The sequence below is a fragment of the Tachyglossus aculeatus genome, unplaced genomic scaffold (genome assembly GCF_015852505.1).
Source record: "Tachyglossus aculeatus isolate mTacAcu1 unplaced genomic scaffold, mTacAcu1.pri scaffold_124_arrow_ctg1, whole genome shotgun sequence".
NCBI classification, from domain to species: Eukaryota; Metazoa; Chordata; class Mammalia; order Monotremata; family Tachyglossidae; genus Tachyglossus; species Tachyglossus aculeatus.
This window is the reverse complement of record NW_024044853.1, coordinates 386,689-458,777: the sequence shown is the minus strand read 5'-3', so window position 1 is coordinate 458,777 and position 72,089 is coordinate 386,689. Positions and strand designations below refer to the sequence as shown.

The 72,089-nt window shown below is 41.8% G+C and overlaps 2 pseudogenes; both read left to right on the top strand.

Moving 5' to 3' along the window:
• The first annotated feature begins 16,257 nt into the window (after positions 1 to 16,257).
• On the top strand, positions 16,258 to 19,988 carry LOC119922789 (annotated as a pseudogene).
• Positions 19,989 to 39,038: 19,050 nt separating this feature from the next.
• On the top strand, positions 39,039 to 47,681 carry LOC119922788 (annotated as a pseudogene).
• The last annotated feature ends 24,408 nt before the right edge of the window (positions 47,682 to 72,089 follow it).

The window sequence follows — 72,089 nt, the reverse complement described above, 5'->3', positions numbered from 1 at the left end:
CTTATTGTGTAGAGCACTGTACTAAGCGCTTACACAGAGTAAGCACTTCTTAACGAATACCACAGTTGTTATTCTTATTATTAGGTCAGACACAGCTTCTGACTCAAAGGGGATCACAATCAAAGTAGGAGGGAGAACAGGTATTTTATACTCATTTTATATATGAGGAAACTGAGAACCCGAGAAGTAAAGTGACTCTCCCAGGGTAACAGCAGGAAAATGGTAGAGCTGAGATTAGAACCCATGCAATCTGACTTCCTGGCCTCTGCTCTGTACTCAGATCTCTAGAACAGTGCTTGGCACATAGGAAACACTTAACAAGTACCATTATTGCTATTATTATTATTGTTATTATTATTATTATTATTATCATCCAATCTAACATCCAGTACTCCTAAAAAAAGGGACACCAAGAGCCTCCAGCTATTCCCTCTGTCCTCTCTGCTTATTACCCATCCTGTCTATATCCCTTTTTCTCCTCCTTTTCATCCTAAATCCTCCTTCTGTTAATTCCCTGTTTTGAATTACCCCATCTCATTCATCTCTTTCATTCCTCTATCTCTTCACTTCTCAAACAATCAGTCTCTCCCCTTTCTCCATCTCCCCCACACCCATTGCTTCTCATGTAATTATACATAATTGATTTTCAAATATTATTTGAAATTATCAAAGCATACACAAATCATTTAATTATTGTGTTTTCAGCCTCTTTGATAATAAGTATTTGCAGACCCCAATAATTTAATCCCAGAGGGTAAAACTTCTATATAAACATGGCTGTTAAACTTAAACTAGAGAGGAATAATTTGGAAGTCACTGCAGTTCTATATTCTACTGGTAGGATTAAATTTTGGACTGCCATACAAAATGCAAAATAATGCAATTTATGACAGATAAATTTTCTTTCCATTAAAGACAAAAAGAATGGATTTTGCATTACTGAATATGGAGCGGGGCGGGGAGACAGACAACAAAACAAAACATATTAACAAAATAAAATCAATAGAATAGATACGTACAATAAAATAAATAGAGAAATATGTACAAACATATATACATATATGCAGATCTACCCCAGCGCTTGGCACAGAGTCAGCACTTCACCAGGACCGCAATTTTCATTAATTCCCACTATTATCCCGTTCGGAGAATTTCCCGCGAAGGCCAGATCCCAAGCGCTCTTCTAAAGAAGACGACGACGATGCTAAATAATCACGGGGTTTCTTCAGCGCTCACTCTGTGCCAAGCACCGGGGCCGACAGGGAGCGATCGGGACGGGGATACAGACAACAAAACAAAACATAGTAACAGAATAAAATCAATAGAATAGATATGTACAATAAAATAAATAGAGTAATAAATATGTACATACATATATACAGATCTACCCAAGCGCTTGGCACAGAGTCAGCGCTTCCCCAGGACCGCAATTTTCATTAATTCCCAGTATTCTCCCGTTCGGAGAATTTCCCGCGAAGGCCAGATCCCAAGCACTCTTCCAAAGAAGACGACGGCGATGCTAAATAATCACGGGGCTTGTTCAGCGCTCACTCTGTGCCAAGCACCGGGACCGACAGGGAGCGAGCGGGGCGGGGAGACAGACAACAAAACAAAACATATTAACAGAATAAAATCAATAGAATAGTAAGTATGTACAAGTGAAATAAATAGACGCGGTCCCCTTCCCACCTGGGGCTCACGGTCGTCATCCCCGTTTCCCAGCTGAGGGCATAGAATAACATAAGATAACGTAAAATAATATTACAGCCCATAGAATAACAATAATAATAATGTAATAATAATAATAATAATGGTATTAGCTATAGCTTCCCGTCTCGCCCGTCCATTTCCTCACTGAAGGTCCGGCTTCGACGGGGCACCGGACTCTGTGAAAAGCAGAGGGCCCGGGGAGCCGCTGGGCAAAGGATGACCCTTCCGATCCTGTCGTCATCGTTGGCTCGAGTCTCCTCCCTCGAAAGAAATCCTTTCCGTCCTTAATCCCGGTGTCCAGAATAGCGCGCGGAAGGGTGTCATTTAGGGGACTGTATTTAGTTGCTCTCGTGGGCCGCGTCTTCTTCCCGGCGCCGGGGAAGCGGCCGCCGCTAGCTCCGTGGGACGGGTTGGGTTTCGACGCGTCACCGGGGACCATCCGGCCGCATCCGTAATCCGTTTTCCGCTCCAGCGATGTCGGTCTCCCCCTTCGGACCGGAAGCTCGCGCTCGGCACCCGGCGCTTAATGAGTCGGATTGACGGCCGAGAATTTCCTTTCACGGTCCCGCGGCCCCGGACGCGGGGGAAGCGCCGTTGATTCGTTCCTTCGGTAGTATTTATTGAGCTCTTACTGTGTGCGGAGCACTGTCTCTGGATCGGCTGGAGTTGCCACCCCATGTTGTTGCCAATTTGTACTTCCCAAGCGCTTAGTACAGTGCTCTGCACATAGTAAGCGCTCAATAAATACGATTGATGATGATGATGATCATATTGTACATATTTATTACTCTATTTATTTATTCTACTTGTACATATCTATTCTATTTATTTTATTTTGTTAGTATGTTTGGTTTTGTTCTCTGTCTCCCCCTTTTAGACTGTGAGTCCACTGTTGGGTAGGGACTGTCTCTATATGTTGCCAATTTGTACTTCCCAAGCGCTTAGTACAGTGCTCTGCACATAGTAAGCGCTCAATAAATACGATTGATGATGATGATGATATTGGTAAAGAAATCAGATATCTAGCCTCTGAATACTCAAACTATAGAACAGTCATTTCTTGATTCCATGACAATGATGGCAGAAAGCTACAGATAATTCAAAGTGCTTTATTTTGTCCAAAGGTTTAGTTCACTTATCATTCTCTCTAGAGCTGCTAACAATTAGGAAAATAAAATATATTTTTTACTTCCTCTCTAGGCTCCTGCCCAAATGGCTGAAATACTGGAGAAAATAGAGGAAAGAACAAGGAACAAATCTATTAATCAAAGATTGGCTTTATCTGAAGTTAATAATATCACCAACCATAGAGTCCTTCCCTTTCTTAATCTCTGCTTCTAATTTCCATAGGTACATCCCTCGTGTATCATTTCAACACACATAACAATGAATCCGAGAATGATTCTTGGCAGAGTGAACACTGCCAATTGTATCTAGCTGCTTGGAGGAAGAAAACATGTAAGAGGACTCTTTTTATCCAGCTGTTTAAAATCTTCCACCTCCTTCATTTAATTTTATAATCTCAGAAGTTAATCTATGTTATTATCTGTGGGCATCCCCTGCAGATTTCCAGTAGACCTACTTTCAGAGGTAAAGCCTTTAGCAATTTTGACTTCTTCATCATCAGTGGTATTCATTGAGTGCTTACTATATACTGTACTGATTACTTGAGAGAGTAAAATAAAACGGAGTAGGCAGACACGTTCCTTGCCCAAAGTGAGTTTACAGTCTAGAGGTGGAGACAGAGATTAATATAAAAAGTATAATATAATTAATAATGCCTTTGCCCCTAAAAGACACCTAAACGATGTTTAAACAGCACAATTAGTCACTGTGTTTAAGTAGTGTTATTATTCAAATACCTGATTAACCACACTTCCCCATATTCCTCTTTCAGAACTGTGGAAGTCAGAATTGAATTGTGGCAGTTGAATTGGTGGTCGAATGTGTAATAACTCCAGTCACCATCACTTTAAATCATCCGGGCCCTAGAGCAAAGATGCAAAAAGACTCTTTTTTTGTTCTGGGAAATATTCACTCCCTTCCAGCCCACTCCAGCAGAAGCTTACTGTGCCATCTCTCCACAGATATCCAAACACCCCTTTCATTCATTCAGGGAGAATATTTGATCTTCTATTGCAATCTTCCCTCTCTAGTCAGTAGGGTGAATCCAGAATTCCTCTCTTCAGGAGGCAGGATCCCAATATGGTTTATTCGAGTGTGGTTCTTGGTCTCTGCTTAAACTCACTCCACTCTTCCAAAAGCCCCAACATCACCTTGCTGGGGATAGCTGATGAAGAAGACTTAAAACACAGATAAATAAATGTCCTCTCTGCCCCCACATTAAATTGCTAATAATTAGTAAATATCCTATCTCTGTGTGAGCGCATGCATAGGAACCACTATATACATGTGTGCGTTTGCAAGGAAGGATTTTCATTTCCTCAACTCCTTTCTTTTAGAACTAAATTAATGGCTCCAGATCGGCCTGGTGGAAATTCCTTGTTTTACAGAACTCCATGGGAAATAAGTGTTGTGGGTGACATCCAACACTCCCAGAGTAGCGCAACTGGCTATGTGGATTGGGTAATCGTATTCCGTGATGGACAGGAACAATGGTAACTTGGTGACTGAATTCATCCTTGTGGGTTTCAGACACCACCTGTAATTGATGATCCCTCTCTTCCTGGTTTTTTAACTGATCTACGAGACTACCGTGTTGGGGAATCTTGGGATGATTGGGTTAATCCAAATGGACTCCCACTTGCACCTGACCATGTACTTTTTCCTTTCTGGCTTGTCCTCCCTCGACACATGTTACTCCTCGTCTATCACCCTCAAAGCCCTGGTAAACTTGGTAAATGGGGGGAAGCCATTTCTGTAGCTGGATGGGTTGCACAGCTTTTCTTTTTCTCTGGCTTTGCCAGCACAGAAACTTTTCTCCTGTCAGCCATGCTGTATGACCATTATGTGGCCATCTGTAACCCTCTGCTTTATGAGACTGTCATCTCCCAGAGATTCTGTGTGGGCCTGGTGGCTGGTTCCTACTTGGCTGGATTTGCAAATGCTACCCTACTCGCCAGTTGCACTTTCCAGTTGGCTTTCTGCCACTCCAACTTGATCCACCACTACTTAATAATAATAATAATGATGGTATTTGTTAAGCACTTACTATGTCCAAAGCAAGCACTGTTCTAAGCGCTGGGGAGGTTACAAGGTGATCAGGTTGTCCCACTGGGGGCTCACAGTTTTAATCCCCATTTTACAGATGAGGCACAGAGGAGTTAAGTGACTTGCCCAAAGTCATACAGCTGACAGTTGGTGGAGCCGGAATTTGAACCCATGACCCCTGACTCCAAAGCCCGTGCTCTTTCCACTGAGCCATGCTGCTTCTACTTCTGCAATGTTCTCCCCATTCTGCAGCTTTCTTGATATGATACCATTATCAATGAAATCCTGCTCTCTACTGGGGCAGGTTTGATCCAAATAAGCACAGTGATAATGCTCCTATCCTCGTACCTGTACATTCTGATCGCCATCCTGAAGATCCTATCTCCTGAGGGGAGACACAAAGTCTTCTACACCTGCAGTTCCCACCTAATAGCTGTGGTGATATTTTATGGCACCACGTTTTTCATCTATTTAAGGCACGACTCAAGTTCATCTCTGGATGAACAGATCCCCGTTGATTTTTTACACACATTTGTGATCCCCATGCTGAACCCTCTAATCTACAGCCTGAAGAATCTGGAGGTGAAAGATGCCCTCAGAAATGTAATGGAAGGAAGAGTAACCTGTAGGAGACCTTGTAATTCAATGTAATTTCCATCGAGCCAACGGGAAAATGTAAAGTTTAATTTTGCCTCATCTTGTAAAATAGAGAAAAAAAATAAATGTTAAGAATAATTGTATTTGTTAAATGCTTTCTATGTGCCAAGCACTATACTAAGTGCTTGGGTGGTTACGAGCAAATCAGGTTGGACACAATCCATGTCCCATATGGGGCTCACAGTCTCAATTCTCATTTTGCAGATGAGGTAACTGAGGACCAAAGGGGGGAAGTGATTTGTGCAAGGTCACACAGCAGACGAGGCAGAGCTGGTATTAGAACCCATGACTTTCTGACTCCCAGGCCCATGCTCTATCCACTATATCTATGAGTCAGAGGAGATGAGTCCTAATCACGGCTCTGCCACTGCTGGGTGACATTGGGCAAGTCACTTCACTTCCCTGCACCTCAGTTACCTCATCTTCAAAATGGGGATTAAGACTGTGAGCACTGTGGGGGATATTAACTGTATCCAAACTGATTAGTTTGTATCTACGCCAGTGCTTAGAACATAGTAAGCACTTAACAAATACAATTAAAAATCAAGGTGATAGCTAGTTTGATGATTAAAGAAATAATTTAATTAACTCTTTGAAGTATTTTGCACAGTGGACATGAAACTGCCCATGTATGCCTTGATTTCACCCTTTGAGGTCAACTGAATTTATTTATATCTTCCCCAGAGTTTAGTATAGTGCTTGCACATAGTAAGCACTTAACAAATACTGTAAATATATATATGTGTGTTTGTGTGTGTGTGTATTTTATGACATTATTTTAGTGCTTACTATGTGAGAAGCAGCATGGCAGAGTGGATAGAGCACAGACCCGGGAGTCAGAAGGTCATGGGTTCTAATCCCAGCTCTGCCACACATCTGCTGTGTGACCTTGGGCAAGTCACTTCACTTCTCTCTGCCTCGGTTCCCTCATCTGTAAAATGGAGATTGAGACTGTGAACCCAAAATGGGACAGGGACTGTGTCCAACTCAATTTCTTTGTATTCACCCCAGTGCTTAAAACAGTGCCTTGCACATAGTAAGCACTTAACAAATTCCATCATCATCATCATCATCATTGTGTGCCAGTCACTGCAGTAAGTGCTGGGGTAGATACAAGCTAATCAGTTTTGGCACAGTACTTGTTCTACATGGGGCTCACTGTCCTTAATCCCCAATTTGCTGATGAGGTAACTGAGGTACAGAGAAGGACAGTGATTTGCATGAGATCACACAGCAGACAAGTGGTGGAGCTGGGATTAGAACCCAGTTTCTTCTTACACCTAAATTTAGGCTCGATCTGCTAGAGAGGGAGTTCCAGGCCAGAGACAGGACATGGGAGAGTGTTCAGCAGTGAGATAGATGAGATCAAGTTACAGTGAGTAGTTTGGCAATAGAAGAGATTTACAGTCTAACGGGGAGGGAGAACAGGTATTTAATCTCATTTTATAGATGAAGAAACTTAGGCATGGCGAAGTTGAGTTGTCCAGAGTCACACAGTATATAAGTGGCAGAACTGGATTCAGAAACTGGGTCTCTTGATTCTCAGTTCTTTGAACTTTCCACTACGAAATGTAATTTCACCAAATTAATATAAGGTGCTGTGCTAATGTAGATGCAACGCAGATGCACTCATAAATAATAGGTAGTGTATATTCACCATAAGCCACTCTTTTTAAGAAACTAACCTCCTTATCCAAGGTCAATTGATAAATCAATGATTATTAAGCACTTACTTTGTGTAGAGGAGTGTACTAAGCTCTTGGGAAATTCTAACACAATAAAGCTGGTAGACATGATCCCTGCCCACAAGTAACTTACAGTCTATACAGGGAAACAGACTTTAAAATGAATTGCAGATGGATTTGTACATAAGTGCTGTGGGGCTTGGGAAAGGGTGACTCTGAAAGTGCTTAATGAGTACAAATCCAAGTGAATAGGTAATATAGAAGGGAGGGCTTAGACAGGGAATGAAAGGTCTCTTGGGGAAGATATTAGTTTATTAAGCCTTTAAAGAGGAAGAGAGTTATGGCCCATCAGATATGAGGGAGGAAGGAGTTCCAGGCCAGAGAGAGGATAGGGCAAGAGTTCAGCAGGTGTCAATACCGTCAGAATAAATAGAATTACAGCTATATACACATCATTAATAAAATGAATAGAGCAGTAAATATGTACAAATAAAACAAATAGAGTAATAAATATGTACTGATGGAAATTGCTGTTTAAAAATGCTAACTTTGGCTGTAATAGTGGAAAAAATACATTGACTTCAAAATTGGGGTTATGAAAGTGAGCAGTAAGAACGAGCACATTAATAATCCTTACTGTTATTACTTCAGTTTTCAAAATTCCAATATCTGCTGCCCAAATAACTTTTTAGTGGTGATTTTAATGTGTAAAACGTTAGGAATATAAAATTATAGATATAATATTCCAATTATTTATTTATAATCATAATAATCAAAAATATTTATTGAGCCCTTGAGTATTTATGTGTCAAACACTGTTCTAAGTACTGGGATAGATATAGGATTATTAGGTTCAACACAGTTCCTGTCCCACATGGCACTCATAGTCTTAATCCCCATTTTACAGATGAAGTAACTGAGGCACAGAGAAGTTATTTGACTGAGGTCCCCAGCAGACAAGTGGCAGAGCCAGGATTAGAACCAAGGTTCCTTTGACACCCAAGTCCATGATCTATCCACTAGGCCATGTTGATTAGTAGTAATAGTGGTACTAGAGAAGCAGCATTGCTCAATGGAAAGAGCAGGGGCTTTGGAGTCAGAGGTCATGGGTTCAATTCCCAGCTCTGGTGATTGTCAGCTGCGTGACTTTGGGCAAGTCATTTAACTTCTCTGTGCCTCAGTTATTTGTAAAATGGGGATTAAGAATGTGAGCCCCCCGTGGGACAACCTTATCACCTTATAACCTCCCCAGTGCTTAGAACAGTGCTTTGCACATAGTAAGCGCTTAATAAATGCTATCATTAGTAGTATTAGTATTATTAGTAGTAGTACTAGTAGCATTAGACCCAGGGGAAACTATTGAATGACACTTGATGCAATGCACTGAAGAATTAGGCATTTGGGAAGTTCAGAATAAAGAAGCCATGGCTTAGTGGCAACAGCACAGGCCTGGGAGTCAGAGGACATGGGTTCTAATCCTAGCTCCACCACTTTGCTGTGTGACCTTGGGCAAGACACTTAACTTCTCTGTGCCTCAGTCATCTCATATGTAAAATGGGATTAAGACTGTGAGCCCAACGTGGGACAACCTGATCATCTTGTATCTACCTCAGAGCTTAGAACAGTGCTTGGCACATGGTAAGCACTTAACAAATACCATTATTATTATTATTATTATTATTATTATTATTATTGTTATTATTATTATTATTTGGCACATTACCTGCCAATACAAGCTTATGTTCTAACTGAGGACGAAATATATAAAAATAGTTACAACTATTGTGATCAGAATATGTAATTGAGTACACAAATATGCTGGGATAGGCATAAATCCATTGAATTAAAAATGCAGGCTCAGAAATACAACAGAATAGCTGACAAAGCACCCTAACCCTATCCCTAGCATTTTTGGGAAAATGAGCTTGCTGAACCTGGGAACATAATCAAATGGAGCTCAGCTAGTACAGCCCTATGAAAGTACAGCTGGAATCATTACTCAGGTCATGCAGTCAGCCAGTCAATTGTATTTAGTGAGCTCTTACTGTGTGCAGCGCATAGTGCTAAGTGCTTGGGAGAATACAATACAACAATAAACAGATACATTCCCTGCTCACAATTACCCTACAGTCTAGAGGACACTGTCAGTGTTCTTTATTTTCCAACATAAATCCTTCTGGAATGCTCATTAAATAACAGGACCTAGAGAAGAATGGGATTTAGGAATTCAGAATTTTGCTGGCTTTCCAGCACATGGCCTGTGAGCCCAGCCATTTATTCTAGACTGTAAGCTTCTTGTAGACTGGAATGTACCAGTTTATTATTGTACTCTCCCAAGTGCTTAGGCCAGTGCTCTGCAGACATTCAGCACTCAGTAAATAAAATTGAATGAGTGAATGAATGAATGGTAGGAGACAGAGATGCCTTGGAGCATTAAACACAATCAGCATTGAATTATTGTTTTATTGTGCTCTGCCAGACACTTAGTACAGTTCCCTGCACACACTGGACCTTTGATCAACAGACTTTGTTAATCATTCAGAGAGAAGATTGAAGATTGAAGAGAAAAATGTCCAGAAGGAACCAAACCATGGTGACTGAGTTCATCCTTCTGGGATTTACAGATCATCTGGACTTGCAGATTCTGCTCATTGTGATATTTCTAGTAATTTATCTCATCACCCTGATAGGGAGCCTTGGGATGATGGGGCTAATCAAGATCAGCTCGACTCCACACTCCTATATACTTTTTATTCAGTCACCTCTATTTTGATGATGTCTGTTATGCCTCCTCTATCGCACCCAAGATACTGGTAAACATCTTGGTGAAGGAAAAAAACATTTCCTTTACTGGTTTCTTCACCCAGATGTATTTCTCCAGTGATTTGGCAACTACGTAATGTTTCCTGTTGGTGGCCGTGGCCTTGGATCATTTTGTAGCCATCTGCAATCCACTGCTCTACACAGTCATCATATCTAACAGAGTCTGCAGTGAGCTGGCCGTTGCAGTGTATATTTATGGTTTCCTCAATTTCACTGATACAGACCACTATGACTTTGCAAGCCTCATTCTGTGACCTCAGAGTCATTAATCACTTCTACTGCATTTCTGCTATCTCTTTCCCCCTCTGACATTCATTTTAAAGAGAAACAGACCTTCATTATTTCCACATTGAATCTTGTCAGCACTCTGCTGGTCGTCTTTCTCTCGTACTGTTGCATTTTCGTTATGGTCCTGAAATTCCCTTCAAGAAAGGAAAGGTGAAAGACTTTTTCTACCTGTGTAACCTACTTGATCGTCATTGCTTTGTTTTATTGGGCCCTCTTCTCTGTGTACTTTCAACAGCCATATACAAATCATGTCTTGCCTTATGACAAAGCAGCCTCTGTGTTTTATAGTCTCATCGTTCCCATGAAGGATACTTGAGAAAAGTGACAGAGAGGAGAGTTTTGGGGTGAATTAATGTTACCAGCAGCAATATTATAAATCAATACATACATATTGTTTTAATTTTCCCTGAAATTACTGGTTATTAAAATTGTATCAATGAAAGTTTACATTTTAAAATTAAATGCACTGTGATGACATTCTTTGCAAAACTTCGGGTTAAGTAGAAGTTGCACTGTGGTACTCACCCTCTGTCCAACACCATACCTTTGTGTGTACAACTTTTTTCCAACACTGCATTGCACTGGTTTCTGTCAGGCACATGTTGTCAGAAGAATGTTATCAAACTTTTCTGTCACATTCTAGCTAAAATGCCGTGTAAAAACATGCATCAGAGAAGAACATGCACATTGCATATGTGAATGCATCTAGTGTGGATTCATTTTCTGATTGTGACAGAGTAAACTCTATGCCAGTCATGAACCTCTTTGGCTGTACTTGAAGCTTTCTGGGTGAAGCTTAAGGCTCTGCAGAGTTACTGGATCTTAAGCCCCACACCCAACCTATATTCCAAGACTATTCAATCAATCACTTGTATTTACTGTCTTTTAATGATAACTAAAACATAATAATTGTGCTACTTGTTAAGCACTTATGTGCCTAGCAGTGTACTAAGTGCTGGAGTAAAGACAAGACAATCAAGTTGAACACAGACCCTGTCCTACATGGGGCTCATAATCTAAGTAAGAGGGGGAATGGGAATTGAATCCCCATTTTACAGATGAAGCAACTGAGGCCCAGAGAAGTGCCCAAGATCACAACCTGACAAGTGCTTGAGTTGGGATTGGAACACAGGTCCTCTGCCTACCAGTTCTGGGGTCTTTCCACTAGGCTTGCTGCTTCTCGATCATTTCAGAACTCATACTTATACCTTTCATCAGCAAGGAATTTATTTTCACAAAACCACATTAGGCTGTAAAACCTCCACAAGTACATATAAATTTACTGTTTCATCTTGCCAGATGAAACTGTAGATCGGTGTCGATGAATACTCTGACTCAAGCTCTCATCTTTGAGGGGTTTTATAAAGTGGAAAAACAATATGTACTACATAAAAGCCCTTTGGTTTCTCCACAAAAGAAGTTAGCAATAGATTGTGAGAGGGAAATAATTGTGACATGAAATACTTTCTCCATAGGCTCATGTCAGGGACGAAACTGTTTTCTCCTACTGGTTTTCAGTTTCTGTTAATAAAGTCCCTTCACTAAGCAGAACCTTGACCTAAAGATTCAATTCATGTCAGAAACTCAGAGGTTCTGCTGATCAAAATTTGTGCCCAAATTAAAGAAACATTGGTTAAGGGCAACCTTAGTGAGTTAGGAGCATTGTCAATATGTAAGCAGATGTTCCATAGTTCACTTTCAAAAGCACCCTTTCATATCTATGAGGATTATGGACTTTTCCCTAGGTCCAATAAGGGAATGAGGGAAGCAGCAGTGTTGCCTAGTGGATAGAGCATAACCTGGAAGTCAGAATAACTTGGGTTCTACCCCGTCTGCTGCATAACCATGGGTTAATCACTTAGCTTCTCTGTGCCTCAGTTACCTAAACTTTGAAATAGAGATTAAGACTGTGAGTCCAAGTGGGATATGGACTGTGTCCAACCTGAATAGCTTGTATCTATCTCGGCATAGTAAGCACTAAACAAATACCATAAAAAAGGTATTTGGGGGAATTTCCTTGGGGCTAATAACAATAATAATAATAATAATGGCATTTATTAAGCGCTTACTATGTGCAAAGCACTGTTCTAAGCGCTGAGGTAGATACAAGGTCATCAAGTTATCCCACGTGGGTCTCACAGTCTCAACCCCCATTTTACAGATGAGGTAACTGAGGCACAGAGAAGTAAAGTGACTTGCCCAAAGTCACACAGCTGACAAGTGGCGGGGCCGGGATTTGAACACATGACCCCCGACTCCAAAGTCCATACTCTTTCCACTGAGCCACGCTGCTTCTCTAATATTTTATTTATGATGAAAGGAAATATTTGCTTTGGGTGGAATCTGAGTACTGTGAGTGAGTTAAGAGCCACTTTTAGTCTTTGGTTTCTGGATACAAGCAAATTATCAAAATCATTCAAATATTTGGGGGGTACTTTAGCCTCAATTATCTGGAAATTTCAACTCCAATACATAACATTTTTCTGAAAAGAACCCATATCTGAGACCAAAGGAGTCGGGAGACTTGAATTATTAGCTAATACAGATTCAGCAATTTCCTAAAATAGTTACAGTTTACAGTTGATGACTGAAATTTTTATTAAAAGTTTATATATATATAAACTGTATCAACTGTAAACTGGAACTATTTATATATATATATATATATAACTATATATATATATAACTATATATATAACTATTTATATAGCTATTGAGAGAGAGAGAGAGAGAGAGAGAGAGAGAGAGAGAGAGAGAGAGAGAGAGAGAGAGGAGGGGGGAACTTAATAATATCAGGCCTGTGAACTTTGCTTAGAGAAAGACAACCCTGAGAGAAAGACAACACATTTAGAATGTTATATATTGAACTAAGGTGAATCAGTGAAATAGAAGAACAGGTGGAATGTTACAATCACGCATTCCAAATTATAGTTTCTATGAGGAGAGAGTCATCTAAATATAGATTTCTCCCTACACTGCTGAGGCTGATATCTATTTTCCATCCTTTATCAAGGGCTCTGAGCTGATTTTTAAAGTTATGCTATTCTTATAGTTTAAATTGTTAAATGTGCAAGAGTGGGAGAAAGATAATTTATATTGCTTTCACACTCCCATATGGGGTTTTTATCTTGAATAGCTGAGTCCTTCTTTTCCTGATTGTAAATGAGAGCTATGATCACATAATTTGCCTCTGTTCCTATAAAGACATGCTTTATTCCATCCACATTCAAGGGACATCCAGAGCTCACTGGAGGGGTGTAATAGTTTGGTTTCATGCTTCCACAGCCAGTTTAGGATCCTTCACCTTCATTTCCTCATTTCATACAAGTACTTGCAGGAAAACATGAACCAAGAATATTGATATCTGATAGTGAAAAACATCATATCCTGATGTAGTATTACATCAGGTGTTTTCAAGGATGTTAATTCCCAAGGATTTTTAAACTCAGTGCAAAAGATCCTTACAAACTCTGAATATAGCACACCACCAACCCTGAATAAACCATTCCCTTGGTACAAGGTAAACTCCAAAATAACACAGGATAACAGACTCATTTTTTTTCATTATAAAAACTTAAAGGTTTTCTGGTGCCTAATAGAGAAATATAGCTTTCCAATGAGCAAAGGAGCTGTACATTTTGCTCACTGGAATTAAACTAAAGTGACTGCATTACATCTAGTTTTTTAATGCCATATCTCCTTTTGTTGGATGATTGGTAAGTCACATAGATTTTAATGGCTGTTGCTACTTGTTGCCTGTAGAGCAAAGATGGATCATTTACTAATTTTTGCTTTGGTTAGACATGTATTTACTTTAAAGACTTCCCAAGGACGTAGTTAACTGAATGCAATTAATTTAACATTAGCTTAAAGCAGTGAGGATATGCTAAAATGTAAGACTTATAAAATGAAGCAGGGGCCTGGGAGGCAGAAGGTAGTGAGTTTTAATCCTGGCTCCGGCACTTGTCTGATGTGTGACCTTGGGCAGGGCACTTCAGTTCTCTGTGCTTCAGTTCCCTTATCTGTATAATGGGGATTGAGACTGTGAGCCCCATGTGGGACAGGGATTCAACCTGTTTTTTGCTTGGATCTACCCCAGCGCTTAGTATACTGCCTGGTACACAGTTAACACTTAACAAATAGCACAATTATTAAATGAGAAGACCCTGGGACTTCGTCAATATTTACTGTCACTCTCCAAAATGAGACAAGATCTATAATTTAAGTGCCTGTTTTCCCCAATATACTGTAAACTCCTCGAGAGTAGGGGTGATGTCTGTTAATTATGTTATACTCCCTGCACATTTTGTATAGTACCCTGTATATAGTAGGTGCTCAATAAATGCTATTAATTGATTGATTGATTGGTTTGTGAATCCCTTTAGGCAGACTACCTGCTGCAAAGACATATGATAACATCATTCTGACCTTCACAAACAGGAACAGTATTTTTGTTCTGCTATCTCTGACTAAAGCTTTGTGTAAAAGGGGAAATCAATGAATACAGAGTAGAAAGAAAATAAGGACCCAGTGTCAAAGCAAACTGTAGTATGACAATGGATATTCCAGTAAACTCAAACTCTCCTCTTATTTTCCTTTCTAGGAGAAACCATGAGCTCCAAAAAAACTATGGAGTGATAAAAGGGAGATAAATTAAATCCAATTAAAAAGTGTAGTTCTGTGGTTCGCAGAACAATACTGGTCACCCAGTGATGATATACTTGTAAAAAAATTAAGCAATTGATTATATTTAGAAAAGCAAATATATATATATATATATATATATAAATATATTCTGGTCTTAAAACCTTAAGGATATTGACACTGATATTTAGTGATTACATTAAATGCTAAGATTATATCAGGACCTCTTTCAGTATGTTTTCAGTCCATCCTGTTGTATATGAGGATTGAAAATACACAGTAATTATGTCTTTCTGTTTCTCCCCTTAGATTTCAAGAGTAGGGATGATGTCTTTCGTTTGTATGATACTCACCCTATCACTTAAAATAGTGGTCTCCATCCAGGAGGGATTCAATAAATACTACTGAAAGAATGTCATCAGTGGTGACCTATAATCCTCAGGAGTTCAATTACAATCAACCAGGAATGGTATTCATTCAGCTCTTACTTACTTGAGCTCTCGGGAAAGTACAATAGCGTTAGTAGATACAATCCCTACCCACAAGAAGCTTATAGTCTAATAAGCGAAGCAGACCTTTAAACATTTAATGGTTGAGGTAGCCACTGAGTATAAGGATATGTACATAAATGCTATGAGGGTGGGGATGTAGGCTGGGATTAAGTGTATGGCAGAGACAGTAGAAAGGAAAAATAGGGTGGTGGTATGCGAGTTTAGCCTAGGAAGGTTCCTGGAGATGTGATTTTAGTAGGGCATTAAAAATGGAGAAAGTGGTAAACTGTCAGATATGGATCGGGAAGAAGCTCCATGCAGGAGGGAGGGCATGAGTAAGGGGTTCGTGTTGTGCTGAGGTGAGAGTGAGGGATGATGAATAAGTGAGTAGTAAGTAAAGAAGCAGCGGTCCTAGAGGATAGAGAACATGCCTGGGAGTCAGAAGGACCTGGCTTCTAATCCCGGTCAGCCACTTGTCGGCTCTGTGAACTTGGGCAAGTCGCTTTATTTCTCTGTGCCTCAGTTATTTCATCTGAAAAATTGGGATTAAGACTTTGAGCCTTATGTGGGACAGGGACTGTGCCCAATTCAATTCCCTTGAATTGCTTAGTACAGTGCTTGTCATGTAGTAAACTCATAACAAATACTACCATTATTATTATTATGTTCTTGCTGAGGCAGTGAGAAAGCAATTATCTCATCTTGATGAATATATTATCGTAAGTTTTTGTTCTTATTACACTAAAGGAACATTTCAAAACAAAATGGCCAGAGGAAATTATTCCACCATGATGGAATTTGTCCTCATGGGATACTCGGATCATCCAGAACTTCAGCTGCTGCTCTTCGTGATGTTTTTAGTTATTTTTCTCATCATCTTGGTAGGAAATCTGATGATGGTTCTTTTAATCCAGGTCAGCTCCCAACTTCACACTCCTATGTACTATTTCCTCAGCCACCTGACATTCATTGATCTCTGCTACTCTTCCTCTATAGCTCCCAAGATGCTGTAAGACATTTTAAGTAGAAAAAAACTTATTTCCTTGGCTGGATGTTTTCTCCAGATGTATTTCTCAAGTGCTTTCTCCACTACAGAGTGTTTCCTATTGGCTACCATGGCCTATGGCCGCTACATGGTCATCTGTAAATCCCTGATTTACACGGCTTTTATGACCAAGAGGTTTTGTAAAGAGCTGGTGATTGAAGTTTACACCTATGGATTCCTGTACTCTGTGATCCAGACTGTCCTGACTTTCCAGCTCTCCTTCTGTGATTCCAACATCATTTATCATTTCTACTGTGCTGATCCACCACTTCTGGCCCTCTCCTGTTCTGATACTCTTGCAAAGAAGAATCAGCTTTTGATTTTCTCTTCCTTAAATCTCTCCAGTTCTATTTTGACCATCCTCATCTCTCCTATGTTTGCATCGTGGTTTCCATCCTGAATATTCCTTCTTTTAAAGAAAGGTGCAAAGATTTCTCCACCTGTGCCTCTCACCTCAAAGTAGTCACCATCTTCTGTAGTGCATTATTCTTCATGTACCTCTGACAGCCTAGGATAGGGGATTTCTGGAAGTACTATTAGGAGGTTTCTGTGTTTTACAGTCTTGTCATCCCTATGCTTAACCCTCTATTCTATAGCCTGAGGAACACGGAAGTGAAGGCTACACTGACAAAGTTTCTAGATGGGAGAGTGTCACAATGAATATATTTGGTTAATAAAATAGTGTTAACCTAGGAATACTTTATCTTAATAGTTAGAAGCACGTGGCTTAGTGAAAAGAGCATGAGCTTAGGAGTCAGAGGATGTGGGTTCTTATCCTGGTTCTGCCACTTGCCTGCTGTGTGATCTTGGACAAGGCATTTAACTTCTCTGTGTCTCAGTTACCTCATCTGTAAAATGGGAATTAAGACTGTCAGCACCACGTGGGACAACCTGATTACCCGGTATCTACCCCAGAGTTTAGAGCAGTGCTTAGCACATAGTAAGTGCTTAACAAATACCATAATCATTATTATTATTATTAATCTTTAAGAGACATCAAGAGCTAGGAAACTACAGCAAGAAGTACATGATTTCTGATTTCCCTAACATATCCACCATTTCTAGACCAGCACTTTACATGGTGTTTGACAATTAATAAACATTTAATAAGCCTCTCCCAATTAAGTTCTCTTTCCCCTGGATCATTTTCCCTTCTGCATCATCTATGCACTTGGATCTGTGACCTTTGACATTTGATATTCACTCCATCCTCAAACGCACAGCACTTTTGTACATATCTTTGTTATATATTTTTTATATTAATGTCTGTTTCCCTCTCTAAACTCTAAGCCCATTGTGGGCAGGGCATGCCTGCCAATTCCATTGTACTGGACTCTCCCAAGTACAGTGTTCTGCACATAGTATGCATTCATTAAATACAACTGATGAATAAGGAACATAATTATTAAAATCTTTTGGGATCTATATGCAAAGGGAGATGAGGAGAGAGAAATATTAACAAGTAGTTAGTCTGGAAATGCATGGTCAACAGTCATGTACAATTGCAACTGTCCCACAAACATGACTATACAGGGATTGAAAAACAATGCATAATACAAATGTTTAGAACATTGACAGGACAGAACAAATTTCCTTTGAACGCCAAATCCTGAAAGAAATGCTTTTAAATAGTGGAAACATTTCTGACTCATCTTCAAAGAAACAAATGTAGTCTTTGAATGCATCTACAAAATGTCCATATTCTTGTAGTCTTCAACTTAACAGATTAATATTTTCCATTATATGTTACTGTGAAAAATAAACATTTTCATAGACATTTTCATCTAATTAGCATTATGCTAAGAAAATGTATTTCCTTATTCTATGGGACTTTAAACACCATTTTCAGGATCTCCTGTAGTACTTTATCTCCTACAGGACTATCTCCATTGAATGCTATTATGGCAGTCCAGAACTCTCAAGTTATACTATAGTTCAAAGAATAAATGACTGAAATGGGATCTTGTCTACATCTGAGTTTAATCTAATTATATCACAGAGTCTCCAGAGGAATATATCAAAGCAATATTTTGCCTACTCCCTTTTATCTCCTCACCCAGCTTCTCTAACTTGCCTCCCTTTTCCCAGGAGAATCATTATGACCTAGTGCTTAGAGTATGGACCTGGAAGTCAGAAGGACCTGGTTTCTAATCCCACCTGCCATTTGCTGCTGTGTGAACTTGGGCAAGTCACTTCACTTCTCTGTGCCTCAGTTACTTCATCTGTAAAATGTGGATTAAGACTGTGAGCCCCATGTGATTAAGACTGTAAGACAATGTCCAAATGATTAGCTTGTGTCTACTCTAGTGCTTAGTACAGTGCCTGGCTCATGGCAAGTGTTGAACAAATACCATAAAAAACCAGGACAAGGGGCCACTGTTTGCCCTTACCTGCCAGTCTCACCTCCACAACATCACCAGGATCCGCCCTTTCCTCTCCATCCAAACTGCTACCTTGCTGATTCGATCTCTCATCCTATCCCGACTGGTTTATGGCATCAGCCTCCTCTCTGATCTCCCATCCTCCTGTCTCTCCACACTTCAGTCTATACTTCACTCAGCTGCCTGGATTATCTTTGTACAGAAACGTTTTGGGCATGTCACTCCCCTCCTCAAAAATCTCCAGTGGTTGCCTGTCAACCTACGAATCAAGCAAAAACTCCTCACTCTTGGTTTCAAGGGTCTCCATCACCTCGCTCCCTCCTAACTCACCTCCCTTCTCTTCTTCTACAGCCCAGCCCACACCCTCCGCTCCTCTGCCTCTAACGTCCTCACTGTGCCTCATTCTCGCCCGTTCCACCATCGACCCCTGGCCCACGTCCTTCCCCTGGCCTGGAATGCCCTCCTCCACACATCCACCAAGCTAGCTCTCTTCCTCCCTTAAAAACCCTACTGAGAGCTCACCTCCTTCAGGAGGCCTTCCCAGACTGAGCCCCCTTTTTCCTCTCCTCCTCTCCATCCCTCCTGCCCTACCTCCTTCCCCTCCCCACAGCATTTGTATATATTTGTGCAGATCTATTACTCTATTTTACTTGTACATATTTACTATTCTATTCATTTTGTTAATGACGTGCATATAGCTTTAAATCTGTTTGTTCTGACGATTTTGACACTTGTCTACATGTTTTGTTATGTTGTCTGTCTCTCCTAGACAGTAAGCCCATTGTTGGGTAGGGACCGTCTCTATATGTTGCCGACCTTTACTTCCCAAGCACTTAATACAGTGCTCTACCCATAGTAAGCGCTCAATAAATATGATTAAATGAATGAATTAATGAATTGAGCTCACTTGTGAAATTTCAGCAAATCCTTCCAACAGGTATTCCATAAATCATATAGCAGGTGTGGTACCAATATCCCTCTGTCCACCTTATCAAGACAGGTAACCCATCAAGAAGAAGGTGAACGAGATCCCCTCTTCTTGAAAGGTAAAATCTGCACCCGAACCTTTAGGCAAACCTACCAAGCCAGCTAATAGTTGTTCAGCAGAAGAGAAGGAATTTGACGTAGTAGGGAGAAGTGTGGCCTAGTAAGAAAATCAAAAGCCTGGGAGTCAGAAAGACCTGGATTCAAATTCCAGCACTGCCAGTTGTCTGCTGTATGACCTTGGGCAAGTCAGTTCACTTCTCTTTCCATCAGATTCCCCAGCTGTACAATGAGAAAAACTGTTCTCCCTCCTACTTAGACTGTGAGCCCCATATGGACAGGGACTGTGTCCGACTTAATTAACTTGTACCTACCCCAGAAATTAGAACAGTATTTGACACATAGTAAGCGCTTAACAAATGCTATTTTTAAAAAAGGAGAATAAGAAAGGACCATACAGAACATTTCCCTACCTGCTGTCCTTATTCCAGGTCTATTTCCTACCCATCTGAGGCAAGATTAGCTATTGTTGACTTTAGCCTTTATTCTTTAATTCCATATTACAAGGAGTTCTGAAGATCGCATGTATTTATTTCACATGTATTTTTATTTTATTTCTGAACCTTGTGAAATGCAGAAGTAAAAGTATAATTTCATTTAAATCAGTCCTGGAGATTAGAGCAGGGAGTCTCTGAAAGTTACTAGGAATGCGTAGGAGCAGGACATTTCTAATCATACCCTTTCCTCTACTTAATTTTGTAAGTGGAAATGGGGTTAAAGAGAGTTGGGAAGATGATAGAGATATTTTGGGAATTCAATGTTAATAATAATAATAATAATGGTATTTGTTAAGTGCTTACTACTACTACTACTACTACTACTACTACTACTACTACTACTACTACTACTAATAGCATATATTAAGCGCTTACTATGTGCAAAGCACTGTTCTAAGCACTGATAAATACGGTTGAATGAATAAATGTATACAAGGTCATCAGGTTCTCCCATGTGAGGCTCATAGTCTTAATCTTCATTTCACAGATGAGGTAACTGAGGCACAGAGAAGTTAAGTGCCTTGCCCAAGGTCACACAGCAGACAAGTGGCGGAGGAAGAATTAGAACCCACGTCCTCTGGCTCCCAAACCTGGGCTCTTTCCACTTAGCCATATGTGCCAAGCACTGTTCTAAGTGCTGAGGTAGATACAAGGTAATCAGGTTGTCCCACATGGGGCTCACAGTCTTAATCCGTATTTTACAGATGAGGGAACTGATGCACAGAGAAGTTAAATGACTTACCCAAGGTCACACAGCAGACAAGTGCCAGAGTTGAGATTAGAATCCATGCCTTCTGACTCCCAAGTCCACGGTCTTTCCACTAAGCCATGCTGCTTCTCATTCCTGATGGTTTCAATTTTGACAACAAAGTAGTTGACAAGGTCATTGAGAGTGTTGGAACACTGAGACTTCAGGAGGGAATTTAACATCTGGAATAGTTGTTGGGTGCAGTGACAAAGGGAGTCATGGGGATAAGTAGTGTCAGTGATTTGAAGAGAAGGCAGAGTTATTGCAAATACGAATATGAAGTGGCCAAAGATGGATTTCTAATGAACAGTTTGTGAGCCCCTTGTGAGACTCACATCACATAGCCATGGATTTTTCCCAGCATTTCCAGGTAAGTCATCACAAGGAACTTGAATCAAAGAGAGCTGGAGGCTTCAAAGTTATGTAATCATGGGAATGTTCCAAAAGCAGGTACCTCAACTCTCCTCTCTCTCTCGTTCTCTCTCATACATATGCACATACACACACACACACACACACACACACACACACACACACACCACACAACGAGGGTAGCATAATAATTATTGTAGCATTTATTAATCACTTACTCTAAGTGCTGGCATAGCTACAAGATAATCAGATCAGACAGCCTCTGTTCCAAACAAGATCCATTATCTAAGGGGAAGGCAGAACTAGCTATCTACTCCCCACTTTATAGCTGAGGTATCTAAGGAATAGAGAAGCTATGCAGCTTCCCCAAATTCACATAGCAGGCCACTGTCAGAACTGGAGACTGAATTCATTCATTCAGTCAGTCATATTTATTGAGCGCTTACTCTTTGCAGAGCACTGTACTAAGCGCTTGGAAAGTACAAGTTGGCAACATATAGAGATGGTCCCTACCCAACAACGGGCTCACAGTCTAGAAGGGGGAGACAGACAACAAAACAAAATGTATTAACAAAATAGAATAAATAGAATAGTAAATATGTACAAGTACAACAAATAGAGTAATAAATCTGTACAAACATATATACAGGTGCTGTGGGGAGGGGGAGGAGGTAGGGCGGGGGGAAGGAGAGGGAGAGATGAAGGAGGGGGTTCAGTCTGAGAAGGCCTCCTGGAGGAGGTGAGCTCTCAGTAGGGCTTTGAAGGGAGGAAGAGAGCTAGCTTGGCAGATGTGCAGAGGGAGGGCATTCCAGGCAATAGGGGGAGCGTGGGCCAGGGGTTGATGGCGGGACAAGCGAGAACGAGGCAGAGTGAGGATGTTAGCGGCAGAGGAGCAGAGGGTGCGGGCTGGGCTGTACAAGAAAGAAGGGAGGTGAGGTAGGAGGAGCCTAGGTGATGGAGAGCCTTGAAACCGAGAGTGAGGAGTTTTTGCCTGATGCGTAGGTTGACTGGTAGCCACTGGAGATTTTTGAGAAGGGGAGTAACATGTCCAGAGCATTTCTGCACAAAGATGATCTGGGCAGCAGTGCGAAGTATAGATTAAAGTGGGGAGAGACAGGAGGATGGGAGATCAGAGAGGAGGCTGATGCAGTAATCAAGTTGGGATAGGATGAGAGATTGAACCAGCACAGTAGCGGATTGGATGGAGAGGAAAGGGCAGATCTTGGCTATGTTGCGGAGGTGAGACCAGCAGTTTTTGTTGACGGATTAGATGTGAGGGGTGAACGAGAGAGCAGAGTCGAGGATGACACCAAGATTGCGGGCTTGTGAGATCGAAGGATGGTAGTGCCATCAACAGTGATGGGAAAGTCAGGGAGAGGGCAGGGTTTGCGAGAGAAGATAAGGAGTTCAGTCTTGGACGTATTGAGTTTTAGATGGCGGGCAAACATCCAGATGGAATGTCTTGAAGGCAGGAGGAGACATGAGCCTGAAGGGAGGGAGAGAGAGACCGAACTGAGATGTAGATCAGTGTAGAGATGGTAGTTGAAGCCGTGGGAGCAAATGAGTTCACCAAGGGAATGAGTGTAGATAGAGAACAGAAGGGGATCATGAACTGACCCTTGAGGAACCCCTACAGTAAAGGGATAGGAGGGGAGGAGGAGCCCGAAAAGAGACTGAGAATGAACAGCCAGAGAGATAAGAGGAGAACCAGGAGAGGACAGAGTCTGTGAAGCCAAGGTTGGATAGCATGTTGAGGATAAGGGGGTGGTCCACAGTGTCGAAGGGAGCTGAGAGGTCGAGGAGGATTAGGATAGAGTAGGGGCCGTTGGATTTGGCAAGCAGGAGGTCATTGGTGACCTTTATGAGGGCAGTTTCAGTGGAATCTATGGGACGGAAGCCAGATTGGAGGGGGTCGAGGAGAGAGTTGGCGTTGAGGAATTCGAGACAGCAGGTGTAGACGATTCATTCAAGGAGTTTGGAAAGGAATCGTAGGAGGGAGATAGGGCGATAACTAGAAGGGGAGGTGGGGTAAAGATGGGTTTATTTTAGGATGGGGGAGACGTGGGCATGTTTGAAGGCAGAAGGGAAGGAACCAGTGGAGAATGAGAGGTTGAAGATTGAAGTTAAGGAGGGGAGGAGGGATGGGGCGAGAGATTTCATAAGATGAGAGGGAATAGGGTCAGATGCACAGGTGGCCGGAGTAGCACTTGAGAGGAGGGAGGAAATCTCATCTGAGGATACTGCTGGGAAGGATGGGAGAGTAGTGGAGAGGGCTGAGAGCCGGGGGGTTGGAGAAGGGGGAGGAGTGACTTTGGAGAGCTCAGAACTGATGGAGTTAATTTTACTAATGAAGGAGGAGGCCAGATCTTTGGGGATGAGGGAAGGAGGAGGGGGAGCAAGAGGGGGCCTGAGAAGGGAGTTAAATGTACTGAATGACCTGGATGATGGGCATGGGTGTCAATAAGGGAGGAGAAATAGCTTTGTCTGGCAGAGGAGAGGTCAGAGGTAAGGCAGGAAATGATAAACTTGAATTGAACGAGGCTGGCTTGGTGTTTAGACTTTTGCCAGCAGTGTTCAGCAGCTCAAGCATAAGAGCAAAGGAGGCAGACAGTGGCTGTGATCCAGGGCTGTGGGTTAGTGGTACGAGAGTGGCGAAGGGAAAGGGGAGCGAGTGAGTCGAGCTGAGTAGAGAGGTTGGAGTTGAGAGCAGTAATCTGATCATCAAGATTGGGTAGAGAGGAAACGGAGGCGAGGTGGGGTGTGAGGCCCTCAGAAAGATGGATGGAGTCGAGAAAGCGGAGGTCTCTGTGAGGTAGTAATATAGATTTACAGGGGAGACGAGTGTGAGTGAGCAGGCAGGGAAAGGGTTATGATCAGAGAGATGGATTTCCGTGTTGCTGAGGGTGGAGAAAGTGCAGTGGTAGGAGATGATGAGGTCGAGGCTGTGACCAAGTTGTTGAGTGGGCAAGGTGTGGTGGAGCAGGAGGTTGGCAGCATAAAGGAGAGACAGAAGGTGGGTGGCAGAGGAGTCATCTGGGATATCCATGTGTATGTTGAATCTCCGAGGATCAGAGTGGGCAATGAAAAGGAGAGAAGGAAGGTGAAGGAAGGAAGGAAGGTGTCAAAATCGTTAAAGAAGTTGGAGGTGGGGCTGGCAGGAGTGGTAGATGATGGCTACAAGAATCCGGAGGGTGTGGTAGAGGTGATTAATGTGGGCTTCAAAGGAAGGGAAGGAAAGGGAAGGAGGAGGAGGGATAGTGTGAAAGCAACATTGAGGGGCAATAAGGAAACTGACACCTCCTCCTTTTCGGGTGAGTCTGGGGGAGTGGGAGAAGAAGAGGCCTCCACTGGAGAGAGCAGCAGAAGAGACCGTGTCGTCCAGAGACAGCCATGTTTCAGTTAGGTCGAAGAGGAGTAGAGAGCTGGAAAGGAATAGGTCCAGGATGAAAGGGAACTTACCTGTAATGGAGCGTGGGTTCCAGAGGCCACACTTGGCAGCAGCTGTAGAGGGAGATGAGGGAGGCGGAAGGGTGCGAGGGGTGGGGAGGGTTTGGATTGGGATGAGTTGGTGGGGGCCTGGGCAGGGAGAGTGGGAAGAGGGGTGGCGATGAGAAAGGAGACCTGGGATGGGGTGGAAGCGGGGAGGGGTGGAGGTAGGGGTCTGGGAGGGAGGAGGTGAGGGTTGGCGCTGGTACAGAGTGATCCTGGGTACGGGGTGAGGGGAAGGGGTGGTGGTGGAGGAAAGGGAGAGAAAGAGCTGGGTGGGAGAGGGGAAGGAGAAGGTGAGGAATGGGAATGGCAGTTGGGAGCAATCTCTGAATCTCCTGGATCTGTCCATTTCCAGGCTCAGACTCTTCCCACTAGACTATGCTGTATTCCCAGCCAAATTCCTGAGGGAAGCTTCCTATTGGCTGAATAATCTCTGAGGCTCACTCAAACACACTGGCATTCAGCTCACATGTTCTTTACTGAGGGCCTATGGTCCTTTACCTTTTTCCTGAGAGGACCACCTACAGGATTCTTGACTTTCCTCCAGAGCAGGGTCCCAGTAGGTCTAGTGTCTCTGGTATGGGGGCAGACCATCGTTGGGTTCTTGATGACCCCCCAGCTCTTCCTTGATCCTGATGTCATGGAACAGGAGTACGTGCATCATCCAAGTATCTGAGCTAACTTCCACTCCGAGCTCTGACATTCAAATGAGGTACTGAGTTCTCTGTGCTGTCTTGCTGGACCATTTTTTTGGCATTTGTTATGTATTTATTATGTGCCAGGCACTAAACTAAGCACTGGGGTAAATACAGGATAACTCGGATGGACACACTGCATGTCCCAAATGGGATTCACAGTCTTAATCCCCATTTTGCAGATGAGGTACCTGAGGCTCAGAGAAGCCTCTTGATAAAATCCTTGAAAGCAAAAGTGAAAGCTATCACCACCCATCTCCTTATTGTTCTCTCTAAAACAGTTCAGCTTCTCCCAGGTACACAAATACATGCACCCTCAATCTATACAGCAATCTAGATAGTAGGCAGTGTGGTATAATGGTTAGAGCACAGGCCTGTTCTCTAGGACCTAGGTTCTAATCCTCATGCTGCCACATGTCTGCTGTGTGATCTTGGGCAAGTCACTTAACTTCACTGTGCCTCAATTCTCTCATCTATAAAGTGGAGATTAAGAGTGTGGGCAGGATTGTCTCTCTTTATTAATAAATTGTATTGTCCAAGCTCTTGGTACTGTACTCTGTACACAGTAAGCAGTCAATAAACACCACTGATTGATCAACTGATTGACAGTTCCTCTGGTGTTGTAACAAGTCCAGAAAACCATCCTGGCCCCCTGCCTGATCCTTGGAGATGCCAAAGGATCTGGTAGCTGGGAAATTTAAAGCTGAAGGGGAGAAGGGACGGAGGACCCAGTATCATCACAATTACCACCACAAATGCAACCATGTACAGTTAACAGGATCTGGAAATGCACCATGTTCACAAAATCAGAAGCAGTGTTATTGAGCACTGGATTATCTTTCTACAGAAATGCTCTGGACATGTCACCCCCCTCCTCAAAAAACCTCCAGTGGTTGCCTATCATCCTTCGTATGAAACAAAAACTTATCACTATTGGCTTCAAAGCGCTCCATCACCTTGCCCCCTCCAACCTCACTTCCCTTCTCTCCTTCTCCAGTCCAGCCTGCACACTCTGCTCCTCTGCTGCTAACCTCCTCACTGTGCAAATGAGTGTTCTCACCTGTTCTGTCGTTGGCCCCTGGCCTACGTCCTACCTCTGGACTGGAATGACAACCCAAAACACGTCTAACAAACTAGCTCTCTTTCCCCCTTCAAAGTTCTACTGAAAGCTCACCTCTTCCAGGAGGCCTTCCCAGACTAATCCCCCCTTTTCCTCTGTTCTACCCACTCTCACTTGTGCATATATGGACATATTTATTATTCTATTTATTTTATTAATGAGATATATATGTATAATTCTATCTATTTTAATGCTATTGATGCCTGTCTACTTGCTTTGTTTTGTCATCTGTCTTCTCTCTTCTAGACTGTGAGCCGCTTGTTGGGTAGCAATTGTTTCTATCTGTTGTCAAATTGTACTTTCCAAGTGCTTAGTACAGTGCGCTATATACAGTAAGTGCTCAATAAATACGATTGAATGAATGAATGAGCACTAAGTCTAGGCCTTAGAAAAATTGAAAGATACATACCACTCCTCAAGTTGCTTACAATGGGGTAAGATTATGTATCCTTCCCTTTGCTTAAAACCACAGAGGGCCACTTCTCCTCTAGGCTGTAAACTCGATATGGGCAGAGAATGTGTCTGTTCATTGCTAGGTTGTACTCCCCCAAGAGCTTAGTATAGTGTCATGCACACAATAAGCACACAATAAATACGATTGAATGAAATATGCTTGAGTGAATTCACATAGTTCTGGGCTTCTCGATCGGGAGTAATAGGACTCAACATACGATTGATTATATATTGGGTTGGGAACGGGTAACTTCTTTGTTTTGAACCCCTTAAACACTTAGTACAATTCATTCATTCACTAGATTGTATTTATTGGGCGCTTAATGTGTGCAAATCACTGTACTAAGTGCTTGGTTTAGTACAATATAACAGCAAAACAGGCACATTCCTGCACATGATGAGCTCTAAGTTTAGAGGGGGAGACCGACATTAATATAAATAAATAAATAGACAAATGAATAAATTACATATATGTACAGATAGTACAATGAGTGTTTGCTCATTTAATACCCCTTCTCCTACTATTACTACCACCTGTTCAAGCACAGAATCACTCCTGTATAATCACATAGGGTGTTGCCATGTCCTCTACTCTTTCCCAGGTCACCTTTCTGAGACACATTAAGAAGTCCATTCAGGGTGAGGGGAGGAAGTGGGGCAAGGATCACTGGTAACAAGTGCCCTCTGCCTCTCCCAGCCATACTCCCAAATGTCTTTCCCTGCTAATGTGCCAAACGCTAATCACATAATGTCCTGGCACAGGCACAGGGCAGAAATTGCAAGCCCTGCCTCACCTGTTTATGGAATGTCTTCTTAGGTGTCGCTCTAAAATACTCATTTTTTCTACCACCCTCATGGCAGAATCAGGTTCAATCAATCAGTCAATCAATCGTATTTATTGAGTGCTTACTGTGTGCAGAGCACTGTATTAAGCGCTTGGGAAGTACAAGTTGGCAATATATAGAGACAGTCCCTACCCAACAGTGGGCTCACAGTCTGAAAGAGGGAGACAGAGAAGAAAACCAAACATATTAACAAAATAAAATAAATAGAATGAATATTTACAAGTAAAATAAATAAATAGAGTAATAAATATATACAAACATATATACATATATACAGGTGCTGTGGGGAAGGAAAGGAGGTAAGATGGGGCGATGGAGAGGGCGGCGAGGGGGAGAGGAAGGGAGGGGCTCAGTCTGGGAAGGTCTCCTGGAGGAGGTGAGCTCTCAGTAGGGCCTTGAAGGGAGGAAGAGAGCTAACTTGGCGGATGGGCAGAGGGAGGGCATTCCAGGCCCGGGGGATGACGTGGGCCATGGGTCGACGGCGGGACAGGTGAGAACGAGGCACGGTGGGGAGATTAGTGGCAGAGGAGCAGAGGGTGCGGGCTGGGCTGTAGAAGGAGAGAAGGGAGGTGAGGTAGGAGGGGGCGAGGTGATGGAGAGCCTTGAAGCCGAGGGTGAGGAGTTTCTGCCTGATGCGCAGATTGATTAGTAGCCACTGGAGATTTTTGAGGAGGGGAGTAACATGCCCAGAGCGTTACTGGACAAAGACAATCCGGGCAGCAGCATGAAGTATGGACTGAAGTGGGGAGAGACACGAGAATGGGAGATCAGAGAGAAGGCTGATGCAGTAGTCCAGACGGGATAGGATGAGACCTTGAACGAGCAGGGTAGTGGTTTGGATGGAGAGGAAAGGGTCGAGGTTCATTTTTCTTCATTGGACAAAGCTCCAGGAATTATAGACTATAGCACCGCTAGACACTAAGCTCGTTGAAGGAAGGAAATGTATCTGTTTATTGTTATAATGTACTCTCTCAAACGCTTAGTACAGTGCTCTTCACACAGTAAGCATCCAAGAAATATGATAGACTGACCTACTGGCACTGCTCCTGTATACTTCACATATTGGGATCTGGTAGGCTGATACAATTAGCAACATATACAGTGCTTAAACAATGCTGAACAGAAAGCAGTAAGTGGACTGTATTTTATTAATACAGCAAAATCTCTATGACCGAGATGTAGCAAAGGCCTCACATATTTCCATTTCTAAAAATGAGAAATGATATTTAAAATTGAAGTATACTATAAAATTTACACCAGTTTAATCTGATAATTCTAGGGATTTCATCATTCATTTATGATTCCTATTTCCCCCAGTTGTTCAGTACTTTATGCTAAAACCAGAGAGAGGACTCTCTAATACAACATCTAATCTATGACTTCTAGATTGTTGTCTACCTTACAGGAATAGGATACAAGCTATTCGTTATTGTTAAATTTTACATTTTTCAACTCTAAATGATTTCAACCTGAAACTGGGCTGATCAATTTTGGAAATTTCAAATATTCATTATTAAGTGATTCATTTTCTGTGCTAGATTTCGTGACATCCTGAATCTCCTTTCTTAATAGAAGAAAAAATAACTAAAAAAGAATAGCTAGCTAAGCTAGTTAGCTGACTCAAAGCATGGTTAAGAAATTAACACTGAAGTTGCTGTGACTTTGTCTAGTGAAAAGAAATAAAAGCTAACTGGCCTTTCAAGATGGAAAATTTCTTCTCCTGGGCTCCCACCTATGGCTCCCTATATAGTTTATTTCTCTCTTGACTGACAGGTTTAATCTTAAGTGTGTTACCGAAGACTTTGTCTTTATCAAACACTTAGTACAATGCTCTGAGCACAGTAAGAATGCAATAAATGCAATTGATTGATTTTGTATATGGAAAAGCCTTCCCAGAAATCTCTCCAGCCATTACTAATTCACAAAAGGTCAATTTAATGCCACGAATTTCACTACCTCTTCTTTGAGAACTTGACCAAATTTTCTAGTCTTGTAAAAACTGATCTCATTAACTATATTTTTTCCTTTATTTTCTGTCCTATTGTAAGTAGAATCCTAAGTAGAACTTGGAAAAGAAATGATTGAAGGTATGCTCCTAATGGACAGGGACCATATCAGTCAACCCTACAATATTGTACTCTCCCAAGTACTTAGTAAAGTGCTTTGCACACAGTCAGCACTCAATGAACATGATTGGTTGATTTTTAATTATGGTATTTATTAAGTGCTTACTGTATGCCAGACCTGGTAGTAAGCACTGGGATTGATATAAGATAATTACGTGGGACATAATCCCTGTCCTAGGTAGTGCTCACAGTCTCAATCCTCCTTTTACATATGAGGTAACAGAGGCATAGAGAAGTTAACTGTTTTGCCCAAAGTCACACAGCAGACAGGTGGTAGAGCCAGGATTATAACTCAGGTCCTAGAGGAGCACTGCGGTTTAGTGGATAGAGCAAGCCAGGAGTCAGAAGTTCCTGAGTTCAAAACCTGGCTTCACCACTTGTCTGCTATGTGGCCTTGGATAAGTCACTTAACATCCCTGTGCCTCATCTGTAAAATGGGGATTAAGACTGTGAACCCCTTGTGGGACAGGGACTGTGTTCAACCTGATTAGCTAGTGTCTACCCCAGTGCTTAGTATAGTACTTGTAACATAGTAAGTGCTTAATAAATCCCTTAAAAAAATCGAAGTGTTCCTTCTGACTTCCAGGCCATTGCTCTATCCAGTAGGCCATGCTGCTTCTCTGATTGATTCATTGATTCCATCCTCTTTTTTTAGCCAAAGTATTAATAAGAAAAAAAAATTCTTACCTGACAGATTAAACACCGGAGCCCAATAGTGTCAGCCTAAGCCTGTAAAGCATGAGCTCCTGCAATCTTCTTAAATTAAGCTTGATTGTTGGCATCTTAACAATGCTGATGTCAGCAGTTAGGATGGACAGCAAAGAAAGCCTGAGGTGCCTTTTTAAGATAAACAGAGAGTGAGTCCAGGAAATATGTTTTTATGCAGTTAGAAGAAAGAGAAATCAGAAATTAATTCTGCTAAAGGATTCTTTAGCTCCCAGTTGCTTTCCATGGAAGTCTCTAATTGGGCTAGTTCATTACTCATAATTATTTGTGGTGTAATTACAAGTTTTATGATCTGGTGAACTTAGCATCCTCTGAAAACCTGACTTTTAATTATGCTCAATGTAGAGCCAAGGAAGTGCAAGGAACAGTTTGTTTGGAAGGATAGGTTAATGGCAGAAGCACTGGATTAGGAGCTAAGGGTTTTGATTCTGCTGTTGAAGGGTTCAGTGATCACACCTGAACAGATGGGACGAGGTTAACGTTGCTCTGCACCTCTGTAGATTTCGTGAGAAAAGTTATATAACACTTTTTCACAATATGGGCTCCTTGGAGGCAAGTGTTCTTGATAGTTGGAAAACATTGTTGTCTTCATAGGAAAATCAAAGGAAACTAGGGATAGCATTGTCCAACCTCAAGAGGGTATAGTTTAAAAATACCTTCTCTATTGCCTCCTCACCATATGATGAGAGAATTCTACAATTCCATAGCCAGAAGAGAAACCAAAGGGTCCACTTAGTCAGTCCCCTGGTTTTGCACACTATAACTCTGAAACCACTCTGGTAAGGTGAGAATTCATTGTATTTTTAGAGGCCTTGAGAATAGGTCGGTCCCTAACAGTACAAAAATACCAAACATTGAATCACATAATAATAATAATAATAATAATAATAATAATAATAATAATAATAATAATTATTATTATTATTATTATTATTATTATTATTGCTGGGGTAGACACAAGGTAAGCACAGGCCTGGGAATCAGAAGGTCACAGGCTCTAATCCCAGTCCTGCCACATGTCTGCCGTATGACCTTGAGCAAGTCACTGCACTTTTCTGGGCCTCGGTTCCCTCATCTGTAAAGTGGGGAATGAGATTGTGAGCCCCACGTGGGACAGGGACTGTGTCCAACCCGATTTACCTGTACCACCCAGCGCTTAGTACAGTGTTTGTCACACAGTAAGCGCTTAACAAATACCACAATTATTATTATCATTATCAATCCCCGTTTTACAGATGAGGTAGCTGACACACAGAGAAGTTAAGTTTCTTGCCCAAAGTTACACAGCTGATAAGTGGCAGAGCTGGGATTAGAACCCATGACCTCTGACTCCCAAGCCTCTGCTCTTTCCACTAAGCCATGCTGCTTCTGTGCATATGATGTCATGTGATTTCATAGGCATTATACCGGAGAAACGGTGTAATGTGATAAGTTTGTTATAGGTAACCAACTCAGTTATATGTATTCTCTCATGCACTTAGAAGAAGCATGATGTAGTGGAGAGAGCATACGTCTGGGAGTCAGAAAGAAGGTCATGGGTTCTAATTCCAATTCTGCCACTTGTCTGCTGTTTGACCTTGGGCAAGTCACTTCACTTCTCTATGCCTCAGTTAACTCATCTGTTATAATAATAATTATATTATAAATTATTTTAATTATATTTATTCATTATTATTACAGTACTTATTAAGTGCTTACTATGTCCCAAGCACTATTCTAAGCACTGGGGTAGATACAATGTATTCAGGTTGGACACAGTACCTGTCCCATGGGAGGCTCACAGTCTTAATTCCCATTTTACAGATGAGGTAACTGAGGCACCAAGAAGATAAGTGAGTTACCCAAAGGCACACAGCAGGCATGTGGAAGACCTGGTATTAGAACCCGGGTCCTCTAACACTCAGACCCATGATCTTTCTTCTAGATCATGCTGCTTCTATAAGCTCAAGGCACTTCCTGAGATGTTTTGCAATAACTGTGGATTGAGGATTATTAATCAATCAAACAGTTGGATTTATTGAGCACTTACTGTGTGCAAAGCACTGTGCTAATGACTCCAGAGAGCATAAAACAAAAGAGATGGTAGACATATTGATGCCTGTTTACTTGCATTGATGTCTGTCTCCCCACCTCTAGACTGTGAGCCCAGTGAGGGCAGGAAATGTCTCTTTATTCATTCATTCAATTGTATTTATTGAGAGCTTATTGTGTGCAGAGCACTGTACTAAGCGCTTGGAAAGTACAATTCGGTAACAGAGACAGTCCCTACCCAACAAAGGGCTCAGAGTCTAGACGGGGGATACATACAGTCAATACCATCAAAATAAATAGGATTATAGATATAGTCTCTCTTTATTGCTGTATTGTTGGGTAGGGATTGTCTCTGTTGCTGAATTGTACTTTCCAAGCACTTAGTAAAGTGCTCTGCAAACAGTAAGTGCTCAATAAATACAATTGAATGAATGAAAGCACTTAGTACATTGCTCTGTACACAGTAAGTGCTCAATAAATATGATTGAATGAATGAATGAATGAATGATTCTTGCTTTCAAAGGGCTAACAACCTAACAGAGGAGATAGTCATTAAACTAAATTCCAGATATGGGAAGCTGCAGAATATAAATATATTCCAGAATATATGGAAGCAGCGTGGCTCAGTGGAAAGAGCACGGGCTATGGAGTCAGAGGTTATGGGTTCAAATCCCGGCTCCACCAATTGTCAGCTGTGTGACTTTGGGCAAGTCACTTCACTTCTCTGTGCCTCAGTTACCTCATCTGTAAAATGGGGATTAGGACTGTGAGCCCCACGTGGGACAACCAGCTCACTTTGTAACCTCCCCAGCGCTTAGAACAGTGCTTTGCACATAGTAAGCACTTAATAAATGCCATCATTATTATTATCATTATTATTATAAAAATATAAAAATAAGGGTTGTGGAATGGGGTGAATAGTGTTTAAGAGGTACAGACTCAAGTGCCTAGGTAGCACAAAAAGGAGGGCCAATAGTTGGGGAAATAAGAGGTTATTAAGAGAAGGAGATATGATTTTAATTTTTTATTCTATTTATTAAGCACTTACTATGTGCCAGGCACTATACTAAGATGGGATAAATACAAGCTAGTAGAAAGCAGCATCGACCAATGGACAAAGCATGGGTCTCCTAGTCAGAATGAACCGGATTGTAATTCCGGCTCTGCCACTTTTCAGATATGGGACCTTGGGCAAGTCACTTAACTTCTCTGTTAATCAGTTACTTCATCTGTAAAGTGAAGATTTAGAGTGTAAACCCCATGGGGGACAGGGACTGTGTCCAACCTGACTAGCTTTCATTTATCTTGGTGCTTAATATGATGCCTGGCACATCGTAAGTGCTTAACAAATACCATAGAAAAAGAAGATCCTGTCTCTTATGGGGATCAGTCTTAATTCGCATTTTACAGATGAAGTAGCTGAGGCACAGATAAATTAAGTGACTTACCAAGGTCACCCAGAAGCCAATTGGCAAAGCCAGGATTAGAACCCAGGTATTTTCTACCCCTAGTCCCTTGCTCTTACTAGGCCACCCACTTCTAGCATGGCCTAACATCATATTGACAGTTGCAGGACAATGCATTATGCCCAGTGGGCACTCAGTAAATACTTTTATTACTAATGATTCTTATTAGATTTACCCAGGGCAGATTTGGACTTAAAATGCGATTTTCCATCACCCCTCTCACTCCCTACGTTACTACAATCACCAGTAGCAGCAGCAACTTCATCATCATCATTGTTATTTCAGCCCAGAAGCATTTATTTTGTACCTACTGCATGGAGATCATTGGGCTACACACTTTGTGAACTTCAGTAGAAGTAGAAGAAATAGTGCATGATCTCAGGGAGCATTCAGTCTAATGGGGTGAAACATGCAGGCACACATAGCATGCATACAATGGGAGTGAAAGGAAAACAGCATGGCGTAGTGAATAGAGCCTGGCTCTGCCACCTGTCTGCTATGTGACCTTGGGCAAGTCACTTCACTTCTCTGAGTCTGAGTTCCCTCATCTGTAAAATGGGGATTGAGACTGTGAGCCACATGTGGGACAGGGACTGTGCCTGACCTGATTTTTCTGTATCTCACCCCAGCACTCACTACGGTGCCTCGCACATAGTGAGGAAAAGCATAGATTTTCTTAGGGATATTTGGTCCATCCTTTTGTTTAAGCATGTTTACTACTTACCCTAGCTGATTCTGCATGGGGCAAAAGTATTTTCTGAAGGTAATTTTTTGTGGGCACTCAAGTCCCTTCAGTAGACGTCTTCTTCGTTTTCTGCTTTTTTTCATTGAATTGTATTCATTGAGGGCTTACTTTGTGCAAAGCACTGTCCTAACAGCTTGGGAGAGTAAAATACTACAGTAAACAGACACATTCCCTGCCCACAATGAGCTTACAGTCTAGAGGGCGAGACAGATAATATGACTAAATAAATAAATGAAATATAAATCACTGCAATGTACAGAAATGATGTGGGGCCATGAAGGGGAATGAATGAGGGAAACAAGCCAGAGTGATGCAGAAAGAAGTGAAAGAAGAGAAGGAAGGCTTAGTCAGAGAAGGCTTCTTGGAGGAGATGTGCCTTCAATAAAGCTTTGAAGGGTAGGGGAGAGTAATTTCCTCCTCTCCTGTCTCCAATACAGTACCCAAGCCCTCTATTCTGCGTGAAATGCCCTTTCCTCTCAAAATCACCAAACCACAGCTCTCCTCACTTTGAGGGCCCTCCTACAAAATACCCCCTCTTCCTAGAGATATTCCTTCACTAAACCCCCCTTTCCTGGCCTTTTCCTGGCCTTTCCTTCCCAGTAGCCATAGATACAATTGAAAATAAAATGAAATAAAACCATGACTAAATATATAAATAAGTAGAGTGCTAGATGAATAATAGATCTACTAAATAAATATTGAAGTGATAATGATGAGATTGTTTGCCGTGAATATTTTAAATCCAAAAATCTGAAGACATAAATACTGATGTAATTTTAAGGCAGAAACGTAATTCTATATGCATTTCATTTCAGAAGGGAAAACATGAAGGTCGAGATCATACAATAAGTTAATGGAAGTGACCGTATTGTGCTCCTGGGACTTATCTAGCAAAGATCTTATTCAAAGTTCAGCTTTGTATTAACTGCGAGTTTTCCACTTATGATTAAGTCCTGGGCTCATTACGAAGAGTTCATTACGAAATGATAATAGAAGCTGTCGCCTTCAAATTTTATCTTATATTGCCCCTTTGTGGCTATTTGATATGCCGTTTCCCATCATGCACCAACTTTTCCTACATGCCAGAGTTGTGTTTGTACAAAACCTTATAGTGGGAAATCTCACAATGCAGTACAGTGTTGACACTGAGTCCGCATCCACTTATTTTGACAATCCTTTACTTAGTTTTAGTCTTGTGTTGTTGGAGCAACATTGTTGAGTTCCCTAAAGTCCTATCCCAAATGTTAAATGTCAATCATATTTATTGAGCGCTTACAGTGTGCAGAGCACTGTACTAAGCTCCAGGGAGTGACCAATACAGCAATGAACACACGTTTCCAGCGCGTTCTGGAAGAATTGGGTGTGGTACTCATTCCTAATTCCATTGTCTCAGCTTGGCATCAGCTGAAGTGAGTGATGTATTCGACACTGCCATTCAAAGCAGATAAGAATAATGATAATAATTATGGTATTTGTTAATCGCTTACTATGTGCCAAGCACTGTTCTAAGCTCTGGGTTAGATACAAGGCTATCAGATTGTCCCATGTGGGGCTCACAGCCTTAATTTCCATTTTACAGATGAGGTAACTGAGGGCACAGAGAAGTTAAGTTACTTGCCCAAAGTCACACAGCTGACAAGTTTTGGAGCTGGGATTAGAACCCATGATCTCTGACTCCCAAGCCCGTTCTCCTTCCACTAAGCCATGCTGCTTCTCCTGAGCTTTTCTCTGATGAGAGGCCACTAGACTGTGAGCCTGTTGTTGGGTAAGGACCATCTCTATATTTTGCCAATTTGTACTTCCCAAGCACTTAGTATAGTGGTCTTGCACACAGTAAGCACTCAATTAATACGATTGAATGAATCAATGAATCATTGATTTCTGCTGAGGAGGGCAGGCAGAGATATTCTCTTCCATAACCACAGATTCCACTTCTAACTTGGGGTAACTATCTTCCACTGCCTACACTGGGAGACAGGAAATAGAGGATAATAATTATTATTACCATTATAGTACTCATTTATTGTTTACTGTGTTCCAAGCCCTGTTCTAAGGGTAGATATGAGGTAATCAGGTTGGACAGTCTCTGGTCCCACATGGGGCTCACATACAGATGAGGGCACTGAGGTCCATAGAAGTTAAGTGACTTGTCCAAGGTCACACAGCAAAAAAATGGCGGGCTTGGGAATATTCACTCATTCAATCATATTTATTGAGTACCTAATGTGTGCAGAGCACTGTAATAAGCACTTGGGAAGTACTAATCAGCAACATATAGAAACGGTCCCTACCCAAGCCTTCTGACTCCCAAGCCTGTGCTGGACAGTCTTCGCAACCCTTTCCAGCCTGGCACTACAACCTTTTTCTGGCTCATCCTTAAACCACCTCCACACTGGCTACATACAGATTATCCTCGCAAGCTCTGGGGCCCAAGTGAGCCCCTTGAGGGAGGATGACTGCATCTAATTTCATTACTTATTTACCACAAAGAATTGCACTTAGTCAGCACTTGATACATGCCATTATTATTATTATTGTTATTACTACCAACTGTAAAGAAAATAACCACTGTGATGTAGAACAGATCATCAGATGATATTGATTACAACAGTTGCCAGGACAAGGACTGTGCCTGAATGCCTTCAAACTAGCCAGATATGGAGTTGATATCACAAGCACTGAGTGAAATCAAATTACCTAATTATTAGATGGTCAGCTCCTCAAAGATAAGAACCATGTCTTTTACTATTGTTGACCTCTCTCCAGCATCTAGTACAGTGCACTGCACACAGTAGGAACTCAGTAAATACTACTGAATTAATGGGCAGCTCAAGGAAACAGGGGCTAGTTACACCATCACCTAGGGAGCGCTCTTTTTCAATGAACTTAGTAGAGTGATCTTCATATAGTAAGTTCTCATTAAATAGAGTAATTGATAGGTGGGCATCTTTCGTATATGGCCTTGAAAAGCTAAGGTCCAAGTCCCAAATGTCTAGTAACCAACTAATAACCTTATGTTTGCCTCTAAAGCCAAAAGTTTGACATCCAGTTTTAGAACCCAACTCCCTACAGTGACACATCCAGATGAAAGGAAAGAAAAATTCTACAAGAACCTGGAAATATTCATAGCAGTAGTACAAAATCTAGGAACTTGATCACCTTGGAGAATTTCGATGCCCTGGTGGTAAGTGATGCCAAAATGAGTGATCATTAGACTATGTGAGAGTGGAAAGCTTAAAAAAAAGAATGAAACAAATATTAACTTACCATTACCAATAATGTCGTCTACCATCTAAATAAAATAAAGACACCAAGGTTGACACCACTACCTAAGTAATGGAATCTCATTGATTATGTCATCCAGCCCTTATTTTGTGCATGGCTCAACCCCAATCAATAAGAAGGGTGCACATGTTATCCCCAGGTCATTCTTTCAAGGAAAAATTTGGAGGGGAGGGGAGTAGCTATGTTGATCAGTACCAGATGTTCAAATTTTGTAAGTTAAATATAGTTGTTCTTTGTATTGGAAGAATATCCCTTTGAGTAGAATTCTGCAATGATGTGTATGACAATCCTAATGCATTATCCACAGTTCCACTCTCATTATTTGCAGGCAAAAATTTTCTTTTGTTGTGTTACTGTGGTTATCTTTAGCATCTGGGGCCGTCTTGTTTTTGCCTTTGTCTTATAATCCTGTGAGAGCTTTTTCTCAAAAAGCACTGCTTCTCTCTCAATTGCAGTGCATCCTGCTTGTCCATCTGCCATACTAGTCTCCCATTAGCTGAGATGCACTGTAGGTTGTGATTTTGCTTTGCAGTATCTTTAAAACACTTTCTCTGATCGCTTTGTTTATATTTGCCCTTTCTAGGCTCACCTTGCAGCAAATTTTGGGGTCGACTACTTTCATCCACTCATTTTATCTTATTTGAATTACTGAAAGGTAATCATAGCTTCAATGGTGGAAGAATTTATTCCCTGACTGCATTCTTTGTATTCTTGTATTGCCACTGAATATTGTGCAAAACCCAAAAAAGCCCCTGATATAATTACTGCCATTGCATTTTGTTACCTTAGCAATACACTGTCCAATGATGCAACTAGAGACAAAAGGTAGAGGCTTGAACCCAGAAGGCCAGTATGTTGGTTGGGAGATTGTCAGAGTGTTTCCAACATGGCATTAAATTCATACCAAACTGAATTTCTATACAGTAGTTGTAATATCCCTACTTCTGTGAGACTTCTAAAGCACTTTCATTCCTATGTGTTGTACTTAATGAGTTCCAGCAGAAGACTCAAACAAATACTGTATGGAGAGCCAAAATAAGGAAACGAAAAGCAAGGTGAACAGAGAAATGTTGTAATCATTTGGTAAAAACAAAACCTCAGACAATCCTGCATCTCAGCTGAAAACTATGGGGGCAATTGTTTAGGATACACAAGCTTGGAGTACTGCTATCAAGAAAGGAGTGGCAGTAAAAACATTAAGCTTAACAATATGGCCGGACTGTGGCCATTAACATTTTCAATCACACATGCACTCATAGGTGAATTTCACTATCAGTGATGACTTCTTCAAATCTGAAGGATAACTAAATAACCTCATCAGTAATGATGATGATGATGATGATGGTATTAATAATAGTATTCGTTAAGCACTTATAATGTGACAAGCACTGGGGTAGATACAAGATAATCATTTTGGATACAATCCCATTCCCTTTTCCACGTGAAGCTCACAGTCTAAGGGGAGGGAGAACAGATATTTAATCCCCATTTAATAAATGAGGAACTTGAAGCCCAAAGAAGTTACGTGGCTTGCCCAAGGTCACACAGCAGGCAAATGGAAGAGCCAGGATTAGAATCCATATCTTCAGCCCCACACTCTTTCCCCATACTATGCTATATCTACTTAACATCTACTTAACATAAATGACAATATGCAGTCACAAACAATAAGGTCATTTTTTGTGAGGTCTTGGAATGCTGTCAATGTTTCAGCATAGAAGCAGTGCTTGATATATTGCAATTTAGATGAGTAGGACAAATGTTCAGGATAGTAAACAACTACTCAGTGGTGACCTCATGGCTACAGGACCCCTATGTAGTTCGTGTCCCTGATTATAATACACTTATCTGAATTCTATATTGTCTATCTTAAGGTCATATTAACCTGAAAAATATAAATGTTTTCATCAAGTTTTACATCATCAGGTGTTGCATATGATATTTTAATTTGCAAATGACTAATTAGCGAATAACAAAAATGAATGTTACAATATGGCAAATGAATAAACCACAAGATCTTTGTATTGTAAACAATGGATTTTCCTAGATCTAAACATTAAATTCTTTTGGATGGTTTTTTTTTGCAGGAAAAATAGATTGCCATTTAACTGTATAAATAAATATAATACAGATGTTTATTTGTATAGTTTATTTATGTAGTTGTCCTTCCTAGTTGAAGAAGATACCACTGAGGTGAAGTTCACCTATTAGTATGTGTGGCTGAAAAGGTAAGTGTGGGACAACAATCTTGGCCACATTGGCCTCTCAAAAAGGCTGTACCTTGTTCTTCTGTGCTTAATGTTTAGTGCATCTGATGCTACAGGTATGTAATAATAATAATGGCATTTATTAAATATTTACTATGTGCCAAGCACCGTTCTAAGTGCTGGGGTAGATACAGGTAATCAGGTTGTCCCAAGTGAGGCTTACAGTCTTAATCCACATTTTACAGATGAGGTAAATGATGCACAGAGAAATGAAGTGGCTTGCCCAAGGTCACCCAGCAGACAAGTGGAGGAGCTGGGATTAGAACCCACGTCCTCTGACTCCGAAGCCCATACTCAACATATCCTGACACCAAGGAATAGCTTAATTGTAGTTCAATGCATTTACTCTATTTTCATATTTTGTGCATGAATATTTGGTCTGTACTCTTATCTGACCAGTTTATTTTAGGGCTATAAATTCTTCTTAGTATGTCATAAGATTAGATGCAATTTTGAGGGCAACCGTGCTGCTAACCTCAGAATACTCTACTTTAACGACATGTTAATCTCAGTATTTTCACTTCGACTAAATGGCAAAGTAGTATTTTCAAGTCTTCAGGCATAGATTTGCCAAGTAACACCAGCCTGTTACAATACAGTAATTCATACACACACATACAGCTATATAACTCTATATACTTATATATTGGAGGAGAAGCATTGTTGGAAACCCATAGCTATTTTAGCTACTATTATTGTATTTATAATTTTTAAGCATTTACTATGTGCCAAACACTGTACTAACTGCTGGTGTTGATATAAGATAATAAGTTTGGACACAGTCCCTGTCCTACATAGGGCTCGGGGTCTAAATAGGAGACAGTAGGATTTAACCTCCATTTAACAGATGAGGTACTAGCTAAATTTATATGTGTGTATGTTCTGTTCATTCAGGTCTGGTATCATTACTTTGGGGAGAAGGGTAGGGAAGAGGGAAAGGGGAACCAGCCAGCCAGTCTTAGGGGCAAAAGAGATTCTCTTTGGAACTGCTTAGTATACCTATTCATTTATTTTGGTATTTGACAAGACATTACTATGTGTCTGACACTGTGCTAAGTGCTGGGATAGACACAAGCTAAGCAGGTTGGACACAGTCCATAGCTCACGTGGAGCTCACAGTCTTAATCCCCATTTTCTAGATGAGGTAAATGAGGCTCAGAGAAGTGAAGTAATTTGCCCAAGGTGTATATGTTGCCAACGTGCACTTCCCAAGCGCTTAGTACAGTGCTCTGCACACAGTAAGCGCTCAATAAATACGATTGAATGAATGAATGATTGAATAATAAAGGACCAGACAAGAGCAGTTCGAGTTTGTTGTTGACTCCTGCCTCTATAAACTTCTGTGGTTACTCTGTGGCAGGACCTATAGAGTTGCATTTCAAGCCAGGGGCTTGTGGTAGCTAGTCAGTCAAGAGGAATCCAATTTGTTGTCCCCTCTGGGAGGCAGGAGAGTCCTGTCAAAATGGAATCAGGAGGGGAACAAAAATTCTGGAAAGCCTGATAATATTTGCAACCAATGAGGCCAAATTGCAAATGTTGATAAGCTTTGTTTATGGCAGATTGCATCACTTATTAGGTCCTCAGCTAGGGAGGAAATGTATTGTTGTGACGATCTATAATGTAAGACTCTCTCAACTGCTACAGATTAAGGCTAATGAAACAGGAGAAGGGACAGGTGTCCTAAGGAAAATAACTTGAAAATCTAACAGACCGTCTTCCTAGGAGCAAAGTCTGTGCCCATAAGAAGTCTCTGAACACCCCCACAATTTATGACAAGAATCAGAGTTAATCTCTCCCACAGAGCCTGAAGACACAGGGCCTAATTTCAGTGTATGTTTTCATGCTCTTGGTTGACATTCAGTTCCTAACAAGACCCAGTGGGCCCAGTTTCCTGGCTCTCTTAAACTTACTTTAAAAGTTCAGTAATTACACCTCATAGTCACTTCACTTTTTAATCATGCCCATTGGACAAGGCTATTATAATCATTCCATTGGCAGTTGCATCTCTACAGTTGCCACGGAGATGAATAAATTGTAAAGGTGAACATTTCCCAGGTGAGACAGCATACCTGTAAATATAACCTCCCCGGATTTTTGTTGGTTCTTTTTAAATAAGGATGGTAGTGATTATCTTGAAAACACACACACACACACACACACACACACACACACACACACAGAGTTTTTTGCTTCTTGTTGTGTTCAAAAATCACCTTCAGTGAATTCCCAAAGCATCATTTGGTAGAGACAGATAATCACTGAATGGTATACATCTGTGACTGGAAACCCACAAAGAGTATGAAATAATAATAACAGTGTTTGTTAAGCTCTTACTAGGTGCCAACCACTGTTCTAAGCGCTGGGGGAGATATAAGGTAATCAGGTTGTCCCACGTGGGGCTCACAGCCTTAATCCCCTCATTACAAATGAGGGAACTGAGGTACATAGAAGTTAAGTCACTTGCCCACGGTCACACAACTAAGAGGCAAAGCCAGGATTACAACCCACGACCTCTGACATCCTAGCCCATGCTCTGGAAATTAGAAACAACACCAAGGAGTAGAACAAATGAATGCAGCCAAAACATTTGTGTCTCCAGTTTTGTCTTTTTACACCCAAGTTCTCTGGTTCCCTACTCCCTCTCTGTTCTGATTCATCTATGCACTTGGATCTGGTCCCTTTAAGCACTTGATAGTCACCCAACTCTTAACCCCACAGAATTTACATACAGATCCATAATTCATTTTAATATCTTTCACCTTATCCAAGACTGTAAATTCTAGACTATAAGCTCCTGGTGAGCAGAGATCATGTCTACCAACTCTGTGGTTTTGTATTCTCTCAAGTGCATAGTATAGCACTGTGTGCAGAGTAAGTGCTCAATACTTTTCAATGATGAATGACTGACTTCCCCTATGATGATTTCCTTGGTAGAAATATAAAACAATCATTGCTAGCCAATCACTGAAAACAGGCCCTAGTTTCCATACAGGAAATAGAAGGACTACCAAGACACCAAAAAGCACCATTTCCACAATTTCATTCTTTTGAATGCTATTTGTTAAACACTCACTCTGTGTCAAGCACTGTTCTTAGAGCTGGGGTAGATACCAAATTTATCAGGTTGAACCCAGTCCTTGTCCCACATGGGGCTCATGGTCTAATTTGAAAGGAGGAGGACTGGAGGATTTAATCCCCACTTTATGGATGAGATAAATGAGGCACAGAGAATGTAAGGGATTTGCCCTAGGTCCTTAGACAATTTAAAATAAGGTGACAGAAGAGTCTTTGTTATGTTCTTCATGACATTCCAGCAACCATTTTTTTTAGCTGGGCTGACTCTTTATCTGGAATCTTCAAAGATTACAGATTTTTAAATATTTGATTTAATGTTGTGATCTAGACCACTAACAGTCAAGCCATAAGTAATTGAGGCAGTCACCCAACAAGGTTCTCTGGGGAACCCTCCCAGCTGGTCAACCCTAGTTTGCTGGCAGTCCCTAACACTGTTTTCTCTTCTGTTGCAACAGAGTCAATGCTTTCCATATTGCAGAATGCCACCCTGGACTATCTGCAGAAACTGGCTCCCAGAATTCAGGAGATCTTAACAGCAACACAAGCAGTGCTGCCTAGTGGATAGAGTAGGAACCAGAAGGACCAGGGTCTAATGCCACTCCACTACTTCTCTCCTGCATGACCTTGGGCAAATCACTTCTCTGTGCCTCATTTACCTCATCTAGAAAATGGGGATTAAGACTGTGAGCTCCAGGTGAGCTATGTACTGTGTCCAATCTGCTTAGCTTGTGTCTATCCCAGCACTTAGTACAGTGTCAGACACGTAGTAATATCTTGTCAAATACCAAAATAAATGAATAAGTATACTAAAAGCAGCTCCAAAGAGAATCTCTGAGAAGCCACACGGGGGGAAGATGACATGCTCAGCTTAACACCACTGGGCCAAGTTTATAAAACACAAATTGTTACGTTCAGGTGTTTAGGCCTGTCCTCTTTTCACTAGGCTATAATGCTTCTGATTTTATTCTTATAGTGCCCCAAGAAGGGAATGGTTATTGTCATATTCATTAGACAGAGGAGGCCCAGAGAGGTTAAGGGTTTTGTCAGAAGACACAGGCAGGTCAGTAGCAGGGGAATGGAAATAAAACAAAGGTCTCCTGACTCTCAGGACTATTTTCGTTCCATTAGAGCCCACTTCATTTTTATTCTGCATTATCCTAAGAAGAATCAACTGGGCTTTAAACATTTAATTGGCATCCATAGAATTATTGGCAATTTTGAAAATGGCAGTGGGCAGCATTTACTTTAGTGAATCTTCAGTGCAGCTGGCTTAGCAACATATAGGAGTCTCCATAGGTGAAAATGTCACTGCACTTTCAACTCTCCCTCTTTTCGGAATCCAATGGCTCAAAAGTCACAAAAAGGGATTAGAGACCTGCAGGTGACATAACTATCCTCTTCTCAATGTTGTTAGTAAGGTACTTATCACTGCATTATTTTTTTTAAGTAGCAGATGTACTTTTAGGTGTTCCTTTCTGGGAATTGTGTTTCAATTTTTCCTCTGGCCTTTCTTTATTCAGAAGAATAGGCATAACATTGAATAGAGGTCCATGGATTGGGAAATTGTGACTGATGTTGAAACATTTACTCTCTTGGGATTTGAAAAATAATCTGACCTGCAAGTCATCCTCTTTAGAATGCTTCTATTCATCTATTTAAAATCTGGGGGAGTCACATAGTGATCACCCTAATAAGAATTGATTCACATCTTCACAAACTCATGCAGTTTTTCCTCAGTAGCTGTAGGACATGAGGAGGAGGAAAGGAAAAGGAGGATAAAGAGGAGGAGGAAAGGAGGAAAAGCAAGATGAGGACGAGGAGAAGGAGGAAAAGGAGGGGGAGAAGGAAGAGTAGTAGGACTGGTAGTAATAATAATAATGCTTATTGTTAAGTGCTAACAATGTGTCAAGCAGTGTTCTAAGTAGATACAAGGTAATCAGGTTGTCCCACATGAGGCTCACAGTCTTAATCTCCATTTTACAGATGAGGTAACTGAGGCACAGAGAAGCTAAGTGACTAGCTCAAAAAACACAGCAGACAAGTGGTGGAGCTGAGATTAGAACCCACGACCTCTGACTTCCAAGCCCGTGCTCTTTCCACTAAGCTACACTACTTTTGTAGTAGCATTTAGTGAGAGTCCACTTGCTGAGGTGGACTGTATGAGGTTCTTGGAAAATAAAGAATAAAGAAGTGACCTGTTCTCTGGTTACAAACTGCTTACACTCAGCAACGTGGCATTCATCGATATCCTTTATTCCTCTACTATTGTGCAGACTCTAAGTTCTTATTCAAATAGAAAACCATTCCCTACACTGGGTTTTTTGGCCATACGTACTTAATTCTTGGCATAGTCTGTAATGAGTGCTTCCTCCTGGACTCGATGTGCTCTGGCTGTTGTGTAGTCATCTGTTGTTGTCTTATGCTGTCGAGTCATGTACGACCCATTGAATTATTGCAAAATTGCTTAAATTCTATGTAGTTCTGCAGTGTCTCTGCAGGATTGAAAGCTTTCTCCATTCAAAGTGAACATAAACATCTCCCATCGCTGTTGCCTGAAAAGGGAAAACTTGGGCTTCTGTGCCTTCCCTCTATCGAAGCAGATATCTAACCAAATGTGATCAAATAGCAATATCCATCCCTAAGTATGTTTCTCTATTGCTATTGATTCTCCTAATATCCCCCAAACTGTAGGAACATTTTTCCTCCGAATTTCAATATTCATTTCTCATTAGAGGGGAGATGCTGAAGCCACTGGCTGCAGGAAATGAAACTGGAATGGCCGACTTCATCCTCATGGGCCTGACAGATTTTCCAATAGCCCATCTGGTCCTTTTCATGGTATTTCCCTCTCTCTGTATGATTTCTTGGGTGTGTGTGTGGGGGGGGGGGGGATGACCTAGGGCTGAACCTGATAATCCAGAAAGACTCTCAGCTTCACAGCTCCATGTATATTTTCTTGTAAGGTTTGTCTTTTGTTGATCTGAGCTTCTCTACAGCCATCACTCCCAAAACTTTGGAAAATTTATTAACATCCGGAAAGAAAACCTCATTCATTGGCCTCTTTGCCCAAATACACTTTTTCATTTCTTTGGCAGGAACAGAATGCCTTTTCCCCTCTGCAAAGGCATATGATCGTTATGTAGCTTTCTGTAACCCACTGCTTTATTACTCTGTTATGTCCTTAAGATTATGCTGGCGGCTTATGGTTGGGTTATTTGGAGTTTCTTTTACAAACTCCCTTCATAAGTCTTCTGTTTACAGTTAGGCTGCCATTTTGCAACACAAATGTAATGCACCATTTTTTTCTGTGATACCTCACCGATCTTGGTTTTGTCCTGTACTGACAAACACAACTCGGAAATCATGATCTTTATCTTAGCTGGCTCCACACTTGCAATGTCTCTGATAATGATTACAGTCTCTTACGTGGCTATTATCTCTGCCATTTTGAAGATCAACTCCACTGTGGGAAGAAAAAAAAGCTTTCTCCACCTGCGCTTCCCACCTCACAGGAATCACCATCTTCGATGAGACTCTAATCTTTACATACCTAAAGCCAAGTAAATCTTACTCTCTGGTTAAGGACCAGGTGGCTTCTGTTTTCTACGCCATCGTGGCCCCCATACTGAACCCCCTTATCTACATCCTGAGAAATAAAGAGGTGAAAAATGCTATGAGCAGGGTGATTAATCTGTGCCCTCTAATGATGTGGCTGGAAGCAGGACCACAGGCAGAAGTCACTTGCTGGAGAAGGAAGGGGAAGTCATCAGGGCAGAGACCCGGGAGGAGGACTCTGGTCTAGGACTTCAAACCCAGAGTCCCTGTGTGCCCTCCTCCCTCCCTCTGTTCCTCACTGCGGGCCTTCTCTCTGTTGGTCCCTTCTGGATCTCTTGCCAGTGTGGTCCAAGTCCTGCCACCACAACCACCTCCTGGTGCTACCCCTGGTCTCTCCAGGGTGGCCGAAGCAGGGCTCAAACGACATTAAGACCAGCTCCCACCCTGATGACCTCCCCTGGCTCGAAGCAGCGGGAAGCTGGGGCAGCCTCAGCACTTCACCCGGTCCTAGAAAGGAGAACACCAGCAAGGACCCTCAGGTCGGAGCCCCCATCTCCCCAGCCTTGTGTCTGGGGCTGTTCAGAAGAAACCAGAATTCCCTGAACCTCCGTTAGGAATATCCAAGAATACGGGAAACAGGGGGAACTCATTCCCCACTGCCCCCTCCTCATGGCATTCTTCACCACAGAAACTTCAAGAAGCAAAAACTTGACCTTGAATGACTTCATTGTAAAATGCATTCCGTGGGGCCACAGGCAGACAACGTATTATGTGACCAAATGTTAGGGACAGTCTTGTTGAATGAAGGCAACAGAGGTGTGTTGCATAAGCCTTTTCTTCTAAAATTCATTGTCTTCTAGATTAGGCCCCACTCAAGATGATTTCCTCCAACCTCTGCTTTTTATTAGTTCCCTGACCTTATTCTGCATACTCAATATCGTGATTCATTCGTTCATTCAATCGTATTTATTTAGGGTTTACTGTGTGCAGAGCACTGTACTAAGCGCTTGGGAAGTACATGATGTTTGATGATGATAATGGTATTTGATTAGCACTTACCATGTGCTAAGTAATGTCCTAAGTGCTGGGGTGGACACAGTGTTAACAGGTTGGATGCATTCCCTGTCTCTCGTAGAAGTCACAGTTTTATTCCTCATTTTAAAGGTGAGGTAACTGAGGTACAGAGAAGTTAAGTGACTTGCCCATGGTCACACAACAGACAAGTGGTGGAGCTGGGATTAGAACCCAGGTCCTTTTGACTCCCAAGCCCAAAAGAGGTCTTCTGCCTCCGTCTCCAATGTTTATGTGTGACTTTTGTTCCTAAAGATCTGCATCTAGGGCCTGTCCTGCCTATCTCTTAAGGTGTGAGTCCCGTGTGGGGCAGGTTAGCTTGATTATCTTGTTTCTGCCCCAAGGTTTAGAGCATTCTTGTTATAGGAACATAATATCACAACAACAGCACTTCAAGACTGTGAGCCCACAGGTGGGTAGGGACCGTCTCTATATGTTGCCAACTTGTACTTCCCAAGCGCTTAGTGCAGTGCTCTGCACATAGTAAGTGCTCAATAAATATGATTAAATGAATGAATGAAAGTCTATAAACATTAATGCTAAGAAGGGAGCATGCTTGAAATTGATTATAATTGTCAAAGGTGAGGACAGAGTTGAATATGGCATTGTTATTGATCAGATACTTGTCGTCTGTGTGTTCTTGGGCAAGTCACTTATCTTCTCTATGCCTCAGTTACCTCATCTGAAAAATAAGGATTAAGACTGTCAGCCCCAGATGGGATATGAATTGTGTCAAAACTGATTAGCTTGTCTCTACCCCAGTGCATAGTTCAGTGCCTAGAACATAGTAAATGCTTAACAAATACCATTCAAAATACTGAAACATTAAAAATGAAGAATACTAAATGAAACTGAAGCTGCTAATTCCTAGACAAGTGAAAATCAGTGATGTCAAGGGAAACATTTATAGATGATTGAGGGCTCAACAAAGATTTCTGCAGATTCATGGGATTGGTCCAAAGGAATTATTAGGGGAGATATCAGATGTTGGAAGTACAGTCCATATGGGTAAATAACAAAGAAGCAATCATCATTCTGTTCCAATCAATCAATCAATCAAGCATATTTATCCAGTGTTAACTGTGTGCACAGCAGTGTACTAGGAACTTGGGAGAAAATATAAGAGAGTTGGTAGACATGAGTCAACGTGGCATTTTTGTCTAATTAATATAATAATTGTAAGGAAGCAAAACAAATAGTAATAAGTGCAATCATCATCCATTTCTTTGTCAAATCAATCAATCAATCAATCAATCGTATTTATTGAGCGCTTACTATGTGCAGAGCACTGTACTAAGCGCTTGGGAAGTACAATTAAATATTATAGTTTATAAATGCTCATCATGTCAACATTTAACTGTTCACATATATTTCTATACTTTTCCAACAATAATAAATACACATACACATTTGGTTAAGTAATCCTGTGATCTGGTCTCATTCAGTGGTACACAATTAAACCTACTACAGTACATAACACCTTCATATGCTACCTGAATTTCTCCAATAAGCTTTGGACACCTTCTGGCCCCCCCTTGCTTATATACTATTAGAAAGAAAATCATATATCAGTCTACTCTCTAGGTGCATAGGTTCATATTAAGCCTTAGGAATTTCTCAGTCTTTGCCTAATAAAGGTGAAAAATATTCAGTCTAAACTGGTTGAATCAGATGTCTCCTTACTTGAGTGCACCAGATTTGCCTTGATATTTGAAGAGCACAGGTGCTAATTGGGATGATTATCACAATCATTTATTAAACTTAAAGTCACTGAATTAACCACTGGGTAGATTTTTATGGGAAGGTGAATAATAATAATAATAATAATAATAATAATAATAACAATAACAATAATAATATCCTCTGCCGGTAATCTCAACGTCCTCGTTCTCGCCTGTCCTGCCATCGACCCCCGGCCCACGTCATCCCCCGGGCCTGGAATGCCCTCCTTCTGCCCATCCGCCAAGCTATCTCTCTTCCTTCCTTCAAGGCCCTACTGAGAGCTCACCTCCTCCAGGAGGCCTTCCCAGACTGAGCCCCTTCCTTCCTCTCCCCGTCGTCCCCCTCTCCATCCCCCCATCTTACCTCCTTCCCTTCCCCACAGCACCTGTATATATGTATATATGTTTGTACATATTTATTACTCTATTTATTTGTTTATTTTACTTGTACATATCTGTTCTATTTATTTTATTTTGTTAGTATGTTTGGTTTTGTTCTCTGTCTCCCCCTTTTAGACTGTGAGCCCACTGGTGGGTAGGGACTGTCTCTATATGTTGCCAACTTGTACTTCCCAAGCGCTTAGTACAGTGCTCTGCACACAGTAAGTGCTCAATAAATACGATTTATTGATTGATTAATAACTGTGGTATTTTTTAAGTGCTTACTATGCGCCAGGCACTGCATTAAGCACTGCAGTGGATTCAAGTAAATCAGGATGGACACAGTCCCCATCTTACATGGGGGTCACAGTCTTCATTCTCACTGTGCAGATGAGGTAACTGAGGCACATAAAAGTGAAATTACGTGTCCAAGGTCATAAAGCAGGCACGTGGTGGAGCCAGGATTAGAATCCATGTCCTTCTGATTTCCAGGCCTGGGCTTTCCACTAGACCACACTATCAAATGATTGTATGATTGTATGATTAATATGGTCCCTGGCCCTAGTTTGGGGGAGGTAATAAATATGGACCCACTCAGGGTCACTCCCTGAGAGTTTCCAGTACTCTACCTTTATCAACTATGGGAAGGCGAGTAAAGCAGAGGCATACCCATTCCATCCCGACTCTGTCAATTGTCAGCTGTGTGACTCTGGGCAAGTCACTTAACTTCTCTGTGCCTCAGGTACCTTTTCTATAAAATGGGGATTAAGACTGTGAGCCCGCCGTGGGACAACCTGATCACCTTGTATCCTCCCCAGCGCTTAGAGCAGTGCTTTGCATATAGTAAGTGCTTAACAAATGCCATCATTATTATTGTTATTATTATTATTTCACCCTCTCCACCCCATCAGTCAGGCAGTCAATCACATTTATTGAGCACTTGCTGTGTGCAGAGCACTGTACTAAGGATTTGATAGTATCCAATATAACAAGCACATTCCCTGCCACAGCAACTTACAGTCTAGAATGGGAGACAGACATTAATATAAATAAATAAATTATAGATAGGTACATAAATGCTGTGGGGCTGGAAGGGGGGAATGAATAAAGGGAGAAAGTCAGGGTGATGCAGAAGGGAATCTAAGAAAAGGAATAGAGGGTTTTGTCAGGGAAGGGGTGTACCTTTGGTAAGGCTTTGAAATGGGGGAGAGTAATTGTCTATAAGATAGGAGGAGGGATGATTTTTCCAGGCCAGAGGCAGGATGTGGGCGAGAGGTCAGTGGCGAGATAGATGAGATCGAGGTACAGTGAATAGATTAGCTTTAGAAGAGTGAAGTGTAGCTGGGGGACCTCCACCACCATTACCACGACCTCCAGTGGTAGTGGAGAGAGGGGAAGGAACAGGAGGAGGAAAGTGCTTAACTTTCCCAGAAGTAAATACCACAGTGAATGGACAATTTGAGGCTTATGATTCAGAATTAAATATTCATAAACCATTCTTAGAGCGTGAGCATAATGATACAACATTTGCAGCATGTTACAGCATATTGTAATGAGAAGGGAATTCAAAATAAAATAGTCAATCAGTCAATCATATTTTTTGAACACTTACTCTGTGCAGAGCACTATACTAAGGGCTTTGGGTAGTACAATACAACAGAGTTGGTATTCTCATTCTCTATCCACAATGGACTCACAGTCTAAAATGATGAAATAAAATAAAATTAATACCCAAGAGTCCATTTCACTTAACATTTGAGTCAGCCTCAACTTTCAATGGGAAATATATTTTTAGGCATATTAAAGTGTAATAGAGAGCACTGAAACTGCTTGGAAAGTTCTTTTTAACAGTTCATTCAAATCCTATTTGCTCATTAGCTCTGCAGTTAAAAGATCCATCTCTAAGGCCTTAAGACTTAGACCTGTTCTGAGTTTCCCTATCTCCCCCAACGTAATAAATATGATTGAATAAATGAATGATTTAAGTGAGTGTTTATTGGGTTAAAGAGAGGGGGAGTCAGGAATGGGAAAATCTTTAATTAACACTGCTTGAAAGGTTAGTTCTGGGGAGAGGCCAGAGTGAGAAACACCTCATCTTCTGAGGGAAAGAAGAGGAGGATAGAGCAGATACGTGTACCTACAAATTGAAAATTAAATTTTTCTGCCTGTGCCAGTCGTATTTAGAATGTTGACTCCACACTGTTCATTTGAAAAGGAGTCATTACATTTGAAATGTGCATAGCTCTCTCTGAAATTTCCTATTGAGCATCAACTTAAATGTCCATCGTGGTACTAGAATCTTGGAGATAGCTTCAAGAAATATGACAATAAGTTGTTAAAACAGAGTGAAAATGAAAATAAAACTTGTATGAATAAGTAAATTAAAATCAAACAGATAATCCCTTAGATTAATGAAAGAGGGGCTCCTAAACCTGTATATTTTCACTACTGGTTTTTCTTGCCAATGTTAGAATTATTCAATGCCATTCAGGTCACCTAAAACTGATAACTAGGACCTGTATTAATATGTCAATCTACATCTTTCCATTTGATCAAAGTACAAACTCTCCTATGCATAGAATTTAGTGATGATACCTACTTGAATTGTTATCCCCAGTGAAGGAAGAATTGGCTTATAAAACCTTGTATTTTTCTATAGCATTTTTTACCAAGGCATTTCCACATTACTTTTGTTCTTAACCAATGAGGTAGAGTCAGATATTACTATTCCCATTTTATATATGAGGAAAACAAGGCACAGAGAGACTAAAGTGACTTATCCAAGGTCACTCAGCAGGTCAAAAGCAGATCTGGGGCTAGAAGCTGGGTCCTCATATTTCTGGATCTTTGTTTTTTCTGCTGAACCACGCTGCCTCACATTTGAAAGTATTTGAACTAAACTGAAATAATGAGAATCCTTCCAGGCCCACTTTTTTTTCTTCTTCTTCTGGCTCGTATTTGATTAGAAAAGCTCTTTATTTTAATCTAGGAAGAGAAATAATCTGACCATTCAGTAAAACTGAATATAAAACAGGCACTTTTATAACCCTTTTTAATAGTCAGGGAATGAGAACCAAGAAATTATTTTTTGTTTGGGGCATTGTATTAGGGGATTCGGGGTTCTACTCACACTTAGCAAAAAGAATGAAATAAACTGAAGATAGGTAGATAGATGGATAGGTCCTATACAAACTCAACTTCAAAAATTGTTGTTTCAGGTAAGGAGGAATGAGATATGACTAATGCACTTGGTAAGTAGTGAAAATGACCTATCTGACTGTTTTCCCTATCCATCCCAGAATGACAAAACTTTGTTCTGTAGTTATTAAAACTGTTTTTGGCATGTAATGAGATTGGAGCAGGAGGGACAGAGAGCCCTGGAAACAGAAGAATTCGATCTTGAGGGTGCATGAACTACATTTATAAGGCAATGACTGGAATCTTTTTAAAAATGATTTTTGCCTTTATGACTTTTCCAATCACTGAGAGAAAGCTTATTTGTTTTTCAACTAGGAAAGAAAACTTAACATTTAGAAGCAGAGCTCCTTTTACCTTGGATTGTCATGGTATCAGCATTAGAGTTGAAACATAGTTTAATGCAATCACAGTTGTGAAGCCCTTGTCTCTGCAACAGCTCACAGCTTTTCTTATGGATTAATAATTTTAATTATATAAAAAAGATATGCAGAAGTAAAATAAACCAGAAAAGTCTAGAAGTTTTATATGTTTCCAGTTCTCGAATCATGGGAGAGAAATTTAATAATTCAGTGCCCCAGCACTAATCAGAAATTTCACCAGAAGGAATGCTTTTAATCCACTTTTTTCTTTATGCACCTGAGTCCTCAATGGCTTTCATGTACAATATCAATACCAAAACTGTTTTCTTTATTCCTCCTTCAGCAGATTTCAAAAGTTGAGGAAAATGACTGAAGGGAACAGCACATTAGTGTCTCACTTCATTCTCGCAGCACTGACAGATTCTCCAGATTATTGTATTTCTCTTCATGTATGCCATCACCCTGCCTGGCAGGGAACCTGGGAATGATCGTGCTCATCATTCATTCATTCATTCATTCATTCAATCGTATTTATTGAGCGCTTACTGTGTTCAGAGCACTGTACTAATTGCTTGGGAAGTACAAGTTGGCAACATATAGAGACGGTCCCTACCCAACAGTGGGCTCACATTCTAGAAGGGGGAGACATAGAACAAAACAAAACATACTAACAAAATAAAATTAATAGAATAAATATGAATAAATAAAATAAATAAATAAATAGAGTAATAAATACATACAAACATATATACATATATACAGGTGCTGTGGGGAGGGGAAGGAGGTAAAATGGGGAGATGGAGGGGGGAGGGGGAGAGAAAGGAGGCGGCTTAGCCTGGGAAGGCCTCCTGGAGGAGGTGAGCTCTCAGTAGGGCCTTGAAAGGAGGAAGAGAGCTAGCTTGGTGGATGTGCCGAGGGAGAGCATTTCAAGCCAGGGGGATGACGTGGGCCGGGGGTCGACGGGGGGACAGGCGAGAACGAGGTACGGTGAGGTGATTAGCGGCAGAGGAGCAGAGGGTGCGGACTGGGCTGTAGAAAGAGAGAAGGGAGGTGAGGTAGGAGGGGGCGAGGTGATGGAGAGCCTTGAAGTCGAGGGTGAGGAGTTTTTGCCTGATGCGTAGGTTGACTGGTAACCACTGGAGATTTTTGAGGAGGGGAGTAACATGCCCAGAGCGTTTCTGGATAAAGACAATCCGGGCAGCGGCGTGAAGTATGGATTGAAGAGGAGAGAGACAGGAGGATGGGAGATCTGAGAGGAGGCTGATACAGTAATCCAGACGGGATAGGATGAGAGCTTGAACGAGCAGGGTAGCGGTTTGGATGGAGAGGAAAGGACGGATCTTGGCAATGTTGCGGAGCTGAGACATGCAGGTTTTGGTTACGGCTCGGATGTTAGGGGTGAACGAGAGAGCGGAGTCGAGGATGACACCAAGATTGCGGGTTTGTGAGACGGGAAGGATGGTAGTGCCGTCGACAGTGATGGGAAAGTCAGGGAGAGGGCAGGGTTTGGGAGGGAAGACAAGGAGTTCAGTCTTGGACATGTTGAGCTTTAGGTGGTGGGCAGAAATCCAGATGGAGATGTCCTGAAGACAGGAGGAGATGCGAGCCTAGAGGGAGGGAGAGAGAGCAGGGGCAGAGATGTAAATCTGGGTGTCATCAGCGTAGAGATGATAGTTGAAGCCGTGGGAGCAAATGAGGTCACCAAGGGAGTGAGTGTAGATCGAGAACAGATGGGGACCCAGAACCGAACCTTGAGGAACCGCTACAGTAAGGGGATGGGAGGGGGAGGAGGAGCCTGCAAACGAGACTGAGAATGAACGACCAGAGATATAAGAGGAGAACCAGGAGAGGACGGAGTCTGTGAAGCCAAGGTTGGATAACGTGTTGAGGAGAAGGGGGTCATCACACAAGGAAAGTGTTGTCATCAGACCACACGCTCAACTTCACACCTCCATGTATTTCTTCTTCAGCAATCTGAGCTTTTCTTCAGTCATCACACCCACCACGATGATTAATTTATTAACAGCCCAGAGACCATCTCTTTCTTCGGGTGCTTTGCAGATGTACTTTTTCATTGCCTTAGCTCGCGTCGAATGCTTTCTTTTAGCGGCGATGGCTTATGACAGTTATATAGCCATCTGTAGCCCATTGTTTTACATGGTTGTGGTATCCTGTAGAGTTTGTGCCTGGCTCCTGGCAGGAACATTATTAGTCACCACTATCAACTCTCTTGTCATTATAACAATGATGATGGAATTTTTTAAGCGCTTACTATGTGTGATTATTATCCTCCCCTAGTCCTGGGGAGGATACAAAGTTATCAGGTTGTCCCGCGTGGGGCTTACAGTCAAAGTGGGACTCAGACAAAGTGACTTCTGTATTCTATACAGTGGTAATCTCCATGTTGAATCCCATGATCTACAGCCTGAACAGTAAGTAGGTGAAGAATGACATGAACAGGTTTATATACCAGAGGAGGGGCCCTTGAGTAGAGAACTCTTTGGATTGGAGGGGAACATAGTAGCACCTTAGATGGAAAGGAAATGGTGGATTTTAGTTACATTGAGAAGTTAGAGCCAACGGGAATTCATGACTGATTGAATGCGTGGGTTGAATGAGAGAGATGAATTAAGGACAATGCCAAGGTTAACGGCTTGGGAGACAGGAAAAAATGATGGTGTCATCTAAACTACAGTGATTGGAAAGTCATTGGGAGGATAGGGGTTGGGTAAAAAAAAGGTAGAGTTCTGTTTTGTCCCTTCTAAGGGCTGAATGTCGGGCCCACAGATTTTGAGTTCCTGGGGCCCTAAGTAACCTGAAAATACTCCCTGGCCTTGAACTTTCCTGCCCATAGCCATACACCCTTTAGACTCTCTACCCCAAGGCCAAGGTCACTGATGACATTTGAGAGGATAGTTTCTGCAGAGTGCAGCTCCACTTATCTCTCTCATTCCACCTACGTATTCAGTCTGTCACCAAATTCTATTGGTTCTACTTTCACCACCTTAGTAAAATCAGTTCTTTCCTCCCCAACCACACTGCCACTATGTAGATCAAAGCACTTACCATATCCCAACTTAACTATTGCATAAGACTTATCGCCGACCTCCGTGTCTCCTGTCTCTCTCTTCTCCAGTCCTTTCTTCACTCTGCTGCCCAGAACCTTCTTTTCTAAAAGAAGTCTCTCCACTCCTCAAGAACATCCAGTGGTTGCCCATCCACCTCCACATCAAACAGAAACTCTACCATTAGCTTGAAGCCATTCAATCAGTTCTTCCCCACCTACCTTACCCAATGGATAGAGCATGGACCTGGGAGTCAGAAAGTCAGGGGTCCTAATCCCTTGGGCAAATCACTTCATTTCTCTGGGCCTCAGTTTTTTCATCTGTAAAATGAGGAGTGAGACTGTGAACCCCAGTGCTTGTATACTCCCCAGCACTTAGTATAGTGCCTGGGACATAGTGAATGCTTAACAAATACCATTATATTATTATTATTATTAATTAATATTATTATTGTTTATTAATTAATAATAATAAAAATAGCATTTATTAAGCCCTTGCTATGTGCAAAGCACTGTTCTAAGCGCTGGGGAGGTTACAAGGTGATCAGGTTGCCCCACGGGGGGCTCACAGTCTTCACCCCCATTTTCTAGATGAGGGAACTGAGGCCCAGAGAAGTGAAGTGACTCACCCCAAGTCACACAGCTATGTGGTGGAGCCGAGATCCTAACCCACGACCTCTGACACCCAAGCCCGGGCTCTTTCCACTTAGCCACACTGCTTCTCTGTGTCCAACCTGATTAACTTGTATCTACCCCCATGCTTAGAACAGCGCTTAACCAGTATCACAGTCTTTATTATCGTTAGGGCAGTGATGGACCCAAGCTCCATCTCTGCAGGTGGAGGGGGATGTTCTCACCACAAGGCAGCAACCCCAAGCAGAAGCCCCTCCAATCAGTCAGTGGTATTTACTGAGTGCTTATAGTGTGCAGAGCACTGTACTAACCACCTGGGAGAGTGCACTACAGTAATAAACGGACACATTCCCTGCCTGCAACGGGCTTACAGCCCCCGTTGGCCTCCCTTTGTACAGCTTAAGGAGGCTGTCTTGCGAACAGTCCCCTGGGGAGACAGTCTTCTAGACTGTGAGCCCACTGTTGGGTATTATTATTATTATCATTTCCTACAACCCAGCCTGCCCATTTCCCTCTTCTGACACCAACCTACTCTCCGTATCTCGATCTTACCTGCTTACTATCGGACTCTTACCTATATCCTCCCTCTGACCTGGAACGCCCTCTCATTTCACATACATAGAGCACCACTCTCCTCATCTTCAAATTCCTACTGAAATAATATCTCCTTCAAGAGACCGTCCCTAACTAACCCCTTATTTCCCCATCCTATTCACCAACCCTTCTGTATCACTAGCACACTTGGGTCTGTATCCCTTAAACACTTAGATATTCACTCCATCTCCAGCCCCGCAGCACTTAAATACTTATCCTTATACACTGCCATTTCCTATATCTATTCATTTTAATGTCTATCTCCCCTTCTAAATTGTAAACTCCTTGTGGGCAGGGATTGTGACTACCCAGTTTATTGTATTGCATTTTTCCAAGCACTTAATACAGTGCTCTGCAGTTAGAGCTCAATAAGTACCATTGATGGATTAATTGATTGGCAGTGGCTATGTAAATATGGGAATTGGAGGGTAATAATAATAATAATAATAATGATAATAATAATAATTGTGCTATTTTTCATGTGCTTACTATGTGCCAAACACTATTCTAAGTGCTAGGGTAGAGATAAGGTAATCTGGTTGGACACAGTCCATGTCCCTCATGGGGCTCATAATCTTGATCCTCATTTTACAGATGAAGTAACTGAGGCACAGGGAAGTTAAGTGACTTGCCCAAGATCACATACAGCAGACTTGTGGCAGAGCTAGGATTAGAAGCCATGACCACCAACTCCCAGACCCGTGCTCTTTCCACTAGGCCATGCTGCTTCTCTGTAAATCTCCTTCTAGACTGTGCCCCCCTTCTAGACTGTGAGCCCGCTGTTGGGTAGGGACTGTCTCTATATGTTGCCAACTTGTACTTCACAAGCGCTTAGTACAGTGCTCTGCACACAGTAAGCACTTAATCAATATAATTGAATGAATGAATGATATCCCCAGTTACCTGGAGAATCTTGGAGCAAAACAGGAGAAGGATGATTACCAGTGCTTTCATCCCAGAAGGATTCATTGCTTCCATTCTGTGTCTGGAGAAGAGAATACTCATTCCCTTACATGAATCTATGTGCATATGCATGTGTCCATGCACATGAACATGTGCACTTATGATAGTCATATATACACAAGTTCACATGCATGCATTGACATATATGTGAATATATCTACATATGAATCTTTTACACATACACTGTATGTGCATATATATACACTCTTCTGTGTGCTGAAGAGGGCAAAATAGGACATATCATATGATCCATATATACACATGAATATTTGTCTGTGTATAGATTCACGTAAACACAGAAGAATTGGATTTCTTTTAAATAATTAACTATGAGCCGTTTGTACCTCCAAAGCCAAGAGAATTAGAACTGTGCAATTCTTCCAGGCATTGGCCGAATGGGATTTTGGTTCCATTTTCAAATACAGTTATTGGAGACAAAGCTGAAAGGTGGTAGAGGGTGCTTTAATGTCCCTCGCACAAGCCCGGTGGAGAAGATGCATCTTTTGAACAGGGAGCCAAACAAAGAAAATCCTTCATAAGTGTGGTATGGGTGTCCACCCCGCCAGGAACCTGGTCTCTAGGGAGAAAGAGAGGCAGAGGATCAGAGATGAGGTAATGGCAGAAAGGGAGAGGGGAGATTTGTGGGTTCTGGTACATGCTGGTGATTTGGGTAATCAGACCCAGCCCAAGGATTGGAGGAATCAGTGGGGTCCCCCAGAACACCCAAGGAGGTAACCCCAGGGCTACAGACCTGGATCCTGAAAGCTCGTCCCTTCTTTAAAATCTGACCTGCTTTGTAAGCCCTACTGCATTATAAGAATAGCAGGATTGACAAGGTGGATTCCTTAGGCCTAACTGCAATATGAATCCGATGTTGAAGACTGGATTTCTGACTTGAGGTGTAAGGGGAAGTCATGGAAAGATTGAATGAGGTGAGAGAGATGGATGGAAAATCAGTGATGAAAGTAGTACTTAGATTTTGAAACCAAATATGGCTGCTAATTAACAATAATAATAGTAATAATAATAATAATAATGGTATTTATTAAGTGCCAAGTGTCAAGCAGTGTTCTAAGCGCTGGGGTAGATACAAGGTTATCAGGTTGTACCATGTGGGGCTCACAGTCATAATCCCCATTTTCCAGATGAGGTAACTGAGGCACAGAGAAGTTAAGTGACTTGCCCAAAGTCACACAGCTGACAAGTGATGGAGGTCTCGTTAGTAGTCTGTGGAATTCTCCTTTATTGGCTATAATCAGGAATGTGGATTTAAGAGCTCCAGAATAACTCATATCTGGGGATTGTGGGACTCATTTTCATACTTTATTTTCTTGCGATTCTCCCTGCCCTTAATGTCATTTATGACTCTTCTGATTCGTACCTTTCACATGCAGTTCATCTTCAAATCATGTTGTTTTTGCCTCCACAGTTTTCCAGATCCATCCCTTCCTCCCCTTATTATTTTTATTATTCCTCACTCTCTTATGCCCACCATCCTCCAAACTCCTCACCCTCAGCTTCATGGCTGTCCATCACCTCGCCCCCTCCTACCTCACCTCCCTTCTCTCCTTCTACAGCCCAGCCTGCACCCTCCACTCCTCTGCCACTAATCTCCTCACTGTGCCTCATTCTCGCCTGTCCCACCATCGACCCCCGGCCCACGTCATCCCCCTGGTCTGGAATGCCCTCCCTCCCCACATCCGTCAAGCTAGCTCTCTTCCTCCCTTCAAGGCCCTACTGAGAGCTCACCTCCTCCAGGAGGCCTTCCCAGACTGAGCCCCCTCCTTCCTCTCCCCCTCATCCCCCTCTCCATCCCCTCTGCCTTACCTCCGTCCCTTCCCCACAGCACCTGTATATATGTATATATGTTTGTGCGTATTTATTACTTTATTTATTTATTTTACTTATACATATTCTATTTATTTTATTTTGTTAATATGTTTTGTTTTGTTCTCTGTCTCCCCCTTCTAGACTGTAAGCCCACTGTTGGGTAGGGACCGTCTCTATATGTTGCCAACTTGTACATCCCAAGCGCTTAGTACAGTGCTCTGCACACAGTAAGCGCTCAATAAATACGAATGAATGAATGAATCCTGATCCATATCTCCCTTCTTCTCCCCTTTTCATCTTTCTAAGTTTGAAGTAACTCAATAGCAGTATTTATTAAGCACTTACTGTTTGCAAAGCCCTTAATTAAGCAATAAGAAAAATACATGGAGAGGCATTAGACATGGCCAATTAATCTTGTCTTGTCTTATGCTGTCGAGTTGTCTCTGGCCCATAGAGACGCCATGGACACAGCTCTCCCGGAACCTCCCACCTCCAGCTGGAATCATTCTGGTAGTGGATCCACTGAGTGTTCTTGGTAAAAATACAGAAGTGGTTTGCCATTGCCTCCTTCCACGCAGTCAGCTTGAGTATCCACCGTCGACTATCTCCCATGCTGTGTTGCCCAGCACAGTTGAGTTTTGATTTGTGGCAGATTGCCTTCCACTTGCAAGCCACTGCTCAAGCTCGGAATGGAATGGCTATGCTTCTGTACTTCCCAAGCGCTTAGTAAAGTGTTCTGTACACAGTAAATGCTCAATAAACACGATTGAATAAATGAATTAATTAATGCTTGACTCTCTCTCCCATAGTCAAGACTGGTAGAAACTCTCCAGGTGCAACCCTGAGAGAGGAGTCCATTAATACAATAATATAAATAAATAAATTATGGATATGTAAATGTGTTGTGGGACTGATGGGGTTAATATACGATGAAAATCCCAGTGCAAGGGTGATGTGGTAGGGAATGGAAGAAGAGGAAATGAAGGCTCAGTTCGGGAAGGCATCATGGAGATTTGCCTTCAGTAAGACTTTGAAAGTGAGAGGATCATTGTCTGTTGGATACAAACAGGGAGAGATTCCAGGCCAGAGGTAGGATGTGGGTGAGAAGTTGGCGATGAGGTAGATGAGAATAGTCTCCAGTTGTGGCAATGGGAACTTTGTGATTATTTGCTCATTTATTATGTTAATGCCTGTCTTTCCCTCTAGACAGTCAGCTCCTTTTGGGCAAAGAATGTGCTTACCAACTCTGTTTTGTTGTATTCTCCCAAGTGCTTAGTACTTAGTGCTTAGTGCTGCATGGAGTAAGTGCTAAATAGATACCATCGATTTATTGATTGCTGGTTGCCCTTATTGAAACAACTCAGTGTTTAGGAATGCACCAACATTTACCCTTTCCAGCCCTGATTTTCTCTTTATAGCACATTATAGGTCATTCACCCATTCATTTATACAAACCCTCTTGAACCTGAAAATATTTTCAACCTGTACAACTTTCTGAAGCCATAGGTTCTGAATGTTTCTCATTACTATGTGTAGAAGAGCTAAGCCCTCAGAGCTGCTTAACCTAAAGCATACTTTCAAAACATGCCTACGTATATACTTCACACTTCATACTTCACACTTCTATCATAATAATTCTAGTTAGCAAAGAGGTGAAGACCTGAAGTTTGTATTGCACTTCATTGAAAGTCGGAAGACCAGTGGATACCAATCAATCAATCAATCAATCACATTTATTGAGTGCTTACTGATTGCCAAGCACTGTACTAAGCACTTGTGAGAGTACAATATAACAGAGTTTGTAGAAAAATTCCCTTCCCACAGCCTGGTGTAATGGATAGAACATGGGCCTGGGAGTCAGAAGGTCATGAGTTCTAATGCCAGGTCGACCACTTGTCGACCACTTGTCTGTGACCATGGGCAAATCATTTTACTTCTCTGTGCCTCAGTTACCTTATGTGTAAAATGGGGTTGAAGACTGTGTGCTCCATGTGGGACAGGGACTGTGTCCCACCCGATTTATTTGTATCCACCCCAGAATTTAGTACAGTTCTTTGACACATAATAAGCGCTTAGAGAAGCAGCATAGCTTACTGGAAAGAACACGGGCTTGGGAGTCAGAAGTCATGGGTTCTAATCCCAGCTCTACCACTTGTCAGCTGTGTGACTTTGGGCAAGTCATTTAACTTCTCTGGGCCTCATCTATAAAATGGGGATTAAGATTGTGAGCCCCACGTGGGACAACCTGATGACCTTGAATTTACCCCAGTGCTTAAAACAGTGCTTGGCACATACTAAGCACTTAACAAATACCAACATTATTATTATTGTTATTAAAATGCCATTATTATTATTATTATTCCCTTTCTAAATGAGCTTAATAGAATGACAAATTTCCTGGGTCTCAATTTGCCTATGTAATCAGAAGGAATAAAACTTCCCAGCTGATTGACGTAAGTCGTCATTTCTAAGTAAGAGCATTATCTTCTTATGAAGGAAAGTAGCAAGTCCTAGTTGATAAAGCATGGGCCTGGAAACAAGATGACCTGGGTCTAATCCCGGATCTGCCACTTGCTCACTTTGTGACCTTGGGTAAGTCACCTAACTTCTCTGTGCCTCACTTTTGTCAACTTCAAAATGGAGATTCAAAACCTATTTTCCTAAGTACTTAGACTGTGAGCCCCAGGTGGGCTGGAGACTGTATCCGTCCTGATTAACTTGTAACTACTCCAGCACTTAGAACAGTGCTTGACACATAATAAGCACTTAACAGATACCAAAAAAAAAAAAAAAATAGAATCTCGGGTAAATAATCCAAATGGACAAGTTTCTTTATATATACTTTTAATTTTCAAAACAATTAAACATACTGAGTTCCTTAAGAAGTTGAGAAAAAAATTATTTTTGATATATTAATATTATCAATATGTCTCAATGTGACTAAAATAGCCTTACAAATAGTACAAAAACAGAATGTCTTGGATAAGCCTTTAAGGCTAGATCACCTTGCTCTCCTCTCCCGACTCTAATTCCTCCTCCTCATCTTGGTAGAGGGATTTGGCTCAATTTCACAAATGCATCATCATAAATTCCCTCATATGAAAACTGCAGTAGGAATTGGCTTTATGTGGAAATTCTAATTAATTGGTAATAGTTCCTTACTTTACACTACAATTTCATTCCGAGCAAAAACTAGGTACATCAAATTGGTACTAGGAAAAAGCAGATTAAAATATAACAGACCAGAAAAACACGAAAGCCTTCAAAAACCAATGCTGTCCATAAGTCAGTTTTCCTTTTTTTTTCAAGCCATTTCCCCAACTTTATACTTGACAACCTTTTGGAATGAGAAAAAATATTTTTCATTTTCAAGGCAGAGATTAATAATATGTCTTTGCAATGGTAGTTTTTATGAGAAAAAAAATAAGCTTATCTCCCTTCACTCTTTCTTTTTTCCCTCTTGCCTATTTTCCCAATAAAGCAAAGTTTGTCATGGAGGGGTTGCTTTACTAATGGAGGAAGCATCTTTGTGTGTTCCCTGGGCAATTTTCCAACCACTACAAAATGCATGCAAACCTCCTCTAATCGTTATTATTATTATCATTATTCTCACATACTAATGATAATGGTAATAATAACAATAACTGCGTTATTTGTTAAGTGCTTACTATGTGCAAAGTAGATGCAAGATATCCTGGGTAGATACATTCAATCGTATTTCATTCAATTGTATTTACTGAGTGCTTAATGTGTGCAGAGCACTGTACTAAGCATTTAGAGAGTACAGTTTGGCAACAGGTCCCACATGAGGCTCAAAGTCTAAGTAAGAGGGAGAACAGATAATGAATCTCCATTTCACAAATGAAGGAACTGAGGCACAGGGAAAGTTAAATGATTTACCAAGGTCACATAGGAGAGAGGTAGTGGAGTTGGGATTAGAACTCAGGTCCTCTGACTCCCAGGCCCAGGCTCTTTCTACTGAGCTCCACTGCTTCTCAGTCCATGCTACTCCTCTTCCCTCCTCGTGCTCTCCGTGTCTGTAAAGCCCACTCTGTGCTTCCCAATCTGGCAGGCTTAAAATTGAGAAATATGTCCAAATTTAAGTGCCAAAACTGTGAGAAGACTTAGTATGCAATCGCATCGTGTTCATGTTATTGCTCATGTGATCTGCATTCTAGTGGGACTCGTACATCATCAAACCACACTCTCCTTGAATCCAAGTAAAAATAGTAGAGTTCAGAGCAAATCCAAAACATCAAGTCCCCTCTGCAGTGATGTTGCACTGTGATTGAAAAATTGGGTTCCCAGATTCATAACAGTCCAGAATTGAATTAAGAATTGAAGACTATATTTTAGCCATAACTCTGTAAGAGCAACAGAAGAGGGTAAAGTGAGAGGAGAATAAAATTTGAAAGATGAACATTTCAACACTAAGTTTCCTGTCAGTTTGAAATGTAAACTAAGAAGAAGAGGGTGAGAAAAAATTAGCATTAGCATTTATTCACGGAAGAGAAGGTGAATTAAACTAGATTGTTTTCATAATGACATAATAGGAATAGCATGCTTATTATAAGAGTATTACCTTCTCTATTCTTCACTACGTGGAAAAATGTTTATGATTTCGTGGCAATAAACACCTTTACCTCCAAGAAGAAAAAGAGTAGCTGGTGTTTCCACTACTGCAAAGGGCCTTTTGATTCCATTATATTAACTATCCTCAGTTACTGCTGAGACTTAATCCCATGAGTATATTCTGATCCTCAAGGGATTAAGTCTCAGCAGTAACTGGGGATAATTAATGCAAGGGAATATAGCAACAATAACATCAACTTTTGCCAAAATTACGGTTTTATGCAACCAGATTACTAACTATATTGACTCAAATACATTTCCCCAAATTTGTCTTTCTTTTATTTAAACATTTCCACCAAGCCAAGATTTATCCATGCCTCAACAAATCTAGTAAACAATAACCATGACGATTATGTCACCCCAAATATAAGGAACATAAACATTCTTTACAGATATCGTCTAATGAAATGTAAGCCCACGTCCATCATCCTTTTTTGCCCATTAGATACAGTTGTAATAATTGAATATATAAAATGTAAGTAAAGGAAGTAAGAATATATTTGTAACATTGGTTTTATATGCACTCATTGCAGTACCATTAAAAGTCGATAATATATTACGAATAAAGACAAATATTTGATTAGTAGGGATAAATTATGTATGACACAGAAGAGAGCACTAAAATATCAATCAAGACATCCTGGACTCAGTTTTATATTAGCTGTTAAGACCTTGCTGAATTTAGGACATTTTCCAGGCTGCCCAATAAAAGGTCAGATTTTTTCAGCCAATGGGATGTCAGGAATTTCTTTCTCCTATAGCCCACTTAGAAAAATTATTAGCGCCCTTCACACCATAAACCATATAATCCCAGAATCAATATAATGATAAATATTTAATTTCTACACACTAAATCTCGCCAGTACATTCTACTTGCTACAGCTCAGATTCAATCTATACTTTCCACCCAAATAACCACCACCTTGGTTCAAGATCTTGTCATCTCCGGTTAGATTATGCTATGAGCCTTCTTCCAAATTCTTCCCACTTCAGGTTAAAATTCATTCCGTAGCCCGCAACAACTCCTAAATTGCCGTTCCACTCACAATTCTTTCCACTTCAAAAACCACAAATGGCTACCCATTCCTTCTATATAATGCAAATCTCCAAAGGACTAGCTCTAAACTCAGTTTGAGATCTCCCTTTGTACTTACCTGCCCTCGTCAAACTCTAGGTCTCAGCCTGCAAGCTATGCTCAGGCCAAGTCAGTTAGTCAGCTGATTAAGTTTATTGTGCAGTTACTGTGTGCAGAGCACTGTACCAAGCACTTGTGCAGTCACATTTACTGCCCACAATGAGCTTGCAGTCTAAAGGGGCAGAGAGGCATTAATATAAATTAATAAAATTGTAAGTGAACTTTCTCTTTGTCCTTGCATTATGGCATAATGAAAAGAGACCGGGCATGGGAGTCAGAGAACCTGGGTTTTAATTCTGGTTCTGCCAATTACCTGATGTGTGACCTTGGGCAAGTAACCTAACTTCGCTGTGTCTCAGTTTCTTCAAATGTAAAATGGGAATTTAAATGGGGATTAAATCTTCATCCCTCCAATTTAGACTGTGAGCCCTATGTGGGACAGGAACTGTTTCTAACCTGACTGATTTGAATCTATCCTAGAACTTAGAACAGTACTTAACAAATACAATAATGATAATGACAATAATTATAATAATAATAATACTTGTGGTATTTGCTAAGCACTTACTATGCGTAAGACTGTGTACTAAACACTGGAGTATATTTAAGCAAATCATGTTGGACACAGTCCCTGTCCCAAGTGGGGTTCACCATCTCGGGCCCCATTTTAAAGATGAGGGAACTGAGGCACAGAGAAGTGAAGTGACTTGCCTCAGGTCACCCAGCAAACAAGTGGTGGAGTGGGGATTAGAACTCCTGACCTTCTGACTCCCAGGCCTGTGCTCTATCGATTATGCTATGATAATAGCATTAGGAAGGTACTAAGCTTGCATTTCCTATTTCTAGGTGGTATACTTCCACTGCTTTGGCTCAAATAAAGCAAGTATAATGATTGCACAATAGAATAAGTGTCATTCTCAGTTCCTCCACTACACTAAGCATTTTGGATGAACACTGTTAGGAAATTAAGGAATGTTTTTTACAACACTCATTATTTCAATAGAACGCAACCGGATCAATCAATCAATCAATCGTATTTATTTAGCGCTTACTGTGTGCAGAGCACTGTACTAAGCGCTTGGGAAGTACAAGTTGGCAATATATAGAGACAGTCCCTACCCAACAGTGGGCTCACAGTCTAAAAGGGGGAGACAGAGAACAAAACCAAACATACTAACAAAATAAAATAAATAGAATAGATATGCAAGTAAAATAAATAAATAAATAGAGTAATAAATCTGAACAAACATATATACATATATACAGGTGCTGTGGGGAAGGGAAGGAGGTACGATGGGGGGACGAGGGGGAGAGGAAGGAAGAGGCTCAGTCTGGGAAGGCCTCCTGGAGGAGGTGAGCTCTCAGTAGGGCCTTGAAGGGAGGAAGAGAGCTAGTTTGGCGGATGGGCAGAGGGAGGGCATTCCAGGCCCGGGGGATGACGTGGGCCGGGGGTCGATGGCGGGACAGGCGAGAACGAGGCAAGGTGAGGAGATTAGCGGCAGAGGAGCAGAAGGTGCGGGGTGGGCTGTAGAAGGAGAGAAGGGAGGTGAGGTAGGAGGGGGTGAGGTGATGGAGAGCCTTGAAGCCCAGGGTGAGGAGTTTCTGCCTGATGCGCAGATTGATTGGTAGCCACTGGAGAGTTTTGAGAAGGAGAGTAACATGCACAGAGCGTTTCTGGACAAAGACAATCTGGGCAGCGGCATGAAGTATGGATTGAAGTGGGGAGAGACACTTGGATGGGAGATCAGAGGGAAGGCTGATGCAGTAGTCCAGACGGGATAGGATGAGAGCTTGAACGAGCAGGGTAGCGGTATGGATGGAGAGGTGCGGATCTTGGCAATGTTGCGGAGCTGAGACCGGCAGGTTTTGGTGACGGCTTGAATGTGAGGGGTGAATGAGAGAGCGGAGTCGAGGATGACACCAAGGTTGTGGGCTTGTGAGACGGGAAGGATGGTAGTGCCGTCAACAGTGATGGGAAAGTCAAGGAGAGGGCAGGGTTTGGGAGGGAAGACAAGGAGTTCAGTCTTAGACATGTTGAGTTCCAATCTGATGTTGGAAGAAACTTGTACTGCATTGGCCAAGCGATGCATACGAGAATTAGCATGGCCTAGTGGATAGAGTACAGGCCTGGGAGTCAGAAGAACCTGGGTTCTAATCGCTTTCCACCACTTTTCCACTGTGTGGCCTTGGACATGTCATTTTATCTCTCTGTGCCTCGGTTACCTTATCTGTAAAATGAGGATTAAAGCTGTGAGCCACACCTAGGACAGGGATGTCCAACCCAATTAGCTGGTGTTTTTTACCCCAGTGCATAGTCAGTGCCTGGCACCTAATAAGTGTTTAACAAATACCACAATTACTATAATAAAATTACAATGCAGGGTAGTGTACAACTGCTGAGAATCAGTGGAGACTAATGGGAAAAAATATTGTATTTGTTAAGGGCTTACTATATCTATTCATTCATTCAATCGTATTAATTTAGCACTTACTGTGTGCAGAGCACTGTACTAAGCGCTTGGGAAGTACAAGTCGGCAAGATATAGAGACGGTCCCTACTCAACAATGGGCTTACAGTCTAGAAGGGGCTCACAGTCTAGAGGAATAATGATGGTATTTGTTAAGCGCTTACTATATTCCACACACTGTTCTAAGCGCTGGGGGAGATACAAGGTAGTAAGGTTGTCCCACAGGGGGCTCACAGTCTTTATCCCCATTTTACAGATGAGGTCACTGAGGCACAGATAAGTTAAGTTACTTGCCCAAAGTCACACAGCTGATAAGTGGCAGAGCCAGGATTAGAACCCACGACCTCTGACTCTCAAGTCCGAGCTCTTTCCACTAAGCCATGCTGTACTATATTCCTGGCACTGTTCTAAGATCTGGAGTAGATTCAAGATAATCGTGTTGGATGCAGTTCCCTGTCCCACATAGGGCTCACTGGCTTAATCCTCATTTTACAGATGAGGGACAATATTAAATACTGTATATACAATATACAAGTGTTACCCATAAACTGTGATATATATAACTGTTACAATATAGCAATAAACAGACACATTCAAGTCATAGATCGCCTCCCTCCTCTCAAGTGCCACTCCATCCACCTGTGCCTAGGACCCTACTCACTCTTATCTTATGAAAACTCTTGCCCCTTCCCTCCTCCCCTCCTTAACTTCCATCTTCAAGCGCTCACTCTCCACTGATTCCTTCCCCTATGCTTCAAACATGCCCAAGTCTCCCCCATCCTAAAAAAACCTTCTCTTGACCCCACTGTCCTTTCTATTTATCGCCCTTTCTCCCTCCTACCCTTCCTTTCCAAACCCCTAGAATGAGTCGCCTACACTCGCTGCCTCGAATTCCTCAACTGCAACTCTCTTCTAGACCTCTTCCAATCTGGCTTCCGTTCCCTACACTCCACCAAAACCGCCCTCTCAAAGGTCACCAATGACCTCCTTCTTGCCAAATCCAAAGGCTCCTACTTTATCTGAATCCTCCTCGACCTCTCAGCTGCCTTCGACAATGTGGACTATCCCCTTCTCCTCAACACGCTATCCAACCTTGGCTTCACAGACTCTGTCCTCTCCTGGTTCTCCTCTTATCTCTCTGGCCGTACCTTCTCAGGCTCCTTCGCGGGCTGCTCCCCCCGCCCCCCGCCGATCCCTCACTGTAGAGGTTCCTCAAGTGTCAGTTCTTGGTCCCCTTCTGTTCTCCATCTATACTCACTCCCTTGGTGAACTCATTTGCTCCCACGGTGTCATCTCTATGCTGATGACACCCAAATCTACATCTCCACCCCTGCTCTATCTCCCTCCCAACAGACTCGTATCTCGTCCTGCCTTCAGGACATCTCCATCTGGAGGTCTGTCCGTGATCTAAAACTCAGCATGTCCAAGACGGAGCTCCTTATCTTCCCTGCCAATCCCTGTCCTCTCCCTGACTTTTCCATCACCGTGGACAGCACTATCATCCTTCCCACCTTACAAGCCCACAATCTTGGTGTTATCCTTGAATCCTCTCTCTCATTCACCCCACATATCCAATCCATCACCAAAACCTGCCAGACTCACCTCCACAACATCACCAAGAACCACCCTTTTCTCTCCATCCAAACTGCTACCCCCCCTGGTTCAATCTCTCATCCTATCCCAACTGGATTACTGCATCAGCCTTCTTTCTGATTATCTAATTGCCTTTGTGCGAGAATGGATGCAAGAAGTTAAAGGAGTGGCTCAGTACAAATATAAAGGACTTGTGGATTCGAGTATATTTGTCATCTTCTGTTTGTACTGACTCAATCATTGGAATACTAACTAATCTGGTAATTATACAAAAATAACACCCAGAATAAACCTGTGATTCTCTCCAGGAAGCTCTCAGGGAATTTTTAAAAATTGATAAATCAGCTACTTTCTTTTGATTTTTTTGTCCGGGTGGACCAGCGATTAGGGCTGGGTTATGGTGAGAGTTAGGGTTAGGGTTGGGGTTAGGTTTTGTCTCAAGGTGACCCTGGGGTACCCACCATCTCAAGGTCAAATGCTATCTCATGGCCACCTAAGCCAGCAGGCGGAACCTGGAAGTGACGGTGGGATACCACCCCCACAACCAAAATTTTAGATTGACAGACCAAGCCGGCAATACAGACGGTGTCCCTCGCCCCCTGCCAATCAAATCAGGTATGGAGGAGGGGGCAGAGTTTGGATAAATTGAGGCCAGAAGCTGGAATGGCCTAGGAGCACAGGTGATAAATTCCTCTTGCATCTGACCTTCTGGGGCAGAACACTGAGACATGCAGCAGCAGGAGGAGCAGCCACAGCAGCAGCAGCGGCTCATGTATCATTCTCTGCCCAGAAGGCCAGATGCCTGCTTTGCAACCAGAACCAACACACTGAGGAAGGGGCCACGGGACGGGTGAGTGTCTAGCCGAACGTTCGTGGGCGGGAGCCAGGTGCCCCGCTGTGGTTGAAGAACATAAGTTGATTCCTCCCATGTATGGAGAGCACTTGGTGAGAGCTAGCCTCCCACCAAGTCCTCGGGTAATGTAATAGATTCCCCTCGTGTAGGAAAGTAAGTG